The sequence below is a fragment of the Mixophyes fleayi genome, chromosome 6, assembly GCF_038048845.1.
Source record: "Mixophyes fleayi isolate aMixFle1 chromosome 6, aMixFle1.hap1, whole genome shotgun sequence".
Classification (NCBI taxonomy): Eukaryota; Metazoa; Chordata; class Amphibia; order Anura; family Limnodynastidae; genus Mixophyes; species Mixophyes fleayi.
In genome coordinates, this window is record NC_134407.1 from 78,819,271 (window position 1) to 78,891,359 (window position 72,089).

At 42.5% G+C, this 72,089-nt stretch overlaps 3 long non-coding RNA genes across 6 annotated transcripts; 2 read left to right on the forward strand and 1 right to left on the reverse strand.

The window, feature by feature from the left end:
* The first annotated feature begins 991 nt into the window (after nucleotides 1-991).
* LOC142161368 (uncharacterized) lies at nucleotides 992-35,523 on the forward strand. 3 transcript variants are annotated; one of them, XR_012693387.1, is made up of 5 exons: nucleotides 992-1,334; nucleotides 22,794-23,518; nucleotides 28,020-28,139; nucleotides 29,565-29,757; nucleotides 33,372-35,523. It is a non-coding gene; the product is annotated as an uncharacterized LOC142161368 (long non-coding RNA). The 3 variants fall into 3 exon arrangements; XR_012693389.1 differs by having other exon boundaries at nucleotides 22,794-22,822; XR_012693388.1 differs by lacking the exon at nucleotides 22,794-23,518.
* Nucleotide 35,524: 1 nt separating this feature from the next.
* LOC142161367 (uncharacterized) lies at nucleotides 35,525-39,646 on the forward strand. 2 transcript variants are annotated; one of them, XR_012693385.1, is made up of 4 exons: nucleotides 35,525-35,900; nucleotides 36,020-36,385; nucleotides 36,471-36,559; nucleotides 39,170-39,646. It is a non-coding gene; the product is annotated as an uncharacterized LOC142161367 (long non-coding RNA). The 2 variants fall into 2 exon arrangements; XR_012693386.1 differs by having other exon boundaries at nucleotides 36,471-36,533.
* A 701-nt stretch (nucleotides 39,647-40,347) lies between these two features.
* On the reverse strand, nucleotides 40,348-41,433 carry LOC142160302 (uncharacterized). Its single transcript, XR_012693149.1, has 5 exons — nucleotides 41,368-41,433; nucleotides 41,202-41,252; nucleotides 40,924-40,986; nucleotides 40,781-40,843; nucleotides 40,348-40,479 (listed from the first exon to the last, which is right to left on the reverse strand). It is a non-coding gene; the product is annotated as an uncharacterized LOC142160302 (long non-coding RNA).
* Nucleotides 41,434-72,089: the final 30,656 nt, after the last annotated feature.

Genomic DNA, 72,089 nt, shown 5'->3' on the forward strand with positions numbered 1-72,089 from the left:
CACCACAGGGAACTAGCTGTTAGAGTACTAATGAATGGTCTTGTAATAGGATCCAGGAAATCGCCATAATAATGATACAATGCCTTTGATCTTATTAATAACTAATCTCATTAATTATTGGGATATAATGCAATTTGCGTCTTTTTCACTATTTTAGTCACAACGAATAATACGCACCCGTGACATCTCAGATGTACTTTAGAGGCATTATTTCACTCAACCTTATGAGCTTTCGCCTTGTACAATGTGAACCATAAACAAGGTATCCCAGTTGTTATGCTTGCGCATCCCAACTAGAAATCCGTAAGAACGACTTACGCGATTCCTGCTTTTGACAAATAACAAGTTCACAATGTGGGGCCTAATGTCCACTCCTAAACATGGATTTGTCAGTGGCAGGTAAATGGGCTTAGTCCATTTAACAGTTCACACACAATGAATTACCTTGCAGCGGTGGCTGGTTGTTACAGGACGGGGGTGATCGATAAATTAAATTTGATAGTCTCTGGAATTGGAACCCTCACCACCAACCTCTCTAAATATATAGATTGGTATCTGCAGCCGCTGGTACTTAAACAAAAGAGCTATTTAAGAGACAATGGGTAAGTACCTACTCGAAATTCTTAGACATTGAGTGGAGTTTTACTTTATGACCTACAATGTGGTATCTCTCTACACCAGGGGATGGCAACCCCTGGTACACAGCTCCCTGCACTCTGGCACGCTGACCGGCTGTCAAATTAGCCTATTTCGCTGCCACTGAACTGTAGCATTTCAGCTCATCTCGCAGTCACTGAACTGCTGCGCATGCGCAGTTCAGTTCCTCTCTCTGACACTGAACTGCTGTCTAGTTCCTCCCAAGCTCCATTGCGGAACGGATCCACGCTGTGCCTGCAATCGGTAAGTTGCAATTATGATAGACAAAACTATAGAATCTCGTTAATGCCTTCATTGTCCATTGCCTTCGCCTTCACCACGGGCTCTGGGCGTATTGTCAAACAGATGTTCCTTTCTGATATCTGGATTGTTTGACATATAGCTCAGCATATTCACATGAGAATAAAACAGAAAAAAACTTGTGTCAATATCATATTCAGGAAAACTAAGAAAAGCAACTTTTATTTTATAAGTTTGATCAATACATGTACTTTTTACCATATTAACTTTCACACTAACCTGGATGGATTTTTGATTCTTTAAACAAAGGGGAGCAATAACATTGCTCTTACAGCATCATGGCTGGGTTGAAAAATAGCATCCATCTGGTTGTGGCAGAGGATTTCAGAGGCCACAGTGGACCAACTTGAATCGTAAAAGAGATTATGGAGATAATGGTGAGTATCACATTAAATTACATTTTTGGTGTGCAGGATTTTGCCAGGGCATATATGTCGCCTTCTATCATCATCATCATCTTCTATTTATATTATGTTGGTTTATGCCTGAATGTTTACAAGATCCCAAAAGGAAAGAGAAATGACCCAAATATGCAGAATATTAGTTTGACTGGATCACTTATAAATAACTTATGGTATAAATTTGTTTAAAGGAAATAGCGCAGGGCGCTTATTTATATAATTGTAAATGTACTTATTTTGATATTGTGGGTATGTTGATAAAAGATCTTTATTTCTGAGACCAGGGGAAGAAATTTGTTTGTGTTTTAACCTTGCTAGGGCAAATGCATTATTTCTGATATATACATCTGATACAATAAGCCTTTGTTTAGGAAGTCTTGTGTATCCTGGTATAAGGAAATGCCTTGTTTGGGATTTTGCATCTTTTCTTGGGGAATTCTTTTTTTTGGAGGAAATGTGTATTCTGCAACTATTGGAAGAAAGCACCCATGCTAATCTCATGTTAATTAGATCTTTTGATGTGAGTGTCCAATACCCCTTAAGGGAAAGGAAGGTGTAATAAAACTTGCTGTCAGATGTTCACTGTGTCCAAAATAAGAAGCAGGAAATCACGGCAAGTTTTGGGATATCACAGATAATCGTAAATATTGTTATCTTTGCAGTGCATGTAAACCTATGTTTGGGTAAACAAAATGCATCCTGATTCTAAAAATAGTCTGTGAGGCTGTGTTCAAATCTGTATATAAAGCACTGTCGTGTACTGAAAAGTATCATTCTGATGTTCCATCTGACCTGACCAGTGATACCTTTAAATCAGTGGAACTGTCCTTGTAAGGACACTTGAGCGAAATAAACATCACTCTCTATTTGAAGACCCTGCTTGACAACTTCTTCAATATTGCTGTAATCCTGTGACCTACAGATTAGACCCTAAATCTAATCCGTCCTCCGGCTGTTCTGAAGTTTGGACCCAGCTCCTAGTACCACCATTCTGCCTGCTACACAGCAGCTCTGGCCAGTGTGATAGGCCAGGGGGATCCATCTACAGCACTCTGATCTATAGTAAGCGGTCAGGGGTACCAGCCCAAGTGTACCAGCACGGGAGTACACTAGCAGTGACAGTTACCCAGAAGGAACATGGTTCTGTATGCCATAAAAGGAGTCCAGTGGTGGCAGCAGGCTCCTCCTACTGCAACAGGAGGGGCATATTCGGAGTAATGAAAGGGGACGGTGGCAAAGTAAGCCCAGCTGGTTCCCAGCAACAACAGACAGGGTGGCGTAGGTGATCCATCCTGTCACAATTAAGATCCCCTTGTTTAGTCTCCAAGAGATCCCTCAGACTGTACATCTGTACAACCCCTACACAGACATTGGCCTGATTAAAGCATTCCTACAGAACTACTATTTCAAAGTAGGTGATGGTGTACACCAGAAAAATATCCTGGGCATATACAATTGCAAATGGAGCTTCTGGCTCAAGCTTAAGCACAATACTGACCATGTGTTGGGCCACCAAAAAAAAACCAGCTAATTTTTCTGTGGAAGGGATAAGAGGGTTTTAGTTCTATCCTGAACAACCCAACTTTTGAAGGCAATTCTTCGAGTGTGGCCATACCAAGGAAGATTGACAGAATGGTAAAACTTGCAGAAACTGTTAGAAACCTGGTCATGAGGCAGACCAGGATATACAGCTCAAGACCCGTGACATATGTTACTCAACCTGACCATGCTGCCAGATTCTACCCCACTGAAAAAATATCCCAGTGAAGGGCAGAATCAGCCTGGTCAGTAAGGGAGTGTGTAATCACGGTTCCCCACCCCTGCGAGCCTGATAATAAGCCTGTCACCCCCCACTGAGCACCAGACTGTTTTCTGTGCCTGTTAACACCACTGTAATGCTGAGTGATGCTGCAGTCATCCTACATGCTCCTGAACAGGCAACTGCAACCCCCCAGCAAGTTAATGGAGCTTCCCACTGACACCCTCTCTTTACAAGAATTTGTAGAAATCATGTCCTGTACTGGAATGATTGAAGACAGGTCCCACGCCGTGCAATGGGACCCTTATAGCATGGAGAACATGGCTGACAACTTTGACAGTGACACTGATCATGGCTGCACAACAGAATACGAAAATGCAACATGGCAGGAAGAAGCCGTGGCTGCAGGTAGCTGATGGCATCAAAGTACCAATGGCAATTAGGGTGTGTAAATGGTATGAAGTAATTAAGAAGTGTGCATGAAAATGTTACTTGATGGGAGTAAATAAGGATGATTTTAAAGGGAGAGAATGTAGTGAGATTGTTGAGATAGAGACATGATATGTGGTACTGATTGTCTGAGCTAAGGATAGTGAGAATGTATGGAGGAAGATTTGGATGAAAGGAGTGATTAATAGTCAAAGATGAACTGTATGGATGAGTATGCACAAACTTTGTCGGTGCAAGAGGTGCAGAGGAAGTGAGATTTGGAGATAAATGGCCACCTTGTGGTTGTGGTGGGAGGATGTGTACTGTACATTTGGTATGGAATAGTAGTTATGCACAGGACCCGTATGAGTGGGATGTGAAAGGAATTGACTGGGTTAAGTGGGATGACATGGAAGATGCCATTGTTTGGGTGAATGTGAAAAGTGAAACAAAGTGTATAGTTATTTGTGGTATGTGTTTTGGAGTGCTTATGGAATATTAGTAATGTATGTTTCATAAAAGAAGAAATTGGGGTGAATGACTGCTTAATGGGAAATATTTTACATGTTACATGTGGGAGATTATGCAGAAGTGGTGTGGAAACACATGAAATAAACACTTAAGAGGATGGACTGTGGTTTATAAGGGTGAGGTTATTTGTATTACATGGGATGGTGTTTACTGTGTTTTATATGTCTGATTTGGTGTAAGCTTTGATTATTAAAAAATAAATAGGCACCCTCCTGCAAGCTTTACAATTGGAGGGGCCATGGGTATTCTCTATTACCTTGGACAATTCTCATACTGCAAGCTTTGCTATGAATATGGGCATACTAAGAAGCAGTGTGTTAAGTGAAAATGTTGCAGAAACTGCCAAGAGACTGGCCACGAAAAACTGGTACTTGTCCGAAGCCTAAAAAGTGTAGTGTGTGGCAAAGTTGGGCACACTGGTAAAACTTAGGTGGAGAGAACGGGAAAAACTGGCATTACAAATTAAAATGCACAATTTAAAGGAAAGAATGGCTGCTATTGCTTCAGCTGAAATGAAAAATTAACTGAGTATTAAGCTGTGGGCGGGGACCTTGCCGGCGGGTTCCACGGGGTCGGGGAGGTCCCTGCACACGTTTCCGAAGTTTGGCCCCGGGGGCCCTCACTCCCAAAGGTCCCCCAGGCAACACTGCCAGCGAATGGCACCTCCCCAGGTCCCTCCGGAGCGTCTGGGGCTCTGAGCCACCGACCGAGGTGGCTCCCTATCAGTCTGCCGTGGGTTACCGGGGGAGGTCTTCCGAAAAGGGCAGAGTTCGAAATCTACCCGGCCCTCTGGAACTCAGGGTCGGCCACGGTGGTCAAATCCGTTCTCATAGGGTCTTCCACCCCGGAGCCCCCTGCCCAGAGGCATACACCACGGAACTCGCGAGAAAAAAAGTGCAAAGCAACAGCTTGGTGGGGCTTGTCCCGTTCGGGGGCCCCAGTCGCCCGGCGCCTCATGGGGGTCCCCCCAGCAGGGACACTGCCAGCGGGTTCCCCGGGGTCGGGGAGGCCCTAGTGCATCAGTCCGGGCTCAGGGCCTCCGGGTCCGGGGCCCCTGCCTGGGGAAGCAGGGCAACCCGGTCAATCGGTGGAAGACTCACAGGCTGGGGCTAGTAGAAGGAAGAGATCCTTCTTCTCCCATAGTCCTGTCCCAAGGATCCCAGAAGGTGTATTATGGACTTTGGACAGCGCATCCCGCCCGGGGGGGATGGGGTCGAAATCTACCCGGCCCTCTGGAACTCAGGGTCGCCCACGGTGGTCAAATCCGTTCCCATAGGGTCTTCCACCCCGGTGCCCCACCAACAGCTTGGCAGCACCCAATATCAAGCACTGGCAGGGGATCCAAGCCAAGCCACGCCCAGGGGGCACTTCCTCGGAACCCCGACTATTACGCCCATGGAGTATTAAGCCCAGGGGGCGGGGGGGAACTCGAGGGATGTCTTTCAATAACCCTGACCTTAAGCCTGGCCAAGCTGTTTTCGCCGCACTGCCTTTTTGCCACGATTGCTCCCCTCCAACGCCAAACTGGCGCCTCCGGAGACAAGAAGCCCCAGCATGACTGTGCTCCCCTCCAACACCAAGCTGGCGCCTACAGAGGCGAGACGCTACCGCATGACTCCGCTATCATCCGCCGCTAAGCTGGCGCCTCTGGAGACGAGACGCTACCGCATGACTCCGCTCCGCCGCAAAGCAGGCGCATCCGGAAACGAGACGACCCGGGCTGACTCTGCTATCCTCCACCGCCAAGTTGGCGCCTCCGGAGACGAGACTCCTCAGCTTGGCTCCACTCCGCTGCCAAGCTGCCGGAGGGCGGGACGTAGGGGGCGAGAGGCCGCCCTCTCGTTTCCCTGGTCTATCGACAAAAGCTTGGCTCGACGGAGGACACCCACCCGTGGGCATCCACCACGGAGCATGGGGACAAGGCACCTCGGAGCCCCCCGGCACGGTGGAATCCGCCTCGGAGCGTGGGGACAGGGCACCTCGGAGGACCCCCGGACCGGGGACAGGGCACCTCGGAGGACCCCCGGACCGGGGACAGGGCACCGCGGAGCATGGGGATAGGGCACATTGGATTACCCCCGGCCCGAGGGCATCCGCCGCGGAGAACGGGGATAGGGCACATTAGAGGATCCCAGGCCCGGGGAACAATAAAGCTAATCTAAACTTATACCTAACCGTAACCATAACCCCCCTAACCCTAATATGTTTTTTTGTTCCTAACCCTAATATGTCCGGCTTCAGATAAGCCTGCAGATGGGGTCCCGGGGGAGGTCTTCTGCTAAGGGCCGACCGCCTCCTGCCCAGGGACAGAGGTCGAAATCTACCCAGGCGCTCTGGAACTCAGGGTCGGCCACGGTGGTCAAATCCGTTCCCATAAGGTCTTCCACCCCGGAGCCCCGAATATTAAGCCCGGGGGAGACATCCCCTAACCCTAACTTGCGCACAGGGGGCAGCCGCCAGGCCAACCTGGGAGGGCATACCCTAACCCCCACCCCCCCATAACACTAATCCTAACCCCCACCCCCCTAACACTAACCCTAACTCACGCCCAGGGGGCAGCCGCCAGGCCAAGCGAATATTAAGCCTTGGAGCGGTCCACGCCGGCCCCCGAATATTAAGCCCTGGGGCGGTCCACGCCGGCCCCCGGCTATTAAGCCCAGGGAGTATTAAGCCTGGGGGGACAGCACCCCTTTCCCCGGATTAAACCAAAGCCCTTGGGCAAGCGGAGCAGCCGTAGGCGCTCGCCTCTTTGTCGGCGTCCTGGCGTCTGGCCAAGCTGTTATGAAACAGGAGACGCTCAACCCATTTCCTGGGCCAGAGTGTCCGGCAAAGCTGTTTTCGCTCACTTTGCCCTTTTTCCCGGGCCGATTCCGCACTGACACAACACGGCTGGACTCTGCCCCCAAAGGACTAGGTCTTGATCCCCGGGGGGGGGGACCATCATTAAGCCAAAGACGGAGCATTAAGCCAGGGGGAACGCACTCGGACCCCCGACTATTAAGCCAGGGACGGAGTAAGCCCAGGGGGATACAGCACAACAGAAAACAGCGCTGATGACTGATAAACACAATCAATATACAACCATCCGTGGGTAATAAATGTATATAAACACTTTATTAAAAATGAACCACAAAATATGCAACACTGGCCAGTGGATAACAACTTGACATATAAAAAATCAGATGAACCGACTGTGTTAACCATCAATAAGGCTGATGAACCATGGGATCGATCACTCCTAAAGTGAACCAGCTAAATGTCTCACATTAAATGGATACTAATGTCCAATGACCCCGTGGAAGATCATGAAGTGGAGCTTCAAAATAAGTGTGGCCACACTGATGGTGGAAAGTATACATCACCGCGTTGATGGTGAACCCCACTTCAATGCTTCTAACACATGTGGTATGGAGGAGAATATACCATAAATGCCAAAATGAGAAAACCGCCACTCCTGAATGGAAATCAAAGTCGCTAAACTGCTTGAGTAGAAAGCGCAATACAGACCTGGTCCGATACTCAGTCCCGTATTGTGGTCTGTATGCGCACGCACCTCATGCCCAGAACGAACTCCGGACCCTCCGTGATAGATATGTAGGTGAAGATGGCACCAATTGTATAGCGATGATATGGCTCAAAAAAGGCAACCTCCAAAAATCCACTAGGGATATGAACTGGGTCATGGAATGGTGTTATCCAGCGGCTCAGTGAACATCCAAATCACCTGACGCGTTTCATCACCTGCCTGGTGATTTCTTCAGAGAATGTCTTCAGAGAATGTCTGTTGTGCTCCAATGCCTCTTTGAGTCTCCTTGATATAATTACTCAGTCTACAGCTGGTTCATAACGGGCACTTTGTACCTATACCATACTTGTAGTGGGATACATAGATATGGTTGATTCAATTGGAAACATACAAATATCTTATATACAAGGAAATACCAAATACTTATAATTCATATAGAGCAAAAAACAAAGCACTATTAGAGAGAACAATACATATCAAAACATATATATATATATATATATATATATATATATATATATATATATATATATATATATAAATTATCATAATGATCATACCATCCTCCCCACATAAAGCAAATTGGATAAATTAGGACTCAGAGAAAACACCTTAGAGTCCTAAATTCTCACACTGATACCTCAACTACACACATATATATATGCAAATATAATAATATACAGACACATATCTACGTCAATCTAGATAAACGAACACTAATAATCCAACCTGAATGGATAGTGATAATAGGTTGTATAATTAATATAGAAATATAGAAGTTACAACCTAAAGATTGAAGCATAGGTAGCCACTCGGATGACTTAAAAAAGTGCTAAAAACACACATAAGGAAATATGGGTGTGTATATCGGTCAAGAGATAGCGTAGGTCCTACAAATATCATAAGTAAGCTCGTGAATAATACCGAATAAGGACCCCTAAACTAACACATCAGACCCACAAATAGGACTAATGTATCTTACAGGCGACCAAGATAAATTCATAAATACTCATGAATAGAGAATATAACTTAAAGGATCAGGTTCAGGGCAACACCTCATTGAGCTCAAGTGCTTCATTCAATCCTCTAGGACTCAAGGCATCCAGTTGATGGATCCAAAAGACCTCTTGTTTACATAATCTTTTAAAATGATCCCCTCCTCTCGTGGTCTGTTTAATATGCTCTAGACCACATATAGATAAACCCTCTAATCTCCCATTGTGAACCGCATTAAAGTGGTGTGGAACACTATGATTGGTCTTCCTATTTAGGATATTTCTCCTGTGTTCCAGAAACCTCAATTTCAGTGATCTAGTCGTTCTTCCAACATAAATGAGGTCACAACTACATTTCAATAAATAAATGACATAACTCGTGCTACAGTTGATAAATCCCCTCACTCTAAAGTTTCTATCTGAATGGGTGATCTCAGTCACCCTATTACTGATAAAGGAACAAGTTAGACATCTATTAGAACCACATTTGAAGCAGCCTTCTGTTTGTTTAGGCAACCAACCACCTCCTACAGATATCCACTTTAGTCAGTACATCCTGAACCAAACTGGGCGCTAATATATTTTTTGAATTGTTGTTCCTCTTAAAAATAATCTTAGGATCTTGGGGCAATATTTGTCGAAGTGACTAATCTTGTTGAAGGATAGGATAATTCCTACTAAAGATCTTCCTGATTTCCCCCGACTTATTATTATATTTGGATATAAAAGCAACCAGCCCTTTTGTATCAGCTTGTTCCCCATTTTGATTCTTAGGCCTATAGGAATCATCTTTCTGTAACAGGGTATCTCTTTCTAATGAGGACACCTCTTTCAAAGCATTATTCAAAATATAATCGGGATAGCCTTTCTTTCTAAAGTCCCCCAACATAGACTCTGCTTGTAGATTAAATGTTTCTATTGAAGAACAATTTCTTTTAAGTCGCATTAACTGACCCTTTGGTATATTGTCTCTCCATTTCTTATAATGTGAACTTCTGTAGTGTAAATAACTCACAACATCAACTTTCTTCTTATAAGTGGAAGTCACCAACTTCCCATTCTCAACAATCATCTGAATATCCAAAAAATCCATACTGGATGCATGATAGCGGCCAACAAACTTTAAATTGTATTCGTTGTCATTCAAAGCAGAAATAAATGAAAGTGCACGTGATTCACCCCCTCTCCATATGATAAACAGGTCATCAATGTACCGCCCATAAAAGACCAGGTCCGCGCCGACCCACCTCCCCACACATGGACCTCCTCAAAGGAGCCCATGTACAGGTTGGCATAGCTCGGCGCGAACCTGGTCCCCATGGCAGTACCCATGATTTGCAAATAATAATGGTGATCAAACAGAAAATAATTGTGAGTTAAAATAAATGAAATGGAGTCCAGCAGGGGGGTATAGCTCTGCCTTCCGCGGATTGAACCAAAGCCTTTCCACCGGGGGCGCGTCTAGAGGCACTCACCTTGTTTCTCGCGTCAGAGTGTCCGGCCAAGCTGTTTTCGTGCATTTTTTGCTGCAATTGCTCCAAGCTGCCGGACAGCAGGACGTAGGGGTGAGAGAGGCCGCCCTCTCGTCCTCCTGGTCTGTCGAAAAAAGCTTGGCTCGAGGGATGACTTTCAATAGATTGCAGCGAGGGAGCTTCTCGTTTCAAAGTTTTGAGGAACTGTGTCAGTTCACAGAACTGAGCTAACAGGACACTATAGCAACAAAGTAACTGTATTGTAATATGTGCTAATACATTTATATCATTACTTGTGCTATGTTTTACATCATGCAATTGATGTTCGTTTTGTTTTTATTTGTAGGTTAACAGTGTTTTCTCTTACAGTGACAACCCTCAATGTGAGGGTTTTTCAATCTAAAGCCTGAAGAGCTGCAATATTGCAGGATTTATTTTCTAACGGGGTGACATGTTTTTTTTTGCAAGAGGGCTGTTTAAGTTCAGCTCCTAAACAGATTTGGAGATATGGGCCAGCAGTGTGGTCCATATCAAATAAAAGAAAGACGATGGTGTAGGATTTTTCCTAAGAAATAAAATTGTGAGTTATACAATTGTAGAAGAATAAAAGGTGTATTTAGCAACAGCGGTGCACGGAGGATTGTCGGGATTGTTTCCCCCCGCCGACCCAAAAAAACCCCAAAAAATGCGCAGCAGCTCCGTTTCGCCAGCACTGTCCTATACAGCAGCCACGGCGCTGTCTAAGAAGCGTCTGCGGCGGTGCTGTATACAATGCAGCACCGCCGCGGACGCTTCTTTGACAGCGCCGCGGCTGCTGTATAGGACAGTGGCCACTTAGTTAGCGCAGGGGGGGTTTCTAGAGACTCAGAAACCCCCCCTGCGTGCGCCACTGAGCAACAGCTAATTATAAAGATATTTCATTGACAATATTCAATATGCAGTTAAGGTGGATAGGAGACAATTGTTTGAAAATATCAGAATTTTTTTCCCCCAGGAAGAATCCCAGTTGTGATGGTAGGGGATTTAAATTGTTCAACAGCTAGGACTCATACTGTATTACTGGAAAGGGATTCAATTAGATTGTACAAGATTTTAAGCTGGTATACATAAAGGTGATGTGGTGTGAACTTTGTACCAGATACATATCATGCTAACAGAGGGGTATACATTCAAGACTAGAGTGAGTTATTTTATAAACAAATTGAAGACATCAGATACAGTCAGAGGAAGATCTGACCATGGTTGTATACAGTGGAAGCTGCAGTTTAAAATAGAAGATGTCTTTGGTGAAGATTTGTAGAAGCTTAATGTGCGTTTATTAAAAGGGGTTAGAGAGTTGTTTGTCAAATACTTTAAGGGATGATCTAAGAATGTCTAGAGAGGCCCTAAGCCGAACGAATTTAAAATTATGTGTTTGTGTCTTTCAAACAAACACTTACCCTGACAGAGATAAGTCTTCAGTAGCCAATAGGAGCCCCAGGGAAGTATCCATGTTTCAACTATATAGGATCACAATCTCTGGGAATAGTCTTCTTTCCTGTGATTCTGATACAAGGAAGATCGTACTTAGCAAGGCTTAGTATTTGGATGAAACTTTACCTTTGTTAATTATGCTGCAATTTTTCCTTTAGCTTCCTTTTAGGCCGTCCATCGCTCTACACCCTCACACCTGTCACTACCCATTTTAGCAGTCACATTTCTAAATCTTTACTATCCCCTATCTGACTATTGTATACATTGATTCCCCTCACCGCTAGTGCCAAGACACTGTTTTCATTTCACAGCCTTAGAACCATGCCCCACCCCAGAGGACTCGATCCATCCTGGCTAGATATTCCCAACTTACCCCTCACCCCTCATGAACCGCTTCCCGGGTCACCTTACCCCTCCTGTTAGGTGCGGGTCTCGACTCCAGAGCGACATGGTCTGGCAACTTGAATAAAGCGTGGTGAGGGATCTCCTCCCCCATCTCCCGCCAGGACTGGGCGCTCTTGTGGGAGGCAATATAACTCTGGGCATCCAGCCAGCAGGGGCATAACTATTTTTGACAGGGACAGCCATGTAGTGGACAGCACCCCATCAGCTACACTGAGGTCCCTTTACAGGGGTTTAGGGCCAGTGATTTTCGAATCCATTTGTCCACCTGATCCACAGACTGCAGCAAGTAGGAATGCAGGGTCGACCCATAGGAGAATCTGGGTCACCTGCCCCAGTGGGTAGGTTTAACGTGTCCTCCATATGTTTGGCAGATGGTAGACCCTGCATAAGGGTCCTCGCTGAAACATCCTTGGCCCCAACCACTAAAAAACATGGCAACATTGGGTACAGTTCCAGACAAGACACCCCATCAACACCTCCGGCTGATGGTATGGTCAAGCTCATGTGGGAACGTTATAAGAAAGGAATCTCAAAAACCACTATGGCCTCCCCCCTGGCAGGAATATCTTTCATAGCCAGGCTCCTAGGTTACCCAGACCCCACTAGAGAATTTACTATTAACAAAGCCCTCAAAGGTTGGGCCAAACTCCAACCCACTGTAGCTGACAGTCGTAGACCAATTGACCATGCCATACTATCCCGACTAATATCAGCCCTGACAGACGTTACCAGGGATACATATGAAGCTCTGTTATTTAGTGTGGCCTTTTCTATGGCTTTTCACAGAGCTTTTAAAGTCAGTGAACTGGTTGTACAATCCAAAGATTCGTTAGTTACAGCACTGCTAACCAAGCATACCATATGTCTACCTTGTATGGTGGTATGTAAGATATTTAGCTCAAAAACTAATCAGGTGGGCAAAGGTCACTGGATAACATTGAAAGCACAACCTATGCCCAGTAGCATTGTGCTTTAGTCTCGCCAACGTACCCCACCCATGTCCCATATGGCTGATTCACAAGAATAGCTCCACTCTCAATAGGTTTAAATTTAATGCCCTTTTGAATCGATTCCTGGGGCACATAGGGTTCGACCCGGCATTATACGACACTCATTCATCTACTGTTGCGGCTGCTGGCAGAGCTTCAACTCCAGAAATTCAATCACTAGGGCATTGGAAATCCAACACATACAAGAGGTATATCAGGCCAGATGTTTAAGTTGTCTCTTATGTTTTCTTCTACTATTACCCTTCTATGCCGACGACCCAAAGCTCCTCCACCCGACGCTTTTAGCGGGGACATGAAGGGATTTTGCCCATTTTCCCCTGTGATTAAGGCCTAAATTAGTGGTGTGCCTCCAAGGTTTTATGGGTTTTTAACTTTTGGTTGGGTCAACGCTAATTTTCTTCTGCATATTCTGCTTAATTTGTAGTTCCAAATGTTATTGTTAGGGTAATTTTATCTCTCCTTTATTAAGTCCCTTCAGATATCAGTGAGATAAGATGCTGGTTAACCAGGAGATCAGTAATCAAGACACAGACATGTCAATGTCAAGATAGAACTGAGCTGTGCTCATTTATTAGTGGGATACATTTATATATGAAAAAGTGTTTCATCTGGTTATAGGAAAGAAACACAAGATTGATATTTTCCTCAGTAAATATAAATCTTCTGACAAAGCTAGTTAGTTCTCTTCATGTCACTTTTATGGTTCTTCTTATCAACTTTCATTGGCGCCAGTACTCCCAATGCCATCATTCGTTATCCCATATGCTAGGCCTCCATCCAGGCTCTTTGAGATAGTTCAAGGCTGGAGCTGGTGATTACGCTGAATGTATTTTTAAGACAAATACCAAGATTTTTAACTCCTTAACATATCATTACCACCATTATCACTGAGGACCTAGAAATCCTTTCACAACTTCCCTCCTTTTAATAATATATATAAAAGGTTAAAAATGTTAAGGCCTGAAATGATGACACCTAACGCAGCCCAGACTACTTTTGTACAGTCTCTTGTGAAATAGCAAGGGTCTTTCACCATTTACCCAGGACCGAGTAGAGATATCATCATTTCTGCCTTTGATTATTCAAAAAGTATCTTTTCTTCATGGCTCTGCTGTAATCTTTGTTTATCTTTTCTGAACGTACATGACATATACCAGTTCCATCCTATCAATATGATCAATACCACAGTGATAATGAGTAGTGGGTGTACTAGTAAGTTAAATATACCAGTCATAGATGGAGATGATCCGGTAAATACATCCCACCAATGTTTCTCTAAATCATCCTTCAGTTTGGTGGCTAAAGCTTTTAATTCATTACCTTCTATTACCGTTACCATTTTTGCGCGATTGTTAGTATAGTTTACCTGCTTTAAATGTTCACTCAGAATTTATTGTTTCATTTATAATTTTTACTATTTCCTCTATATTTAAGGTTAACTGAGGCAGACTTAGGTTATTGTACTTGTCATTTTGTCTACCTGTGACATTTGGTCCTTATAAAATATCAACACTTTCTCTTGCCATTGTAAATGTGTTATATTCATTAGATACCCAGAAAATGGGTAGGTCAGCCCATAGGTTAATATTATTTTTTCATCATATGTGATTATGCAGACCATTTGAGGGGCTACCTCTATTAGTGTCTCATATTCCTTTGGGTGTAATGCCCATACACAAACATGTGTTATGCCGCAGCATGCATGGTTCAAATACTGCAGTTTGCTGTGGGCAAACCGGTCCCATGTCTGTGTTATCACAGAGATCTAGGTTATGTGTCCTATTCTTTTTATCAATGTAATGTCCCTTGAATTCAGGTGTCCATAGATTGCCATCCTGTAGGATCATAGGCATAACTATAAACTTACACACTTGCGTTTCTGTTTTTATGGTGTATGTTTCCAGAGTTCCTGCACAATAAGTCTCTTCGCACCTCACTCTCCTCCCGTCCATTTTGAACCTTTCCTGCTTAGTTACATTAAACATTACTCTGTAAAACAATATATTACCACCCATCAATTTTACTTGTGCATTATCTTTCTGTTCTTTTTGATGTAAGTATTGGAGGGTACATTGAGTCCAATTTATACTGTCCTCAAAGAACCGAGGGCTGATTTGTTAAATAACTGTAAAAACTCTTTGATCCATTGTATGTTCTTGGTTAAGGGGTTAAAAACTGTAGGCATCCAATCAGCCTGCATATGTACCAGTTTACTCATGTCAGCTCTCGTTTTACTCAGTTTTGTATCAATTACCTCTATATCTATTGTGTTCCTTATACCTATTCCTGTGCCTGTGACCCCCAGTAAGGTGTCATACCATTCTCTCTTACATTTCTTTTGGTTGCTTACTGGGAAAGTGATATTCCATTTAAATCACTGTTCTTTGCTGCCTAACCCCCATTGTTAAGCAGGTGGAAGGTATCCTTACAATGGCATATGTTACCACTTTTGGCTGTAATTGTAGAATATAGAATTTAGTTCTCAATTTAAGTGTAGAACTCCCCAATCGTGTCTTATTGGTACATACTATTGTTCTATCCTGGTAGCTAGTGGCATTATGGGTTTGATTTTATCCTATTGTGTTGGTTTTATTCCCAAACTGATCTATTTGATTCCTTGTCTCTGTACTTTCCAACCATTTCAAAAAAGGTTCACATTGTGTCTCGCTGGTGCCTATCAATTCAAATGTACTATTTACTTCTGCTGCCCAAATTACGTGAGTGTGTGTTTTTTTTAGAATTTTGTACTTTCCCACCTTTTATTTTTATACTTAATTTGTCACATGGCCAAACAAACTGTTGTGTCGCTGTTTTATTTTCTATCGTAATCTCCATTTCCCAACTTCCATTTTCTAAGTAACTTTTAAAACACTCCCCTGTTGTTACATTTCTTGCTATATCTGAGAGATCATTAATATCCCACCTACATATGGTTAAGTTTGCCTTTTTTAACTCCTCGTGTACATATCCAGTCCCTGTGCAATTTGTCAGCCTGCAATAATCCTAGCTGCCGTAGCTGTAGCTACATAAACCATAAAAAGGATGTATTTGGTCATGATGCTGTGTCGAGTGTGACCAGTGTCTTCTTGCAGTGTGATGCGTGCACCCAGGAGTCTCGATTCTGGAGTTTTACTGATGTGGGCGTGGTCAACAAGACCTGATACAGACTCTCGAATCTTGGTTCAAAAGTTCTCCTCACGTGTTTCTTTTAGTACACCCAATCGCCAGGTTTCAGCTTATGCGGCTGTAGGTCTGAATCAGGCTCTGGAAATGAAGAAAATGCTAGAACATGCAAATAGTTCAAATGGTCAGTTAGACTTCTCATATAGCTAGTCAAATCTCCATGTTTATGTTGTAATTGCTGTGGATAATAACACCCTGTCTTTGGTAGTGTTCCAAAAAGTATTTCATAAGGAGACAGCTTGCTATTCCTATTTGGCACAGTTCTTACACTGAACAAGGCTATGGTCAGATTCTGGCCATGTTTTTTTTTGTTTTTTTCAGCCATGATTTTCTGGATTTTCAGTTTCAATGTCCCATTTAACCTTTCTACTTGCCCACTAGCCTGTGGTCTGTACGGCACATGAAAAGCTTGCTGTATGCCTAGATCTGTCATTATGTGTTGCATTATTTACCCTGTAAAGTGTGTACCTCTGTTTGATTCAATTACCTCAGGGACACCATACCTGCACACAATCTCACCAATCAGTTTTTTCGCAGTTGCCTTGGCTACTGGCCAAGCCTCCGGCCATTTACTGAAAAGATCTGTACAGACTAGAACATTCATATATTCCAGATTTAGGCAATTGTATATAGTCTATCTGTAGTCTTTGAAAAGGATAAAAGGCTTTTGGAGTTGTACCTTGTGACATTTTTACCCTTTTTCCTGGATTTGAAGTTCCACAGATCCAGCAGGCCTGAACATAGTCTGTAGCAGCATTATTGAATCCTGGAGCTATCCAATGCTGATGGACTACGCTAGTCATCTGTTCCTTCCCCAGGTGCGGCTGTCCATGAGCTATCTGTAACATAGGAGGGAACAAAACCTGTGGAAGACAAAGTTTAGCATTCAGTTTCCACATACCAGCACAATATTCTTGTGCTCCTAATCATTTCCATCTTTCTTTCTCCAGTGGTCCTGTTTGTTGTTGAAACCTTTTTAGATCAGTGTAGTCAGGCATTTCTTTCTGTACTGTGTCTACTTCTCTTTTAGGCTCTCTCTTAGCTGCCTTTTTTGCTTCTGCATCTGCAAATGTGTTCCCTTTTGTTTCAAAAGTCTCATTCCTTGTATGTGCTGGTATTTTAATTACGGCAACCTTGTGTGGAAATTGCAATGCTCTAAACAAGTTTTTTATTAGATTGGCATGCTGTATGTCCTTACCACTAGAGGTCTTGAAATCTCTGCTCTTCCATATTGGACCAAAGTCCTGCATCACTCACCAAGCATACCTGGAATCCATGTAGATATTGGCAGTGGTTCCTTCTGCATATTCCAATGCCTTGGTGAGTGCTATCAGTTCAGCATCTTGTGCTGACAGTATTGATGATAGTGGTCCTGAGTCAACTACTTCATTTTCTGTAGTCTCCGCGTATCCTGTAAATAGTGATCCGTTATCATAATACCTGAAACAATCTACAAAAAGTTCATACACAGCATTAGACAAGGGAGAGTCAGTAACATGTGGAAGAGTCTGTGCTTCCATATCTATAAGAGCGAGGCAATCATGTGAAAAAGATAAATTGTGGTTAATATTTTCACCCAATTCATCGTCATCACCTTCACTATCACAATGTCTTTCTTCTGACGGCTCTTGTTCTTCACTATTATTCCCTCCTTTTGAATCTTGATATTCATACATTAGGGGTAACAAGGTTGCTGGATTTAATACTGTGCACCGTTTGATTGTGACATGTGAAGCACTTAACAATGCTACCTCGTACTTAGTGAGTCTGGCTGCTGAAAGATGTTTTGTTTTTGCTTGTTGTAATATCTCTGCCTCAGCATGTGGGACTTGGATTATTAATGAGTGATCAAGGACAATATATGTGCTTTTGTCTTTGAGGATTGCAGCAGCTGCTACTGCCCTTATGCATGTTGGTGCACCTTTAATAATAGAATCTAAATTTGCTGAATAGTATGCCAGAGGTCCTTGCTTGTGTCCATGTTCTTGTGTAAGGACCCCTGCTGCATGTCCCTGATGTTCATGACAAAAAATATTAAATGATTTGTCATAGTTCAGCAGTCCCAGGGCTGGAGAATTCATAATGGCCTGCTTAAGATATTGTACTGCGTTTTCAATTTCTTGTGTGGTTGGGTACAGGCCCTCCTTTTTTGTACTGTTATAGTGTCTGCATGTATATTGAGGCTAATGGAATCCAGTCTCTAGAGTAGCCAATTAGGCCCAAGGACGACCTTTGTTTTACAGTTTGAGGTGTTTTTACCTGTTGGATCGCTTGTACTCTTTGTGGCATCAGATGTTTAGTGCCATGTGAAATGCAGTGTCCTAGGAAAATGACCTTCTTCTGTGCTGCTTGGAGCTTGGATTTGGACACTCTGCAGTCCTGCTTGGCCAAAAAGGTTAGTAGAGAAACAGTTTCTTCTTTACACTGTTGTTCACTATCAGCAGCTATCAACAAGTCATCAACATACTGCAATAGTCAGGTAGTTTCAGGATAATGTGGTAATCAACCTTGTAAGACAGTTGGCATTGCTTCAGAGAATTCTGAAGGGCTGGTGGCCCCTCCCTGGGGCAATCTGGTCCAGCAGTATTGTGTTCCTTCATGCGTAAAAGCCAGCATTTTCTGTGAATCGTTAGTTATTGATATAGAAAAGAAAGCATTTGCTAGATCTATAACTGTAAACCACATTGATGTAACAGAAATTTGGTTCAGCAACCTATGTGGGTTTGGGACAATGGGGGTGTTCACAACCAGATGTTTATTTCTCTGAGATCGTGAATTAACCTGAATTCGGGAGCTCATCCCTTCCCCTGTTCTTTTTTCTTGACTGGGAATAAAGGTGTGTTAAAAGGTGATCGACATTTCTTTACTATACCTTTGCCTTGGTATTCTTGTAATTGTTTTGTGATTGATTTATTCTGTAACAAAGTCAAAGGATATTGTTTAACACACATTGGTAGTGTGTTAGGTTTTAGTATAAGTTGTGTCGGGGCAACTTTCAACAGTCCCACATCAGTTTTTCCCTTTGACCATATTTTCTCAGGTACATCCTTCAGCCACTGTGGTAATGGTGCTTCATCTTGAGATGTGTTTTCACTTGGTTGTGAAAAAAAACACCTGTTCTGATGCTTCTATCTGATTAGATATGTTGTCTGGAAGTTGACTGGTGTATTCCATCCCTTTTAGAGTGTATTTAATGCATGCGCTCATTAACTGTAATATGTCGGCACCCAGTAGATTTACAGGACAAGTGTTTGAAGTGAGAAACTCTATAGGGACAGGAGTACAGTCTTTGTTTACTTGTATCTTCACTTTTTTACTTTTCCTAAGGTGTATAAGCTGTCCTGTCATCCTGATGCTTTTACATAATCTGAGGTCACTAATTCTTGTGGTACTTGATCTTGTCTCAATACTGTTTGGCTTGCTCCCGTGTCAATTAAGCAGTTCAATTGTTGACCAGTGGGCAGTGTAATTTGCACAGGTTTTTACAAGAACTGGACAAAGTGTTGACAACGGGGAGCCATATCTTTATTGATTGCTGCTTATGGTGCCCTGGGGACTGCCGGTTTCTCTTTGCTGCTGCTGCCATTTATTGTATTTCCTGCAGTCCTTCTTCATGTGACCTGGTAATTTACACCAAAAACATCTGCCAGTCATGTCCTCACCTTGATTCCTTTGTTGTGCACTTACTGTTTCTGTTCCTTTGGGCTGCTGCCTTACTTGCCATGTTCCTTTTCCCTGTACCAGGTGTAGTTACCTGAGGAGTCTTTTGGGCCTTTTTTTCCCTTTTTTCTGCTTGCTGGTCCTCCAGTCCTTCAAGTACCTGTAGCAAAGATGACATTTTCATAGACAATGCCTTAGGTCTGACTGTAAAGATTTGGCTTCTTGCCTCATTCTTTAAACCATTCAAAACTTTGTTTTCAACATTCTTTGACCATCTGGGGTTTCTGTAGAAAAACCATCATCATTTTGTATGGTCGTTAATTTATCGAAATACATTCTTACTGAATCATTTCTGTGTTATGCCTGATGCTGCTGGTGCTTTTAATTTTTGTTCATGACACCATCATTGTACTCTGGCTAGAAATTCAAGACCACTGTTATACGTATTTCTTTATTCTACAGGGGGCGCAGGATGAGTAATAGCTCCCCTGTCACCTTATGGTGCTCTTGCTTTTAACCCTATTATTTGTGTCATCACTCCTACACCAAATAACGGTGTGCATACTTGTTGCAGGTCTATCCAACAGGGATTCCACACTGTCTGTATTCTGGTTAAATAGGCAGAAAATGCGGCCGTACTTTTCCTAGGATCTGGTGCTTCCTGTATAATTGTATGCATATCAGATTTATACCAAGGTGAATAGGTTTCTTGTGGGTTAGGTAAGTGTCTCCTATTATTAGCACCTTCTGCAACATTAGCATCAAAATTTAGGTTAGGCACCCTTTGTATTCTGATTGGATACATATTAGTGTGAGCATGCAATACCCGCTTTTGCGATGTTATTCTCCTTCTCACCCCCCGGATTTGTTGTTTCTCTTAATTGACCGATTGTGATCCTTCAACCGGCTTACCATCATTGGTATCTTGGAAACATTTTCCTTTTTCCTGCAAGAATTATCTGTACAAGGAGGCGCATTAGATTCTACCTGATTATCACAGAATGGACATTCCTCATAGTCTCCTGGAACACATCTTCCACATTGCAAACACTGTCTCTCAGGATAATCATTTAATTCATTATTAGCAGACTGAGAATGGATTTGACTTGGGGTTTGAAACGTGATTGATGGAGTGTTACCTGCGTCCACTGGGGTCACTGAATGAGTTTCTAATTGCGTATGCCCCTCTTGTGCTGCTAACTGTACTATGTGACTTGCCTGTTGAGATAAAAGTGGTGTATCTGGTCTATTGTCTGGTTGCTGCGGTGGAGCTGTAGGGGCCACATAAGGTGGTGGCATGTCTAATAGACCTGTACCTATATGTGCATCCTCTCTTCTTTTCCTTTTCTCATCTTCAATTTCTAATGATACTGTATACCACATGATAACCACATCTGCATCTCCTTTTCTGCTTATCCATGCTTTATCCATGTTTTGAAACCTTTTCCACTTTTCTGGATCTAGTGTGCCCTCTAGTGGGAAACCTGCTTTGTCAAATATTAGTTTTATATTTTTTAGAGATTTCTTTCCTTCTCTGTATTCTAATATCTCTGTGGGTTTTATAGACTCAACAACTTTGCTAGTATGTGCCCCCATTCTATTCAAAGTTGATCAATCTCTGAATATACTGTAGTCGGGTTTCTTTACCGCATGCACTCTTATAGCAGTTATCTGTATTTTACAGAGAATTATACCTCAATAACACTGTTTAAAAATCTCTTAATTCCCTCTATTCCGGCTGAAAAATATTTGCATACTATACAAAGAAATATAATCAGAAAACAAACAATAAGAACAATCATGCAAATCTCTGTTGCAGCTGTAACCATTTTTGCTTTCTTATTTCATAATCACCAGAATATCCTTTTACAATTTCATTAGGTAACCCAGGTGGTAATTTCTTTATTCTGTACAGACAGATAGGCTTCCCTTCAAGGGGTATGTGATTAACTTGCCAATATAGTAACACTCGAGACCAAAAATACCCTATATTTTGCTGCAATATATATCCTTCTTTAAATGCACATTTACCGTACAATAATATTGCTTTGCATCCACAACACATCCAAAAACAGTTGTATCAATTGCAGCTTCCAGTTTAGGAAGAGTATCAGCAGAATGCTTTCTAAGTATAACAGCACATGAACAGTCTGAGCAATAACCAAATGAATTATTGAGTACTTTTGACATGTATTAAATTCAACCATACAGGTAATGTTTTTTATGCTATCAAACAGATATCTGGGTTCAGGAAATCTCTCTTACCATATACAGATGAACAGCTTTTAGACACACAACAAGAATACTGGTAAGAGAGAGAGTAAATCAGTGGGAAAAAAATCACAGCTCAATTTACTCACCGTACGGGTTTGAGCTGTCCGTGATTCTAGCTGATGCTGCAAGCATTGTTTGTCATCTATGCAGGTTGTCCGAGATCCCGGAGGAGTCCCCACGTATTGTTAGGGTAATTTTACCTCTCCTTTATCAAGTCCCTTCAGATATCAGTGAGCTAAGATACTGGTTAACCAGGGGATCAGTAATCAAGACACAGACATGCCAATTTCAAGATAGAACTGAGATGTGCTCATTTATTAGTGGGATAAATTTATACATGAAAAAGTGTTTGATCTCGTTATAGGATAGAAACACAAGATTGATATTTTCCTCAGTAAATACAAATCTTCTGACAAAGCTAGTTAGTTCTCTTCATGTCACTTTTATGGTTCTTCTTATCAACTTTCATTGGCGCCAGTACTCCAAATGCCATCATTCGTTATCCCATGTCCTAGGCCTTTGAGATAGTTCAAGGCTGGAGCTGGTGATTACGTTGAATGTATTTTTAAGGCAAATACCAAGATTTTAAACTCCTTCACATATCATTACCACCATTATCACTGAGGACCTAGAAATCCTTTCACATTATTCTACATTGTCATTACCTATATACTATTTAAGGCTTAGTTTAATTGTATTTATATATCTTTTGTCCTAGGCATGCCTGTCAACCGGACGCAAATATGGGTAATTGGGCATTCTTATGTTGTCTGGGCAGCTAAGCACAAGTTAGCCAACGATTGGTCTGCTTTTCCAACCCCTGAAAACATCAAGTGGGTAGTGAGGAGGAGTATGAGGTGGTCAACTCTTATGCCCACGCTTACTCAGGAGATTATATCCCACGGTATGCCACATATCTTAACAATACATCTTTGAGGAAATGATGTGGGAGCATGTACAGCACTGGAACTCAGTCAGAAACGGAAGGGACTGCTTCCACTTCACTCAAGTTGGCCATCAATTTAGATTTGCTTGTCAAATCTTATTCCACGTCTTTCATGGAGATCTGACATCCTCCCACAGTCATGGCTTATGTAATCAAGAAGGTCAACAGAGCTATAGAAAAGGTTATGGAGTATTTAAGCGGTACTGTTATAGATCACTGTCTATTAGTTACGGCCTCGCCATACCTTTTTAGAGCAGACGGAGTACACCTGACTGAGGAAGTGATGTGGTTGGTCATTGAAAAGTTATTCAGGAAGCTGAGGGCAGTTGTTAGGAAAGTTGGTGGTGGGTTGTGAACCTATTTCAGTACCAGAGATTCGGACCCCAACGAGAGAGGAAAATCGGGACACGCTGGACGGACAGTTGATTGGCAGCAGTGAACTGCCAGGAACACTGCAAAGGGATTTACGATCGAAGCAGTAGGGAACAGCGCGTTAGGTGAGATACCTTCGAATGTTTCACACACACAGCACTTCATGACACACCTATATTTGATACCACTAGCGATGAGTCATCTGATGCAGAGCCATGTCCGCACAAAATGATAAAATTATTACAGACCCAAATGTTAGGCAAACCTCCGTTAAAAAGTAGATTAGTGTTAGGACCTCAAGTAGGAGAACGCGCAGGCGATATGGGGCAGTGCAAGAGTCAAGCTATCACTTTCAGGGTGCGACCCAGTGAAAGGGATAGAATAAGGAGAGGAACCTTCATTGACATGTTTACGATTACGGTCTCAGCCAAAAAGAGCTTAGAAGAAGCATGTGGTAGAAATGGGATAGGCGAAGATGCGTATCGGTCCTTTCCCAATTGTTTAAAGGGGTACTGTATATTTGCAGCGATTTATATAGAGTGCAGACCGGTGGAAAAGATTGACGTGTGGCGTTATTTGTTTTTTTATTAACGATATGTTCAAAGACAAGAGCCACATATGGAGGTCGTATGACGACGTTTTTAGGTGCAAAATTAGCGGCCGTGCAAGTATTCCATTTGGGAATAAAGGTGTCGACACATGGAAGGATCTGTGCGTTCTAGTAGTTAGGCTAGCTTAGCGTTAGGGCACAAGCGATTTCACGGGGGGGGGGGCGTCGGTATCTCCCTCTCAGAAAAACAGATGCTACGCATTCAACTCAGGGTCTTGATTTAGAGGCTCAGGATGCAGATACAGACATGTATGCTCCACGTGCCGAGTTTCCCATGCCGCGACCAAATGTTACAGGGTCTCCCACGGAGCAGGCAGAGGAGGCCAGATTGCTTCTTCGAACCAAGGCCGCCCTCCCCAATTAACCTGATAGCTTTGACGAGATGGCTTCCTTCTTGGAAAATGGATTTAAATTCAGCTTCAAGATCCCGATGCAGGGTAACTTAAGGACCCCTATTCCAAGTAATTTGAAATCTGCCGATACCTTTCCAGAAGCATTGGCTGACAAAATTGCAAAAGAGATAGTATGGGGCGCATGATTAGCCCTTTTGTAAATCCTCCCCTTTGGAGTTTGGTTGTATCCCCAATAGGGGTAAGTCCCGATAAAGACAGCCGGGAAATTTAGAATGATTCAACACCTGTCTTACCCAGCTGGAGGTTCGGTGAGGTGAACGATGACATTGACCCCTTACATAGCCTACCAATCATTTGACTCTGCACTCACTTTAGTGCAAGAACAGGGACATGGAGCCCTTTTAGCCAAACTTTATATCGAGGCTACATTCTGATTACTGCCTCTTCACCCTAACTCCTTGAGATTCATGGGGTTTCGTTATCAAGGGGTGTTTTATATCGATCGCTGCCTATCCATGGGTTGCGCTATATCATGCGCATAGTTTGAAAGGTTCAGCTCGTTTCTTCATTGGTGCATTCAGGCGGGAACGGGACATCAAGGAGTAGCGCATTACCTGGATGATTTTTTGAAAATAGGCAGTGCGGGAACGTCTCCGTGTAAGAACATATTGTCTGCAGTGCAGGATTTATTCACGGTCTTAGGTGTCCCAATAGCGCATGATAAAACCAAAGGGCCAGTGCATAAGTTGTCCTTTTTGGGGATCGAAATCGATACCCTAGCAGGTTGCTGTCGGTTGCCGGAGGATAAGATCCACAAAATGATAGAGGTGGTGGCCGAGTTTCAGTCAAATAAGGTTACAAAGCTTTGAAAGTTGCAGTCCCTATTAGGCCTTTTCAATTTTGGGTGTAGGAAACTCCCATGGGCAGAGTTTTCTGCCGAAAACTCCAAAAGGCCACAGCCGGTAAGGTTAAGCAACACACAGCTATCCGTTTGTCTAAAGAGATAAAGGAAGACTTGCTGATTTGGTTTGGTGCTTACGTCAACGGAGAATTGTGTGCCAAATGCAATCCATCAACAAACAGAGCGCATCATCGGAACATGCCATAGGTTTTGTTATGACACCTGATTTCTAAAGCATGAAATCACGGTTAATGAGACACAAGTGATAGGCACTGAAAACGGCATTTCAGACGCTTTGTCGTGTTTTCAATGGCGTAGGTTTAGGGAATTAGCGCCAGGAGCCAATCAAGGGACTGTATGCCCTCTATATGTTTGGCAGATCATCAAGCTGGCATGAGAGGACTGGCCGAGCGATCATTTCAGAGTGTCGGGTCAGGCGGAGGCCATGTCGGCTTTCATGTGGGAGCACTACAGGGAAGGGGCATCAAAAGCAGCTATTTTATCTGCCCTAGCAGGTATATCGTTCATGTCTCGCCTTAATGATTACCGATGTCACCAAGAACTTTATAATTTCCAAAGGCTTAAGGGGCTGGGCTAGAGGCCTATACCACCAGCAACTAGGAGGCCAGTTGATATACAGTTGCTGTATAGCCTACTGGGTGCTCTTATTACGGTTACACGTGACAATTACGAATTACTGCTATTTAGAACGGCGTTTGCATTAGCATTTTTTGGGGCCTTTAGAATTTCAGAGTTGGTAGCACAATCTAGAACACGTAGCTTATCAGGTTTGTCAGTTCAAAACACCATAATCCAAGGAAAGCAGCTGTTATGTAAAATCAGTAGGTCCAAAACTGATCAGGCAGGGAAAGGTTGCTGGATACAGCTGCAGGCGCAAGCAGATGTAGAAATTTGTCCCATTAGTTTGGCAACCCAGTTTTTAAAGGTAAGACCCAAGAATTTCACGTTACTGTTAGTTTATCAAGATGGGTCCCCTTTGACAAGGTATCAATTCCAGGCCCTATTTAAGAAAACAATCACATGCCTTGGCTTAGATTCTTTGCAGTTTGTAACACATTCCTTCCGCATAGGTGCAGCAACCTCGTCAGCGTTAGCAGGAGCTTTGGTGGCAGCAATTAAGACCCTAGGCTGTTGGAGATCAGCCAAATATAATAAATACATTAGACCAAATGTTGTCATTCAAAGTCTCTTGTTTTTTCTTTCACTCACTCTTTCTCTCCAGTTACCCATGGTTCCACTGCTTGTCGCTTTTACGCGAGGGCGTGAAGGGATTTTTCCCCAGATCAAGGCCTGATTAGTGGTATGCCTCCAGGGTTTTTACCTTCATATGGGTGACCTTTCCTCTATTCTTTCCATATCCTTTTTCGCCTTACGGGCTTTTTCCTTTATTACACTGGATTGAATTTTGTCGGGAATACGACATTTTCGACACTTCTCTGACCAAAAAATAATTTGTTTCACAGGTGTCCCGAAAAAATGAAAAACCATATGGATAATTGGTCATTCGTGTTTTGGGCGGCTGAACACGCCAAGGCCATGGACCGATCAATTTCCCAGGGCCCGTTCAAATATATTGGTTAGGCAAAAGAGGGCTTTGTTGGCGGAACCTAATGCCTTGGCTGAACAAGCTAGTCACACAATGAAGTCCACCGGATTCTTTGGGTATCCACCTGGGAGGTAACGATTTGGGGCAAGACAAATCACTAGATTTAATCATAAACATACGACAAGACCTACAAGTCATTGGAAATTACTGGCCGTCTACAGTGGTAATTTGGTCCGCAATAATTCCCAGATTAAGTTGGAGAAGGAACATCCCCCTGAAGATTATGAGTAATCTAGTTAAGAAGGTCAACCGGATTGTGAGAAAGGTATTGAACGCATTGGGGGGCTTTGCAATAGACCATGGGTGGATATCAGTTGAGCGAATTCAGTTATATAGGAGGGATGGGGTTCACCTGACAGCAGAGGGCATAGAGTTGTTCATAAAAAGACCATTTATAGCTCAATACCAATTTGTCATGAACAGTACTCACCTGAGCCTGTGTGACGCGTGTGTGACACAGAGTTAACCAAAAAAAACAACCACCTGGTCTGTCTAAAATGATTAAATCCTACCCTATCTATGCCACATACTAGCTTTGCCGTATCAACTATGCCACCACCAAGGTTTTTTCTGAGAAGAGCTGACACTCTTATTTAGGAAGCCTTCGGTTCTGCCTAGAATCAATCTAGCATAATTTACTCTATTCAGAGTTAACATAGACCACAATGTTCTCCCCGTTTCAATTATGTAGCGTCTTGACCAAACTGCCGCGTGAATCCGTAAAAACACAGAGAGCTTATTAAGTGTAATTTAATATGGAAAATACATCCACAATGCTTAAGATAAAACAGGTAATAAAAGGCATACAAATATAATGCAATTGTTTCTTATAAAATAAAAAGGATAAAACACAGAATTGATAACTCACTTATAATCAAGTTTCTGGTGCTGGGAGAAGCAGGAAAAATGGGACACTCTTCAATCGGATTGATTCCCCTAAAAACATATTGGTAGGGTAATTGGCTGCTAAAAAATTGACCCTAGTCTGTCTGTGTGTGTGTTAGGGAATTTAGACTGTAAGCCCCAATGGGGCAGGGACTGATGCGAGTGAGTTCTCTGTACAGCGCTGCGGAATTAGTGGCGCTATATAAATAAATGGTGATGATGACGATAGCTCATTGGGTTCATTTCTTAGGTCTGAGAGTGGCGGGCTTTCGGTCCCTTAGACGCCAGCGTGGGAGGAAGGGCACTGCGAACAGCGGCTGATGAATACGGAGCTATCACTGATTGGCCTCAGGTCACTGCCCCCTTCGAGGTAAAGTGACTCTTGATCCTTTGTGTGAGGGATCCCTTGCCGGCTTAGAAGCAGGTCATTGTGAGTCGAGAGGGGGTGTGTTCACCTGCCGCCAGATTTAGCGCCGGCCAAGCAGCTAGGGTTTAGACCCGGTTTGTTAAGTGGATGTTAAAGCCAGTTGACCATTACCACACTTGGTTATCAGTCGATTGCTGTCCCGCAGTGCACCTTCTCCGCCACCAATTTGCAGATAATGAACTGTGACCTAATTTTGCCACTTATTCAAGTCTCAGTGTCGTTATTTTAGTTGTTAAGTTATGTACAGTAAGTCAAGGTATTAGTAAAGGTATGATTATATGCATCCAGGTTATGCTGCTTAAAGAGTTTACAAGCATTATTGAAGGAATAGACTGTTGTCACCCCCCCTTCCAATTCCCTCTATTTCCGCAGAGTAGGATGAGAGGGAAACTGTTAAAGTGAACCGTGTGTAAGTAGCTCAGGGAGAGTTTTCCGCTCCTAGGTCGCTATGGGAGAACTAAAGGCTGGGAGAGGGAAGTGCATTCTGCGAAGAGCCATGGGGCCCAAACTTGGTTAAAGACATAGCCCCTGTTGTGAAGGTAATAGGTAACCTCCGCTTCCATAGCTGCAAAGTATCAAATCTGTTTTTTCAGGGCAGAGAGAAATTGGGAGTGGGGGAGCAGTGTGTTTTCAGCTGAGAGCTATGAGGAATTTGGTGGCTGTCAGTATGTGCGAGGTCAGTTTCTTGGAAAATTTGTCAAGGTCTGGGGGGGCATACTAGAAATACCCAGCGATTCTTTTGCAATTCTTTGAGGCTCTTTGCAACCAGAGCCTCAAAGAAAGTATTTAAGAATCTATGAACCACATCCCAGAAGGAAGCTCCAAATGTGGAGCGTAGTGCCCCTGTGGCCAAATCCCCACCAGCAGGAGGGGAAAATACTATGGAGTCTGTTGGGGGTATAATACCAATGATAGCAAATGTTGTAGGAAATGTCCTTGAGTTTAGTTGATATAGAGCATTTAGCTATCCCCAGTCTCATGTCCTCCCAGGCCTTGTCATCCTGATGGTGGGGGGGAGAATTGACCAATGTCTTTTCCTCAGTCACCTACATGGAATCTTGGGAAGGGAAGGGTAGTAGCGAGGAAGATACTATACAGCTGGGAGATCATACCCCTAGCCATGGGGTGGGGGGTTTACAGAGATTTAAAAAGGGTGAGGTATTGAAATTCCCATGCTGTCATGGAAATCCCTTAGACATATTATATAATATATATATATATATATATATATATATATATATATATATATATATAATAGCTTGCGGCTCTGTTATAATCATTAGCGTTGCATTCCTTGTACAATGTACAAGCATATTTAGCATTGTGTCTTTACTGAGTTTATTTTATTTTTTTTCACGCATGTTCCAGTTTGGATATACAAAATGGGGATTCCCCTGACTCGAAGATCAGAAGATTTTTTTACAAGCATGGACATTCTGAAATTACAAATATTTTGGGGACATCTTCATGGACCTTATTTTGGAACACAAATATTTGGGGACATGGTTTACAAGCATTTTTAGATTAAAAGCTGCTGACAAAAGAAGAAGACATCATATTAGTGAGTATATGGGGTTTTATTATTTTTAATAAAATGAAGTTTAAAACACAGTGGTTTTTTGTAACATTTTTTTGTGTGGAACTACAGGTCACAGTCAGCCATGGGTGTCCGGCCATGTTGGTACTTGTGGTTCTCCAAGTGCCAGCATGACCTGGCTGCCACTGGTATGCTGGTGCTTGTAGTTATACAAGTATCAGCATGACCAGACTGTTTAGGGCAGCCCGGCCTGGATGGGACTTGTAGTTCCACAAACAAAAATGGCGTCTGTTATTTTGACACTTTAGTTGCCGTTATTGACCTACACCCACCGCCCAGGAGTGTAGGAAAAGCCATAGTGCTTTCAGCATAGGGCTGGTTATTCCTAGAAGGAGGGCCCGCGTGTTTTTTTTAGCGGACCCTACTCCCTAGGGAATCCAGCCCAGCGCTGAACAGCCTGGGGTTGGTTTGTCATTATGGCAGGGGGGCCCTACCATGTGTCCCCCTGCTATAGTGCCAACCAACCTGACTGGTTTGCCTAGTGCTGGCCACGTAAAAATCGGGGGGGGGGGGGGGGGGGGAGGGGGACGGGGGGGGGGATTGGGGGATGGCATGGGCATACACCACGCAAACTTTTCCCCGATTTTCGTGCAACCAGCAGTAGTCTGGCAGCATTAGGGTTAATAGTGCTTGGACGGCGGGACACATGCATACTTTTTTCAAACACAAGACATTTAACAAATTTGCAATGGAGTCAGGACCAGGGTCCTGCGCATGTTTGGGTTTTGGGGGGACTATTTTTAAATTTCAGTGCCATTGGTGCAAGGGTCAACATTTCCTCCACCTCCCCTGTAGAGCAATGTTAATATAACAGCAGTCACAATGGAAGTTGCAAGCATTGTTTGTTTGTCTTTTACATGGGCAACCATTTTCTTTGTGACTGAACTATTTGATGAACTTACACCTGAGTGTTGGCTAAAAACCTACCAATGATAGGGCAGGCTTCACTAATATGAATTTAGACTTTGCATTTTAATAAATTTTAAACTAGAGTAACCCTATACTTTTCTGGGTATGATGTGGCACCACATACAATTTTTCCACGACTTTCCAATGAGGGCCACTTTGAACTTTTTAGATTGTAAAACTAAAACCAGCTGCATTTAATCAGCAAGCTAACAACAATAATCACCAGTTGTTCTATGTAGGCTGGTGATGACTATAAAAAGGGGAGAAATGTACCATTCATCTGAGGGTGGTAGAAAATGGAAATTATGGGAAACTGGTTGTTAGGTGTTGTTGAGGAAAATGAGCAAATGGAGGCTGAACGTAGAGGGATAGAGGAACCTCAGCAGCAGGAGGCTCCTTGTAGGCTGCGAAGGCCACTCACTTTTAGCTTGCATTGGGAGTCATTGTCAGAGCAAGACATGATCCAAATGTTTAGGCTTAACAGAGCAAACATCCTGCAGCTCTATGAGCAGGTTAACAGGGATGCAGAAATTTTTGTGTGCACTATATTTTTTTGGCTACAGGATCGTTTCAGTCGCTATGTGCATAGGTATTAGGCCTCACCGAGGCAACATTTTCAAGACCCTATGATGTCGTGTTAAGTGCTCTAAACAAGCTTGTGCATACCTAAGTCTGATTCCCCCCACCAGATTTGAGATTGGCATGAGTTGAAGGTAGCTTTCTATAGGCTCTGAGGCTATCCTAATGTCCTGAGAGCTACAGATTGCACACATTTAGGGCTGAGACCACCTTGTGCAAGGGCACAGGCAGGGCCGCCGAGGGGGGGGGAGCGGGTACTAATTACCCGGGCCCGGGCATGTCAGGGGGGGGAGCAGGGTAGTTAAAAAACAAAAAAAAACCATACTCACGAGATTGCAGCGCCGGCGTCCCTCCTCACTGCTGCTCTGTGCTCCATTACTCCAGACTGGCTGAATGCAGGGTGTGACATCATCATGTCAGGCATTCAGTCAGTCTGGAGCAGTGGAGCACAGAGCAGCAGAGAAGACAGGGAGGAAGAGAGAAGTAAAGGTAAGTGAAGGGAGAAAAACGGGAGGGGGTAAAATAGCAGCATGACACAGGGGGGTTAAAAAATGGACAATAGCAGCATGACACAGAGGGGTTAAAAAGAGGGACAATAGCAGCATGACACAGAGGGGTTAAAAAAAGGGACAATAGCAGCATGACACAGAGGGGTTAAAAAGAGGGACAATAGCAGCATGACACAGAGGGATTAAAAAAGGGACAATAGCAGCATGACACAGAGGGGTTAAAAAAAGAGGGACAATAGCAGCATGACACAGAGGGGTTAAAAAAGGGACAATAGCAGCATGACACAGAGAGGTTAAAAAAAGAGGGACAATAGCAGCATGACACAGAGGGGTTAAAAAAAGAGGGACAATAGCAGCATGATAGAGGGGTTAAAGAAAGGAGGGACAATAGCAGCATGGCACAGGGGGTTCAAGAAAAGAGGGACAAGCAGCATGACAGAGGGGTTAAAGAAAGGAGGGACAATAGCAGCATGGCACAGGGGGTTCAAGAAAAGAGGGACAAGCAGCATGGCACAGAGGGGTTAAAAAATGAGGGACAATAGCAGCATGGCACAGGGGGTTAAATAAAGGGGCTAAGGCAGCATGGAGGGCGCAGTGTGATCATAAGGGGGCATAGCGTGGTGATGATAACGGGGCACAGTAATGTGTGTGTGATGGCACGCAGCTTTTGGCAATGTAGTGTGTGTGAGGTAGATGATGGCTAATTAATGGCTGCTATTTTGTTTGCGGGGTAATGGGAATACTATTTTAATGTTGGGGCTGGAGGAAGGCCTAATTATTAATCATGGATGTTATTGATTTAACGGTGGGGCTGGCTGTAATTTTCTAAATATAGCCATTTTTTTTCCAAATAGGTCCTCCAACACTCCGGGATCCAGACAAGCCGCAACTAAAGAAACCAGCAGCCACATGTGGTAAAAGTGAGAAGAACAGGTAGGACACAGCAACATAGTGTGTGAAATGTTGTGATTCTAGTAGGGACAATGCCAATATTTGGTGAGTGGTGAGTCCAGTGGGCGCAGGCCAAGACTGAACTCTTTCTGTACACACTGCATTCTTCCTATACTACACAAGGGTGCTAGATGTCCTGAAAGTCAGGAGTGCTTGTACAAATGTCACGCTCCGTGGAATTCAGGACCTAGTGATTTTATTGTGCTAGCCACGCCCCAACGGCGAATTGCCACGCCCTCAATTGTGACACCACACCGCTGAAAATTTTTGCGCCGCCTCAAAATTTTTGGGCTTGCTCAACTATAAGGGGGGCCCTATGAATTTGTTGTACCGGGGCCCTGAATTCCTCTTGGCAGCCCTGGGCACAGGTGTATATGAACTGACACCATTTCTAGTTGATGAATGTGCAGGTGGTCTGTCATGCAAAAATGAAAATCATGAGTGTGGTTGCATTCATCCCTGGCTCTTGGAATGATGCCTATAGCCTATGCCAGTCATCCCTCTATCAAAATTTTGAGCATGATGAAATGCCTCAGGGATGGTGACTGGGAATATATTTATTGGGGGGTTGGAGTTAGCAGTTTTGATGTGGTGTTTTCATCAACTAAATTTATTTATGTTTCATTCTAGGATATGGGTGTCAATCCTGGTTAATGACACCTCTGTTGAATCCACGTACTCCTGCCCAACATACTTATGAGGCGCACACAGCCGTTAGAGGGGTGATAGTGATAGAACGTACCCTTGGCCTATTGAAGACTAGATTCAGGTGCCTAGATACTTCTGGTCGTGTGCTTCTCCTCAGGTAGGGAAGCAGATATCGTGTTGGTGTGCTGTCTGCTGCATAATTTGGCCCTAAATCAAAATTTACCAGTAACACCTGCAGTAGAGTGTAACAAAGCTGGAAAGCTCATTCCATCAGCTGATGTGGATAATACAGAGGAGGGAGGCAGGTCAGAGCAACGATAATACAGAGTTATTTTGCAGGTGAGTATGGTTTTTAAGTGCCTCTAATTGTTTATTTAGCAATAACCTTTTATTTTTATTTTTTCTTGTAGAATAAACTTTCACATCATCACCACAGAATATGTTGTCAAATCAGCTAAAATCATTTCAAATGTATGTGTATATTTTTGAAGACGCATTTCTGCTTAATTGTAAGATGAGAATAATAACCAAAGTTGTACCAGTTTGCACATGTAAACATATTAAGAACACAGATCATTGCAATTACCAGTGTCAAAATAATTTGTGGTTTATTTATAAAGAAAATTAAACTAAACACATAATGCACAGTCTGTCACTTGTATGCGTTTCATAGCAAAAAAAAATGCTGAAGCTGGTGGAACCCTTAGTAGACTGATGGTGCTTGGTGGGGAGCTCATTTGGACCATGAACCCTCAGCTAGACTCTTCTAGAAATGTGCAGCGACAATAGGGTAAGGACCATTTCAAGTTGTGAGACCTTTACTGAGTACCAGCTGGCTGATGCTTAGGGGGGTATTCAATTGTTAGCGAGTTTTGAAGTTCGAGCGCGTTAAGTCATTTTTTTGCTATTTTTCCCTATTTTCGAGCGCGAAAACTTCTCCCCCAATTCTAATCTTTTTTTTTTTTTTTACCGAAACGGTGTTATCGCGCTCCAAGCGTTTGTCAATGTTAAAGTATAGGCTGGCTGCGAACCCTTAGCGGAAAAAGCTATTCAATTGTTTTTTAACGCTCAGTGTGAAACAGGCAAATCTGCTGTTTCATCTCGCACCTCCTTGGTCTGCTCAAAGAGAAAAATTTTTTTTGTAAGTTAATAAAAAAAGAAATTAAACTGAATAATCGGTGTAAAAGTTAATTAAAATAACCAGAAAACTGAAAAGAACTTTTTTTAAACAAAAATACAGTGTAAATAATGAAATATTTTTTCAAAGTTCCCCCTTTAAAAAAATCCATCAGTGGTGCAGTCCTATTTTATTTAAACTAATTTTTTTTTTTTCATTCCAAACACTTGAGTGTACAGTTGTGTTGAGCAGCTCTGTGGAGAAGTGACTGTTGCCTCAGTGTTTTTTTTTGTGCATACCAATCTTTCTGAGCATTTTCCAGTAGTGTTCGTTGGTGGATTATCCAGGATTTCCTAAAGATAAGTATCGTATTGTATTTGTGTTTGGTGTTGTCTGTCTGTAAAATTAGCTAAATTAACATATAAATTAATCACTTACACCAAATTTAATATCATCTAAAAATAGTGCTTCTCACAGGTCCATTAATCCCCTGCACAAACATTCCTTTTCCCTACAATTTTTTTTAAAAAAAGTTAAATACTTTAGTTTCAAATTCACCCCTTGTAATTATTGTCTCATTTTCAATGGAGCCATTCGTGGACACAGTGTGGATGTACATGTATGCTGCATGTATGGAGGAGACTGCTTTGGATGAAATGCAAGGTGCTGCAAATGTGGGAGTAGCTGGAGAGAATGTAGATGTATGTGATGTGAATGTGAGTATGGAAGAGGGAAAGGCTGTGGGAGAGAATGGTGGACAGGCAATGGCTGCATTGTCCAGTGCGGCAAGTAGGACTAGAATCCCCAGGTCGCGTCTGTACCGCAACAGGCGTTTGCTTGATGGATTGCCCGAGGACGAGGTGAGAAGACTATATCGCCTATCATCCTCTGCAATTTACAATCTGTATGAGATTGTAAAACAGGACCTGGAACCTCGTTACCCTAGTAACCGTGCAGTCCCTGGACTTGCCAAACTGCTTGTGCTTTGCATTTTCTTGCCTCAGGAACATTTCAGCCCACTTTTTCTAGGATCCTGTTCCAGGTCCTAAATGCCCTCAAAAAGCACACTGCAATGTTTATTAATTTCCCACAGTCTGCCAATGAGTGGCGTGAGGTCAAAACTAAATTTTATGCTTTGTCTCAAATGCCCAATGTGCTGGGTGCAATTGATTGCACCCACATTGCCCTTACACCACCCCGTCGAATGGAAGAATGTTTTCGTAATCGAAAACACTTCCATTCCATTAATGTTCAGATGGTTTGTGATGCAAAACAAAAAATCACCAATGTTGTTGTTGGTTTCCCAGGTTCATCCCATGACTCCTTCATCTTGCAACAGTCGTCCTTGTTCCGGAATTTCGAAGCAAGATCCTTTCCAGATGGCTGGCTGCTTGGTAATGTTTTTTTTTTGTGTTGTTAACTGTGTATTACAAGTGTAGTTGTAAACCCTTTAAAAAATCTAATGTTGTGTCACTGTTTTTAAAAATGCTTCAATTTTTTTTTTCTGTTTAAGGTGACGGTGGATATGGCAATCGTTCCTGGTTGCTGACTCCTTTAAGCAACCCTGTATCTTCCTCTGAAAAAAGGTACCAATCAGCACACATTCGTACCAGGGGTGTAATAGAAAGAACCTTTGGTGCACTTAAAAGCCGGTTTCGCTGTTTAGACAGGTCCGGCGGTGTGCTTTTATATTCACCCTCAAAAGTTTGTGATATAATTATTGGTTGTTGTATTCTCCACAATATTTGTATTGCAAACCAATTGGAGGTGGAAATAGATCCAAACATTAGTTTGGATTTGGACCTTTCTTCTGAGCTTGGTCAGATGGAGGAGTTAGCAACTCATGTTCGTCAACGTGTTATAGAAGATTTCTTTTCATGTAAGTATTATTTATTTTACAAAGGTTAAAAATGATGTGTGTATTCAAATAAAAAAATTATGTCCTTGTCCTATTATATATACAGGAATGATGGCAAACTGTGTACCTGGCCCCAAAGGAGGATATTATCTAGCATTTCAGAAAATGGGTAAGGAAGTGAAAAATGAAATCATGGTGAGTATAATGTTTTTTTAATACTTTACACAATTGTATTTGTTGTATTGCATTTATATGTAAGGGAGTGATGTGATTGGATATGTCAATTGATAACTCAAATCTTTTGACAATATTGCTGACCCTTAATAATTTTTTTTTGAAATGCAAACCAAATTTATTTTTCTTAATAGACTGATATACTGACCTAATTTTTTCGTTTCTAAGATCTCCTACAAACAAAGCAACATAGATCATTTGGATATTGGACTGAAAAATATTATGCAGCGAGAAGCAGTGTGGTGTCCACTAGAATTTTTTTTTTCCTATGACAATACACAATGAAATAAAAACGACCTATTTGAAAATGTATTCATATATGTTTCAAAAAGTGATCACTGCAGTACCTTTCAGAATAATCATTCAAAAAAAGTGACTTAGGTTTGAAATCTGGTTACCCTTTTTTTTTTTGTTATCAATAATAAAAATGTTTGTTTTTATTTTGTTTTGGTGATAGGCACTATGGCAGGGGAAGAGAAACGCAGTTTGGGTCCCACTCGCATAATTACTAAACAACCACAGACTGTTCAGTGCTGCCCTTGATTCCCTAGTGAGTGGTGTCCCCTGAAATATGTAAGGGCCCCCCCCCCTACGGGCACCTAGCCCAGTGCTGATAGCACTAGGGCTCTTCCTAATACCCCTGGCCTGTGGCTATTATCAGTGTAATAAATGGGGATTTTGTTTTTAGAAAAAAAAAAAAATACAAAAAACTACAAGCGGCAGGGTACCCATGGCACCCAAGGAATGTTGGCACTTGCAGAACCACAGGTGCCTTCATGCTCTTACACACACACGGCTGGCTGGGAGCTGTAGTTCCACAAATCAGTGATGTGTTTATACAAACAGAAGCTATAATACACCCTGTTGTATCAATACCTTTTTATAGAAAACCCTCTACTTATTTTAATACCATTGAAAATTATCTCAAATTTCTATCTGTAGTGTTAAACATTCAACTCTTTCCTTAAAAATTAATTAAATTATACTATGTTTTACCTAAGGACTATTTTTTTTTTTTACATGTAATAAAGTTATTATTATGTATACAAATTTAACCTCTAATGAGTATATATCAGAGTAGGACCAATTACACCCTTCATACATGTATCCAAAAGTTTAGGGTACATGCAAAAATTTATTGTCTATTCTTTCTATTGTCATGAGCAGCATTTATTTATTAAAGAAAAATATTCCAATAATACACAGTCAACAAGTGTCCAACATCCTAAAATTTTGGAAAAACTATACCCAATAAATATAGTGTATGTAACTGAATTTGAGGAAGGTGTATCTATCTAATAAACAAAGAAACAATAAATTCAAAAGTTAAATTTTATTGTACAAAATACATAATAAAAATTTTAAGACATTTTTCTACAGTTCAGTCAGTCCCTTGAATTTTCAAGCTGTTTCTTTCAAATGACATCCTTCAATTCCATCCGAACATCTGTAAGAAAAAAAAATTATTAAAAGCTTATCTGTGAACTTACTATTCCATTTCACATCAAAATACTGGAACATTGATAGTGCTAATGTTGATAAGGAGACAACATATCCTATTGTTGTAATATTGAAAAGGAGACAAACTATTATATGTATACATTCACATTTTTGACTGCCTTAACAATGTATGTATAAGTCAATAATTCTGTAGTTTATTACCTGAAAAGTCTAGTTATGGCTGCAATTTTTGATTCCATATTCGTGAAAGTTGTATCCAGCCAATATTTGGGTGCAATCTTAAAAAATTAAAAATAAAGAAGTGTATGTGAAACCAGTATTTTAATACAAAATAAAAACATAACTTTTAAAACAAGGAAGGATCAGTATGGACTGGAATATAAAATTTATATTTAATTGTCCATGTCACATGATATCCCTTACAATCTGGAAAGAAAAATAAGGTTACATTACAAATATTACAACGAATAAACTGAAACAAACTCACCAAATATTTAACATTGCTGCTCATTCCTGTTGTTGAAAGGTCTTTAGATTTCACTTTTTTTCTGTGTTCATGACAAAAGAGTAAAATATTATTTAAAAACGTAAATCTACTAAGGGATAAAATAAATATATATATATATATATATTATATATATATATATATATATATATATATATATATATATATATATATATATATATATATATATATATATATATATATATATATATATACACACACACGGGGAGACGGAGACTCACACACGGAGACACAAACAAACGGAGACTCAGACATTACAGGCATACATCCTATAGAGAAATAAATAAATACCAAAGAACTTTGTAACGTAATGCTTTGGATGATGGTATCCTCTTGCTTTCACTTCCTATGCATTTTGATCCACGATGCTTCTGGCTTACCTAGATTTGAACGTAAAACATAGAAATTTGGATAGGTTTACATTCATATAAGAAAAAAAAAAGTAACATTTCTCACAAATATGCATTTTTAATCCTGAAAAGTAGAAATTACTGTACATATGACATTTATGTTAATGTCACTAACCTATTATCACTTATATACGCTTTTTTTTAAAAAATTACTTTCTTACCCTTCTTCCTCAGATGAGACGGGGTTGATGATTTCCGCTTCTGGATCTTCCGGTAACAATCTTCTCCTTGCTGACTCCGGTCTTCTTACTTCAACCACGGCTCCATTGCAACAGCCACTCGCTTGCTTGAATGTTGTTATTTTCTTGAATAGATGCAGATATTTCACTGTGAACTGTGATGAGTCGCTCCAGTAACGAATTGGTGGTATTACGGGAGCTTCGTACCTCTTCCACAACAGACGTCAAACGGTCTACCGAGTCACCAATTCTTTGTACTCTGTCTTCCATATTTCGGCGAGATGTTTCCTGCCTTCCTTCCATCTTTCTGGCAAAGTCTGTGATGGAATGAAACCGAGTGCCTTGTTCGGGCAGACCGTGCACCAGTTGTGTTGGAAGACTGGTGCCTGTGGAGGGTACCCTTGCTTGAGATGGACCTTCCACTTCGGTGGTTGGAACTTGAAGGTTGGGGAAGGCTTGCTGTAGCATCTCAAATCTTATTGCAGCATCAGCTGGAGAAAATGTCAGTGATTCACAGTCATGTTCTAATCGCTCTGTAATACAAAAAAAAAATTCCTACATCAATTATTCAGATATTACATTATATTTTCATGTTAAAAATTATTTGAGAAATGCATGTATTCTGTTAAAACAAGTATAAAAAAATAATTATTTACCGGTTACTGAGCTGACAGGAGATGTTATTTCTTCCATGGCAGCTTGAGAATAAAAGGTGGATACTGGTGTTACCACCTGTTCCCTTGGGATGATGGATTCTAAAACATACAATAATAAAATAAAAAAATGATATTGCCAATTAAATATAACGTGAGACATTTCATTCTATAAAATTATACATGTGTAAAAAATAAATATGTATATTCCTATGGATTGTAAAAAAATAATGATAATATATTGCTAGATAGTTATGTACACACAATTTTTCACATCTTCATACCTTCTGGACTATGAGCAAGGGTTATTGATGTTCCCCCTTCTTCACGCATCTCTTCAACGGGTCTGGCTTCTATACATAATAATAAATTAGATAAAATAAATTATATATATATATATATATATATATATATATATATATATATATATATATATATATATATACATACACACACACATATATATATACACAGAGAGAGAGAGAGAGAGAGAGAGATAGATAGGTAGGTATATAGATAAAAAAAAATGACACATAAAAAAAAAAGTTTCCTGAGACCAAACAAAAAATTGATTCTGTGTAAACATCACCTTGTTGTACATCAGCAACAGGTTCCGAGACGTGTACCTCAGTCACTCTTCTTCTCTTGTGAGCTGTAAGTTAATGTTAAAATACTATTAGATGATATTACTAATTTTTGGACAGGATTGAAATAGTGATCAAGGGTGACACACAGGAATAGTGAGTGAGAGAGTGTGATAGTGAAAGGGATGGATAGAGAGAGATAAAGCAATATTAAGATAAAAAGAGGGAGAGTGACAGTAAAAGAGAGAGAGTGAAAGAGAGAGACATTGATAGACCTAAGAGCGACAGTGATATAACAAGAGAGAGAGTAATAGTAAAAGAGAGAGATGGAGATATATGCATATTGTTTTACAATGCAAATATAATTACCTTTTTTAATTGCTTCCACACTTTTGGCAGGATGAGTAGGCTTGGTTAAACGGCTTAAATTTTCTGTAAGAAATAATTTTAATAATCTTTACAAAAAGTACTATATTTAAAATATATTATATCAACTTGATCACAATTTATACCTTGATTGGAAGCCGTTCTCGCTACTTCCACTGCGACTTGTCTTGGCATAAGCAATGTCACACCTATAATAAAAATAACATTTCTTGTTATTTATATAGAAGCAATAACATTACATTTTAGTTTTTTCTAATTGGTTGCTATAGGCAACATCCACACTTTTGCAAAGCCACAGCTTAGTAAATCTAGCACTAAAGTGTTATCTGGGTGTAATGTGTAGTGTAAAGTATATAATATATGGAGCATGTATACATGCATGTGTGCATCTTTAATATCATACCTTCTCCTTCTACACTCCTCTGGCCCTTGTGTCCTTGAGAATAACCCAAATCTAAAATACATGCAAAGAAACATTTTTTAGTACATCTGTATATAAGATTTTAGCAAGGCAAGAAAAAATAAATAAAAATGAAACATTTATTCATTAGTATACATTTGCCTTTTACCTCCTGATTTGGATTTTCTCTTCCGGGGTACTGCTTCACTTTCATGTCTTCTCCTTTGTGTTGCATCTTGTTCTGCAAAATTGTAAAAAAAAGTTTAGAAATTTTTTACAATTTAAATCACATCATTACTTTTGATAATTATACATACCTCGTGGCTGGAAGGTGGATAGATCAAGGGTGTCCACTGTCCCTTCCACAAGATCAGCACTGAGAATTTGCTGCATCTTCTTCTCCCAAGGCTTAAATTGTAGGCGCAGTGGCTTGCCACCACCGGTTCCCCTGGAATGACGGGCAACGGCTGCCATATTCGCCTTCGTGGTGCGCTTGCAGTCCCGAAAGCGTTTCATGCAAACCGCAACTGATCTGACTCGAACACCTACTGCGGACACAGCAGAGGCAATCTGGGACCAAATCTTCTGCTTATGCTTGAAGGACGCCTTCAGCGATTGGGCACCCTTCAGTGTCTCGTAATGTTGCAGTACCCCAGCGACAAGGACTTCATTCTCAAGTGTGAAGCGCCTGGATCGTGTTACAGATGGTCCTTCTTCGTCATCAGATCCACTCTCTGTAAGATGTTGCTGCTGGGTGCTTGTGCTGGCTTGCACGCTGCTCACAAACTGCTGCCGTCTTCTTTCTTCTTGCCGCTCCTCAGGTCTGTCTCTCCATTCCTCGCCACTGCTGACAATTTCTTCTTGGGTTCCCTGTGTAGAAGAAGAAGAATCCCTACGCTCCCTAGACATGGCTACTCTAATAAATTTTACTTGCTAAAACAAATAAAAACTATTGACAACACTTGCCTAAGGTTACAGTACACTAGTATGTTATAAATATACTACTACTATAATACACTATTAAACGACACAAGAATATGCAGTTGGATTGAAAAAAAATTATAATATAATTTTTAAGGGACCGAACTAGGTTCAATACAATTTATGTAAACTACAAAAAAGTTAATGCGAACTAATTACATTTATTCAAGAAAAAAAGGACAATAATGCAATTTTAGAAATACAGGAAAAAAATAATATAACACTAATGAAAATTTAGGCAGTTGTATTTAAAATAAATTATTATATAATTTTTAAGGGACCAAAGTAGGTTCAATACAATCAATATAAACTACAATTAAGTAGCAAATGCTAACTAATTCAATTTATCAAAAAAGGACAATACTGCAATTGTGAAAATACAGGACAAAAACAAAACAAAACTTTACACAAGTACAAATATATTTATTTGTGTGTATGTGTGTAAATAAATATATATATATATATATATATATATATATATATGTAGATATATGTGTGTGTGGTGGGTGCAATTTAATAAGTGTGGTATGTCTGTAGTATATTGTTGTGTGTATTGGTCAGTATTGAAAAAAATATAATTTAAAAATTAACTTTTTTATAAAAGTTAGTTTTATGTGTAATAATGCAGTGTAGAGTCAGTCAACTCACTAATCCAATTTCGAAGATTAGAGCAATGGAGAGCAGTCAGGAGTCAAAAGCCTCAGGAGTCACAAGCCACAACAGTCACCAACCAAGTCAGCCAGCAGCTATCAGCAAATGACAATTTGCTGATGGCTGCATTACTTTTTAATACTGAACTGGCTGCCTAAACCACTCCCTAGATTTCAAACTCGCTAGGACCAATAGTAGAGCGCGAGGCGGAGGATGCAAAAAAACATTTGCATTGAGCGAGTTTGTTTTTAAAACGAGCGCTCCAACGGCAACAAACGAGCGCGGAAATTTTTTTCTTTTTCGAGCGCGAAATTTTATCGCGTCTTGCAAACAATTGAATACCCCCCTTAGAGACTACTCCACCCGAATGATTGTGATTACTCATTTCCACATAATGTTTACACTAGAATAGATTAGCTCCACATTGGTCACAGACACTTACACTTGTTGTCAGAGGCATTGATAGACCCGGTGACGTGGCTTTACCATGACCCAGTCTTTCTGACTCTACATCATTAACAAACACGTCAGGCACACTGGACTTAGGGGTATATTTACTAAACTGCGGGTTTGAAAAAGTGGGGATGTTGCCTATAGCAACCAATCAGATTCTAGCTGTCATTTTGTAGAATGTACAAAATAAATAATAGCTAGAATCTGATTGGTTGCTATAGGCAACATCTCCACTTTTTCAAACCCGCAGTTTAGTAAATCTAGCCCTTAGTGTTTCAATGACCTACTATTACAGGACCCTTTCTGTAAATCCCAATTAAAGGCACTATTTGGACTGCATTGGTTGCAATGACACCCATGACATAACCAAAACTCTAATATCAGAAGTGCGTTCTCATGGGCAAATGTATCCAGCTTTGGGGGTAAATGTATAAAGCTCCGATTTTTTCAGCATGTTAAAATCGCAGCAAATTTTAGTCCAAAAACCCATCAAATGTATCAAGCTGTGATTTTTACCCTGATCTTCAAAATCGCTGGTCATCTGTGGCGATTTGCTGCAATTTCAAACTCTCCCGTGTTTAGGAGAAAATTTACATTGCAAACACAATACTAATTTCTCATTGGTTGCCAGTTTGAACAGCAAAACCCGCAGGATTTTGACCTCAGTAACATTATAAAAAGGCAGCTACGTCCTTATTTCAGTTGAAAGGGGTTTAAGAAGTTTGAGAGCAAGAGGTGTTAAGTGAGGGTGAAAGTATATGTGAGAAGGTTGTTGTGAGAAAGTTTTTTCAAGTGTTTTTTTTTCTGTTTGTTCATTGCCTTCCCTTGTAAGAATTATTGTGTCAGTTTGTCTTATATTTTTGGTAGCTGCAGAGTTTTTTTTTTTGGTGCATTTCCCCTGTGTGTATTTGTTTTTTGTGTTGTCTTTCCCTTGTGTTTCACTTGTCAGTTTTGTAGTAGTTAATTTTTGTTACCCTGTGTGTCATAATGCTGAGAGGAAGGAGGCTGAAATCCCTGAGGAGGAGGAGTCTGTTGCTGGTAAATCCATCTATGTTTTATTTTGTGAAAAAAACATGCTCTTAATAATTTGCCTGTAATGTTCATCACCTGTATATGCTAGTTGCCAGAGACTGTTAATTCATTTGTTGCATTTTTATTGTGGCTTCAGGAACCTTCCAAGATAAAACAGTTTCTATTGCCGACCCAGAAAACAGAGCTATAAGTCCAGAGTACATATTGCTGGAAACAGTAGCACATGACACGAAAGTCCAGCTGCAGCCACAACCGACTCCAGCAGCCACTACTGAACATCGCCCACAGAGCCAACCAGAACATCAAGCTGCACCCACATTAGCTGAGTTGATCCGCCAATTCAGCACGGTACAAGGCAACTTGGTTAAATTTCACCAAGATGCCTTGTGGGGGATTCAAAAGCAGCTAACAAAGAGGATGTTGACACATGCAGCATATCCTGGATAACCAAACCTGCCAAGGTCATACAATGGACTGCATTGATACCTCCTTCACACTGCCATTAACAATCAAATTGGGGAAATGCGGGAAAACTCTGCCAGTTTAATCTCTGTTTTGGCTCAAATCATGACCCGCCTACCAATGGCCTCAACCTCAGCTGCTATCAGTCAAAACACTACACCATGCCCCTCCTTAACCGATACTCCTGTGCGTTCCAGTGCTGGATGAGACATGCATCCAGCAGCCGTCAAAAGTCGCCTGAGCCTGCAGGAAAAAAAAAAAAAGTAATTTTTTTTATGAACAAAATAATTGTCACAACGGTGCTCTACTCAGTGTGCAGCCTAGTACGTAAATACAAGCATCCACCTTAGCTTGTGAAACATATATACATATAAAAATATTACATACTTTTGGCGCTCACTTCTTATGCATTACAGGGATCTTGTGGACGGTCTTACCGGACATATAAAACATTGATGACCTATAATAAAAAACTTCTAATAGTGTAGCAAGTTTGATATAAATTGGTGCCACTACATTCAGAGTGAAAACATTATTTTGCCAGTCCCGTTTTTCACAAAAAGTGGTCACACAATAAAACACCCGTATCTCCTTATTTTTCCGGCACCCCTTTCGGATGTATGCTTACTATAATTCAGATGATATCCCGCATGTAGAAATCTGATGAGTGTTACTCGCCTATCGGACTCCTTAGTCTCCTGATCGTTCATCCACACTCAAAAGAAAATCAAAGGAAGCGATCTAGCGCATTACCTTTTAATAATATAAAACACATGTAACATATATAAAATGGACTCGTACCGGGGGACAGGGGTCAAAACTCGCAGAGTCTATATCACAAGATCTCCAAACGATGTCTCCTCAATTATAATATCTGTCCCGCTGGCTGCCGTCTATAAAATTCCTTTTAAAACCAACGCGTTTCAACTCTTGTATTGAGTCTTTTTCAAGGTTCTTTACTATCATCGAGGAGACATCGTTTGGAGGAGACTCTGCGAGTGTTGACCCCTGTCCCCCGGTACGAGTCCATTTTATATATGTTACATGTGTTTTATATTATTAAAAGGTAATGCGCTAGATCGCTTCCTTTGATTTTCTTTTGAGTGTGGATGAACGATCAGGAGACTAAGGAGTCCGATAGGCGAGTAACACTCATCAGATTTCTACATGCATGATATCATCTGAATTATAGTAAGCATACATCCGAAAGGGGTGCCGGAAAAATAAGGAGATACGGGTGTTTTATTGTGTGACCACTTTTTGTGAAAAACGGGACTGGCAAAATAATGTTTTCACTCTGAATGTAGTGGCACCAATTTGTATCAAACTTGCTACACTATTAGAAGTTTTTTATTATAGGTCATCAATGTTTTATATGTCCGGTAAGACCGTCCACAAGATCCCTGTAATGCATAAGAAGTGAGTGCCAAAAGTTATTTTTTTTTGTCTTGGGGTTTAAATTGTTGTAAAATTGATTATTTTGGCATACAAAAGGCATATAAGTCACAGATTGTGTCATATGTGCTTCATTATTTTGTGTTTACAAATAAACCACATTTTTTTCAACCACTAGTAATTTCAATGGTTGGTTCTTAATGTTTACATGCTAAAACAAGTACAACTGATTATTCTGTTTGTATTACAAATAAGCAGAAAACATATACACATACCTTTAAAATAGAGATGAGCGCACTCGGATTTTTGAAATCCGAGCCCACCTGAACGTTGCCGATCCGAGTCGGATCCGAGACAGATCCGGGTATTGGCGCTAAATTCAAATCTGAAACTGAGGCTCTGACTCATAATCCCGTTGTCGGATCTCGCGATACTCGGATCCTATAAATTCCCCGCTAGTCGCCGCCATCTTCACTCGGGCATTGATCAGGGTAGAGGGAGGGTGTGTTAGGTGGTCCTCTGTCCTGCTATATCTCGTGCTGTGCTGTGCTCAGTCCAGTGGTGCTGTGTCCTGTGCTCTGTCCTTCTGAGGTCAGTGGTGCTGCTGGGTCCTGTGCTGTGTCCTGTTCAGTCCAGTGGTGCTGTGTCCTGTGCTTCTAAGGGCATAGTTATTTCCCCAATATTCCCCTGTGTTTAAAAAAAAGTAAAAAAAAAGTTATTAAAAAAATACCAAAAACCAATTAAATTTTTTTTTAATTACCACAAAATTTGCACAACCAATCCTGCAGTATAAGCCCATTGGTACTGCAATATTACCAAGTTCACACATTCAGCAGTAAAAGTCCAGTGGTACTGCAATATTACAAAGTTCACACATTCTGCAGTATCAGTCCAGTGGTGCTGTGTCCTGCTGAGTTCAGTAGTGCTGCTGGGTCCTGTGCTGTGTCCTGTTCAGTCCAGTGGTGCTGTGTCCTGTGCTCTGTGCTTCTAAGGGCATAGTTATTTCCCCAATATTCCCCTGTGTTTAAAAAAATAAAAAAAAGTTATTTAAAAAAACTATTTTTGGGTGTAATTCTGACCTGTTGAAGGTTTTCTATATATTTTTTATTGTGGTGCCCAGTGCCCACTACTCTACGCAGTCCAGGTACATTTATTGCTGCGAATCATACAAGTTCAGGGTTTTTAATATATATTGTGGTGACCCACTCCTCTACGCAGTCCAGGTACATTTATTGGTGCGAATCATACAAGTTCAGGGTTTTTAATATATATTGTGGTGACCCACTCCTCTACGCAGTCCAGGTACATTTATTGGTGCGAATCATACAAGTTGATGGTTTTCTTATTATATATATTGTGGTGACCCACTCCTCTACGCAGTCCAGATACATTTATTGGTGCGAATCATACAAGTTCAGGGTTTTTAATATATATTGTGGTGACCCACTACTCTACGCAGTCCAGGTACATTTATTGGTGCGAATCATACAAGTTCAGGGTTTTTAATATATATTGTGGTGACCCACTCCTCTACGCAGTCCAGGTACATTTATTGGTGCGAATCATACAAGTTGATGGTTTTCTTATTATATATATTGTGGTGACCCACTCCTCTACGCAGTCCAGATACATTTATTGGTGCGAATCATACAAGTTCAGGGTTTTTAATATATATTGTGGTGACCCACTCCTCTACGCAGTCCAGGTACATTTATTGGTGCGAATCATACAAGTTCAGGGTTTTTAATATATATTGTGGTGACCCACTCCTCTACGCAGTCCAGGTACATTTATTGGTGCGAATCATACAAGTTGATGGTTTTCTTATTATATATATTGTGGTGACCCACTCCTCTACGCAGTCCAGATACATTTATTGGTGCGAATCATACAAGTTCAGGGTTTTTAATATATATTGTGGTGACCCACTACTCTACGCAGTCCAGGTACATTTATTGGTGTGAATCATACAAGTTCAGGGTTTTTAATATATATTGTGGTGACCCACTCCTCTACGCAGTCCAGGTACATTTATTGGTGCGAATCATACAAGTTGATGGTTTTCTTATTATATATATTGTGGTGACCCACTCCTCTACGCAGTCCAGATACATTTATTGGTGCGAATCATACAAGTTCAGGGTTTTTAATATATATTGTGGTGACCCACTCCTCTACGCAGTCCAGGTACATTTATTGGTGCGAATCATACAAGTTCAGGGTTTTTAATATATATTGTGGTGACCCACTCCTCTACGCGGTCCAGGTACATTTATTGGTGCGAATCATACAAGTTCAGGGTTTTTAATATATATTGTGGTGACCCACTCCTCTACGCAGTCCAGGTACATTTATTGGTGCGAATCATACAAGTTGATGGTTTTCTTATTATATATATTGTGGTGACCCACTCCTCTACGCAGTCCAGATACATTTATTGGTGCGAATCATACAAGTTGATGGTTTTCTTATTATATATATTGTGGTGACCCACTCCTCTACGCAGTCCAGAAAGATACCTCGTTGCAACATTTTGGACTAATAACTATATTGTGAGGTGTTCAGAATACACTGTAAATTAGTGGAAATGCTTATTATTGAATGTTATTGAGGTTAATAATAGCGTAGGAGTGAAAATAAGCCCAAAAACTTGATTTTTAAACTTTTTATGTTTTTTTCAAAAAAAATCCGAATCCAAAACCTTAAATCCGAACCGAGACCTTTCGTCAAGTGTTTTGCGAGACAAATCCGAACCCCAAAAATAATGAAAATCCGGATCCAAAACACGAGACCTCAAAAGTCACCGGTGCACATCCCTACTTTAAAATCATACTTACCAACTTTTAAAGACAGCCGCCCGGGAGGGGGTCCGTCGAGGGGGCGTGGCCACGGGGATGTGCCATTAGGCTCCGCCCCCTGTCAATCATGGGAAATTCTGGCTAATCGCAGCAGGGGGCGGGACCACGATGCCGCGGTTAGCCCCGCCCCCACCATCTACAACAACGGGGAGACGCTGGATCCGGGATTTTTGCCTGCTCTCTCGGGAGTCCGGGAGCACCGAGAAAAATTCGGGAGTCTCCCGGACATTCCGGGAGAGTAGGCAACTATGTTTAAAACGCTTGTAGATGATTTTGAAAACTTATGCTGTGATGTGAAACTTTACTCTAAGACAAAGTACAAAACAAAGCCAATAAATCAACATTAAAATGCCTTGAAAAAGTAGCCTGGGTGACGCCTACAACCTAGGCACAAACTGATTGAAATGAGCCAGTTGCGAAAAAATGAAGGGCACACAAGAGTTTATGTATTCCAGTGAATGCGTGTGTGCGACACGTTATTGTCTCTAAATAATTTTTAAGCTGCTCATAAAGCTGCTGGATATTGCCTATGTCCAACCAATTTTTTTTTAATTATATCCTGCTCTGTTAGGGTCTCAAAAAGCACGGGGCCTGCGGAGCGTACAAGGAACCTCTTGATGCTGTGCTTCCAAAATCCCTGTACACTCAGCCTCCATTAGCTCATTGCCCTCAATAAAACCTAACAGCCAATTTCCAAGTTACTCTATTTTCAAAATGCCACACATTAATGGTACATTTGGACCCTCTTTATAGTCATCAACAGCCTGAATAGACGAATGAATGATTATTTTGTGTAGATTTGTGATTTCAAACAGCTTGTTTCAGTAAAAAAGTCTGCAGACCTCAATTTGCCCTCTAATGGAAAGTGGCCTAATAATTGTATGTACACCTATATCATAGCCATAACAGTATTGGCTCACTGTATTAGAATATTGATGAATTCTCATCTACTTATATAACTATTCACTTGTATTGGTATGTTTTTTGTGCACACTCAGATGTAAGTTCCTTAAATAGCCCACCGTAGTAGAAAACATTAGAACCTTTGCCCCTCTATAAGTCTAACAATAAATGGGTTAAAAATCCATGCTGCCTGCTATAATTATATGTTTGATGTGGTGGAATTTGAAAGGGCAACAACAATGGTACATAAATGGGACCGATTCCATCCAAAACACACAGGTACATGAAGCTGCACCTGACTAGCTAAAAAGGGTGATGTTTTTAATTTGTGTTTAAAAAACAAAACGTGTGTTCCCTCATCGCAGCCAGTATTAACCCTAGTGCTGTCAGCCTACTGCTGGTTCCATGAAAAATCGGGGAAAAAATTAGCGTGTTGTATCTGGCATGTTTTAAAGCAAACTCAGGAGAGTTTGCTTAAATCGCAGCTTCATACATTTGAGACTTGTATAGCCAGAGTGGCAAACAGTTGGGAGTTTGATCTCTATCGGTTTTGGAAATAGCGATTTTGACAAAAGCACAACTCTGGCGATTTTACATGAAATCTCAGCTTCATACATTTGCGAGTTTCAGCCCCCCCGAGAAAATTGTTGGATTTGCAAAGTCGGACCTTGATACATTTACCCCTTAGTCTCTTTTGAAAAATAAAACTGTGCAACAGGATGCTTTAGTACAAAAAAAATAAACTATTAAGAGACCACTCAAACCTCCTAATCCAGAGACACTCATATTTAGAAGAAACACGAGTGGCCCTAAACAAAATTATTGAAACAATAGAAGTAAAGCTCTCATTCCGGGGAGATGCCGGAATCGTTTTTTTTCCATTGGGGAAACAAACCTGGTAAGATGCTGGCTAGATCCTTACAAGCTCAACGAGCGACCACTTTTAGACATTCTATTATGGACGAGAACGATAAAGGGCCACTTTGAGACCAAGGCGATTGCCTCTATTTTTCAACTCCAACTACTTTAAATGATATAATATGGAAGGCTCAGTTCATCAGGTTGTGGATCCCAATAGACATTTGGCTATAGACAAAATATATCTCTCTCTCCCATGTAAGACGATAAATGCTTTTTAGAACAATCATTTTCACTCCAAGAATTAAAAAGTGTCATATCAAGCTCTCCTACCGGGTAAAATGGCTTTTCTGTTTTATATTACAAAACCTTTCAGGATGAATTGGCCCCTTTATTGCTGCGTGCATCCAATGCTATCTCAGTCCCAAAGAACAATCTCTCGAGGCTCAGATTAACTGTTCTCCCCAAAGGAAAGGTCCCTCTTTATGATCTAACTATAGGCCAATTTCACTCCTCCACATTGATGTTTAATTACATAGCAAACTAACAGCTAATCACCTAAAGACTATCTTGCCAAAGATCATCCATGACGACCAAGTGTGGTTTGTCTTAGGTCGCGAAGCCAGAGATAACACTAAAGCTGTGCATTTGATCTACCATGCCTCTAACTTCACAGTCCACTTGATTATCCTGTCCACTGATGCTGAAAAAGCATTTGACAGGGTGAATTGGTCTTTTGAGGCACATAGGTCTAAGCCTGACATGTTTACATATGATCCTTGCTTTCTATGATGTGCCAGCTTCCAAAATTAAACAGCTCTCTGGATATTTTACTATTAGAAATAGCACTAGACAGGGTTGTCCCCTCTCACCCCTGATCTTAGTCTTCTGTATGGAATTACTAGCCAAAGCTATTAGAGCTAACCCAAAAATCTCTGGGTTCAAGATAAAAGATAGTGAACACAAGTTGGCCATGTTCACTGATTACATTCTGGTGTCCATCACCAACCCAGTTGTATCACTCCCCAACCTGATGGATCAGTTTGACAAAACCGGGAGGTTCAAGATTATTCAAAATCAGTTGCACTAAACATATCATCCTCTCATCAAGTAGCAGATGGGTTTAAGCAGGTTTTCCCCCTTTATATGGCACCCTACTACACTCAAATTAAGAAGAACTCCCGGGATATAACATCTAAAGCCTACACATTTATGTAAGTGCATTTGCATTTGTGCGTCTGACATAACAGGAACGTACTTTACTTTATCTTTTTGTCATTGCTCTATTTCATGGGACTGTGGAATTTGGACTAGCAAATCATAATAGACAAGAGGAAGATAAAGCCACAGTAAAAAAGAACCACCTGAGAACACAGAAAGCTGCAGAACTGTAAGACTCAATTCATGCTACCTACTGCTACTCGCATACTGTTACATCACTCAAATATACACCTGTGTATCGGTAGAGTCATAATATACTGTTGAGTTATTTCAAGCAGCACCAAAACCCCTTTTTGCATATTCCATATAAACAGGGAGGGCAACCCTCCATATGTGGATTTTAGGCAGCAGCTCTAACAGTATTGCCAACTCCAGAGCACCATTCCTTTCAATCTATCCCCAAATGCAGAAAAACAAAAAAGCTGCTCAGATCTTAGTCACACACCTTAAAAACAATGTTAAACACAGATTTCAATGTTGGCTCTGTATATGACCTAAATAGGTGGCCAAACACAGTGATCTTGTTGCTTGACACCTTGACAGGCCCACATGTGGCCACCATTAATTTGGATCCCCTTAATTCCTCCTACACGCTGAGGTAGATTTAGAAGCTTTTTTCATGAACTGATATATTTAGTTTTTCCCATTTTCCTACCCACAACAAAAATCTAAGACAGAACATATTTACTATATTCACTATTTTTTTGAGCTACAAAGCTTGAAAAATAGACAAAAAATCCTAATTCGTTGTCCAACCACTGTAGGTTCTTTATTGCAGTTGTGTGCAATGTTTATGGTTTGCATGTTAATTTTAGTTATATAAAATACTTTAGTTATTTTTGGTTTGATGCCGTGGCTTACATATAGTATTATTATGATTTAATAAATTACTATGGCCAATACGTCTCAAAAAATAAATTTGGTTCAGGAGAAGTAGCATGTCCACATTATACATGTAATTTAACTATATATAATTTTTTTTTTCCCTTATACATTATGGTTTTATGCATTTTCCTGGTGCTCCAAGTGCTTTGCACAAGGGAAATGATCAGAGTGGGCAGAAGACCAAGCTTGATACATAAGTTTGTGCAGATGTTCATGTTTCACTGCAGCAGCAATGCCACATCAGCGTGCAACAATACCGTGCATGGAGCCCACAGCAGGTGGGCCTCTGTGCTTTAAATGCCAGGGCTGAATTTTAGTCCAAGTCCAGCCCTGGTTAGAAGTTTAGTGGAGTTTACTGGTGTGGATTTTGTATAGTGGACATTTATTTGTAGTGAGATATATGTTTTCTCTGTCGTTCAGACACTGCAAAGGTTTATATTTCTAAGACATTTTATGTGCCACAATAACAGTGTATCTCTATTTTCATATAATGTGCATTTAAACATGTGTTGTCTGTATTTTTTTTAAAAAATTTTTTAAGGGGGGGGGTTGAAGTTTTTCAATATATCTGTTAAAATGCTTCTTATTAAAAATTAGGCCTTAAGCTGAATGCAGATAAACGCATCTGTTTGTCACGAAGCAGGCACTTACCTTACAGTGTTAAGTCTGGTGACATGCTGCTGCCTATGGATGCAGGGGGGCGGCGTTAGGCTGTGTTTATATATGCTAGTGGTTCAATAGGCATTCTTCCCCTAGTCTTCAGGAATTCCTGGTGTCCGGGAGTCTCTGTCAGGCTGAGTGCATAGAGTTTAAATAGGATTAATTGATTGTTTTTTCTGTAAATTTTTCTCATTTGCTACTTTCTGGTGTTCTATTCTTTTATTCTCCCGTCATTGTTGTTCTTTTTTTACTTTCTTGCTACTTCATAATCTACTTTTCTCTCTTTATTCCCTCCCTCTTCCCCTTTTTCCCCTATTTTTACATACCTTCATTGCATTTTTAATTTTCTTAATTCTATATATATTTTTCTTGTCCTGCATTATCATGTCTCGCCCCAGGTGCTCAGTTAATCCCCCCCTGCTCGCTTTGCTGACCCCATCTATGCCCCCGCTGGGAGGGACCTCCTGGCCCTGCCGGCTCCGGTAATGGTGGCCCCTGCTGCCCCCAGTTGTCAAATACCTGCTGTCATTGCGCCGGCTGGCCAAGAGGGCAGTCAGGCGGCAGAGGCTGGTGTGGGTTGGCGGGGCCGCTTGCCGAGAGTGGTGGCGGCTTTGCGGGCTGGGCGCATGCGCAGAGTAAGTAGGTAGGAATATGGTAGGCAGACCTCAGCGGCGGGCGGCTAGGAGAATCTCCTTCCCCCGTCCGCTCTCATACCCCCCCAAACCAGAATTCTGAGACTAGGTCTCTTTCTCGATCCCCTAGGGCAGCAGGTCAGGCATGGGTATAGGAGTTTGGGGTCTCAGTCAGTAGAGCACAAGAGGTTGCTAGGCGCTTACCATTGTCTCAAGCCCCTGCTAGGAACATCAGGCATCATTCAGGTGTTTTTATGCCTCATACACCTCCCAGTCCCCGGGGTTAGTAGTAGGAACTTCCCCCAGTCTGATCATCAGATACAGTATCATAGGGATACAGTTCATTACACAGGGAGACAGCATATGGATGATGGCCTGGAGCGCCACCTAGTGGATGACAGCCAACAATTTTGTGATTATTTAAACTCTCATTCACTGTATTCTCAAAGGGGTAATAGGTTTGACGAATATGTTGCTCCACATGTAAATGCACCAAGCACATCAGTCGATTATCACCAGCGTTGTCCTCCCCCTCCAGTTGGTTATGGAAATAGGAGGGGAGTGCCCGTGTCACATCCTCCTTCAGGACATACGTTGTCTTTAAATTCTTCACTCCCATTCCCACCTGAGATTTTCAGGGAACAGCACCATAGTAATTCCAGCGCTGTAAATAGAAATTATCCTCAGAAAAGGGCTTGTAGTCACGGCTGAGCAGCTGCAGGTTACCCTCATGATGGTTCATGTTGTTCCCCGCACGCTTCCAGAGAAGTTTATCATCAACACAGGCCCCTGATTCAGACAGATTCACATTATATACCGCCTCATGTCCTCAGCCACGACTAAGCACACATAGCGAAACGCGCATCGGCGTCCTGCTGATTGAGTGCTTTACCTCTTGTTATTATAGGGATCCTTTATATTGCTCCAACAGATTCTAGTTAGAAGGAGCAAGAACTAGGTAGCCAGCCAAACTTGATAGGAATCTGCCTTATATCGCTCCATTAGATCCAAAGCCAGAGGGAGCAACAGCTAGGTAGTTAGCAAGACACTATATTCATCAAGTAGGCAGCCATTGCAGCCGAGCTTGCATATACAATCTACCTTCAGCTGTACATTACTGGATGGGAAGCGGTTATTATACCGATAATCTACTATTATAGTGTACAGACTTATTATTTTCCATGCAGTATGATGGCATCATAATAGTATAAGATCAGTAGACTACCTAGTATTAATCCCTTATATTTACCATTAGAGGTTTAACTACTCAATCGGTGGATTTTAATACACACACTTGTTTTTAAATTAGCATAGTCGGAATCATTTCGCTTTTTTGTTTGAATTAATAAAAGTTAAGTTTTATGTTTACCTCTCTCCATTCTCAATCAAATTGTAAAATTAGAGAGTAGTGTGCACCTGATCCATTTCTTTTTGTTTTTCGGTCTACATTATCCATTGATGGTTGGTGCACCCTCTTTACCAATATAAATAATATACTATTTTTTAAGGTAATAAATGAGGTATCACTCCCTTTCACTGGTGCGACAAAACTCCTTTCCCTCAGCTCAGGTTGTCAGCAGGGTTGTGCACATATCAGCCATTATGCTCATCCGGGGGATGAAGGGCGTGCACTTCTGTCATATGCATCAGATCAGGCGCGTGCTTTTAACAGGACTTGTGATACCCGCACTGATTTCTTTGGTCATCCATAAACACAGGTCAGCAATAGGTTGGAGGATGGAGGACAAGAGGACGGTTCGGTGTCAGCGAGAGGACAGTGTCTATCTCGCACTCAAAGGGCAACATCGGTGACAAGATCGTCCGGGTTTCAAGGAGCGGCCAGCCCAGGAATCGCATCTCGGAGTGAGTGTGAACAAGAATTGTTATCCACGCGGTCACATAGTCCTCTCTTATCCTCTACAAGTGATCGTGAGAGTGGTTTAAATTAATGAGGAGTTTGAGCGAACATTTTGGTGGTAGCAAGAGTCAGAGGAAAGTAGTGCATGCAGCTGAGAGCAGTAGTGCGGACAATGGCACAGTGGTTCATTGTTCCTATACAGTGCTGACAGCAGGGATTAGAAGCAGTTCGAGAGATAGAATTAAAAAGGTGTTTATGTGGATATGTTTATTATTACCAAGGCAGGGAAAAAAGGATTGATGAAGGCTAAGGAGAAAGGCGGGATAGGTGAGGATGTTTACAAGTCATTTGCTAATTGGGTTACAGCGTTTAGTGTTTTTGCAGCATTTTTACTTGAAAAACTAGGCCGGAGGCGCCTGTTGATGTCTGGCAGTACTTAGTTGATTTAGGGATTTAGAAAAAAGATGGGGGTACCATATAGTGTAAATATAATGAAAGCTTTCGCGAGAAGGTTACTGGGTGTCATCTCATTCCTTTCGACTATAAAGATGTGGAAAATTGGATGGAGATGGTGCGGCCCAAGGAGAGTGATATGCAGGATAATAGGGTACAGAGGTTTTGTATGCAGGGGAGGCGTAGCTCTCCCCCAGCACAAAATAGGAACCGGTGCTTTGCCTTCAACAACGACACGTGCACTCGAGGAAACATATGTAAGTACAGGCATGTCTGCGCACATTGCCGTGGACCTCATCCCGCCCGAGATTGCCCAAGAGCTATGTCAGGGGCAAGTAGAGGTAGGGGAGAAACAGGGCTTGCTCAATAAGGCAGCATCGCCAGTCCAGATACAGAATCTGGACAGATGGCTTCGCTGGTTTTTCGGATAGGAAGCAAGCAGAGTTTTTGAGTTTAGGTTTTCATGCTGGTTTTCTCCTCCCCATCATTGGCGTTGTTAAGGCTTGTGCAAAAAATAATTTGCGTTCAGCCTATGTTTTTCCAGAAGTGTTAGCGGAGAAGGTACAGAAAGAGGTGGATTTGGGTCGCATGACGGGCCTTTTTGCATTTTGCATATCCTCCAATACCAGGCTTGGTTATCTCCCCAGTAGGGGTAGTACCTAAGAAAGCAGTGGGGAAATTTAGGCTTATCCAGCATCTTTCACATCCCTCGGGGCAATTGGTTAACAATGCCATAGCCTTAGAAGACAGTTCCGTAAACTATCAGTCATTCGAGGAAGCCTTAGACCTGGTCAGATCATTTCAATCAGGGGCGTTGTTGGCAAAGCTAGATATTGAATCTGCTTTTCGCTTGCTTCCCCCCTACATCTGGGAGTCATTCAGGTTCATGGGTTTCCATCTGCCAGATGGTTATTATGTGGATAAGTGTTTACCTATGGGTTGTGCGGTGTCCTGTACATATTTTGAGGCGTTCAGTTCCTTTCTGCACTGGTGTATATAGGCAGGAACGGGTCATGTGGTTATTGCCCACTATTTGGACGAATTCTTGATCATAGGACCGGCAGATTCTTAGGTGTGAGCGGATATATTGTTTTCTGCTAAGGTGTTATTTTCTGTTTTGGGAGTGCCAGTCGCGCATGACAAAACAGAGGGTCCCTTACCTTGTTTGTCATTTCTAGGAATAGGGATTGGCCATTGGAAGGGTGTTGTAGGTTACCCCAGGAGAAAGTGAGGAAGCGGGTGAGGTTAATTGAACTTACCTTGTCGGCACGTTATATTACACTGCAGCAGGCTCAATCACTGTTAGGCTCCTTTAACTTTGCTTGCAGGAAGATGCAGCTCGTTACAGTGGGGATGTCATGCCCCCATGCACGGGTCAAGCTGTCTAACGAAGATATAGGTGATTTGCGAATCTGGCTGAGATTCTTGGAGAACTTTAATGGCATTCGTATTTGGCCGTCTCCACAGGTGTCTAGTCGTCACCTTGACCTATTATCGGAAGCTTCTGGGTCTGTTGGCTTTGGAGCTTATTTTAGTGGCAGGTGGTGCGCTGAGCGATGGCCAGAATCATGGTGTTCCAGTGGGCTAGTAGGTAATCTGCTGGTACTGGAATTGTTCCCCATTGTCGTGGCGGTGGGTGTCGCTTTTACAAGGGCAGCAGGTGACTTTCTGGTGCGTCAACCTGGGTGTAGTACAGTGCATTAACAAGCAGAGTGCATCTTCCATTCCAGCTATTGAATTGTTGATGCATCTAGTATTGCGCTGTTTGGAGCATGACATTACACATTCAGGGCTAAGCATGTCCATGGTGTAGAAAACGAAGTGGCTGATGCTTTATAACGAGGGCAGTGGGGATGTTTTAGGGAGTTGGCTCCACAGGCTGATTTTATGGGTACGCCATGTCCCCTTTTTGTTTGGCAGGTAGTCGAGCAGGCATTGTAGACCTCACTGAAACATCGCTAGCTCCTTCCACCAGAGGATCGTATCGGGCTGCCTGGCTACAATGACGACAGTATATATAGTCGCGTGGTCGGTGCGACTCAGATCTGAGCGCTGACATGTTAGATTTTATTTGGTCCAAATACAAAGAGGAAGTCTCTAAGACTTCCATGGCTGCCATGCTTGCTGGCATTTCCTTTATGGCCAGACTGCACGGGAGTGTGGATTTTACGAAGGGTTTTTTAATATCTAAAGCTCTAAAAGGTTGGTCAACCAGGAAGGGAGAATTTGAGAAGGCCAGTTGATAAAAAAAACATACTGAGTAAACTTATGGCTGCGCTTGCGCATCTCACTGATAATGCTTATGAGGCCTTGCTTTTTCGCTAGCTTTCTTTGGCGCATTTAGGGTGAGTGAGTTGGTGGCTCAGTCTAGGCATGATCTTGGGAACGCTTTGTCGGCTAGGCATACATTTTTGGATGGTAACCAATTGTCTTGTCAAATCCTTAGATCCAAAACAGATCAGTCGGCTCGTGGTCATTGGATTTCTATCTCGGCACAAGAGGATTGTGATATTTGTCCTGTAGCATTGTGTAATAAATTTCAAGGGGTTAGACCCCGAGAGGCTGAACCCTGGTTAATTCATGCTGACAAGACTCCTCTTTCAAGATTTAAGTTTACAGCTATATTCAAGCGTGCGCTAGTGCACGTGGGTTTAGACCCGTCACTTTTTGGCAATCACTCCTTTAGGATTGGGGCGGCTGCAGCCGCTGCCGAGGATGGCTCTTCCATCAGCGCCATTAAAGCTTTATGCAGATGGAAATCGGATGCTTACAAAATGTATATAAGACCAAACAGGTAATTTCTGTACGCAGTATGTCACTCCCCCTCCCTTGTTAACCCAGGGCTTCTCCGCTCGTCGTTTTTCTTAGGGGAGCATGAAGGGATTTTCTTCCATTTTCTCCTCAGATAAAGGCCTGATTAGTTGTGTGCCTCCGGGGTTTTACTGGTTTTCACCTTCATTTGGGTTAACATCCCCTACCCTTCCCACATTGCTTTAGTTCTTGTGCTACGTGCATCATCCAATGTACTATGGATGATCTGTTATATTGGAAGCTTCCAGCCTGGCAGTGATGGATCCTTATTATGTTTGTTACATGTTGCTCAACTTAGAAGATTTCTATATGGATTGTAGGACATTCCTTTGTGTTCTGGGCGTCCAGATACAATTTTGCCAATAATAGAGAAGCCTTTGCAAGGCCAATGTCGGTTCGTTGGATTGGTAAAAGAGGTTTAAAATGGGAGTTCTTGATGCCGCTCTTGTCTAAGGAAATTGGTAAATCCGGCAAACCAGATGTGTTTGTTATACACTTGGGGGGTAATGATGTAGGCAAGGGTAAGTCATTGGACTTGATTATTGCCATTAGAGAAGACCTAAGGAGCATTAAGGCGCAAGGGCCGTCAGTTAATATTTGTTGGTCTAATGTAATTCCCCGGATTAAATGGCGTACGGATATACAATTTCGTATAATGAAGACTCTGGTATCTGAATTAAATCAGGTTACAAGGAGAACAATTTCTGAGCTTGGGGGGATAGTGACAGATCATCCCCTGATTAGATCTGAGTTGGTGTATCTGTATCGAAGTGATGGGGTTCACCTATCGGAGAAAGGTAACTGGATTTTTGTGGAGCAGCTTTTTTGGAGATTAGTTAGGTCAACAAGTGGCGGGCTGTGCATCCGTTAAAGGACTTCAGCGTGGCAGGAGAACTTTTGCAATCAGCTGCTAATTCACACAGTGCTACTGCTGATTGGCCGCACTTCACTACTCCTTCGAAGCACCCTGGCTCTTGGTACCTCTGTGCGAGGACCTCTCGACCTGCACTGTGCACGTATGTCTTTGTGAGCCCAGAGGGGAGTAGTCACAATGACGCCAGATTTAGCACCGGCCGATCGTAAAGGACTAGGTCCTGGGACCAGTGGTTAGTGCCTGTGGGCCATACACTGTTCGCTTTTGCTATTAGTCCTTGGCTGAATGGATCGCTCTCGCCGCCACCCTTTATAATGGGTAATCAATAAAATCGTAACCTTTTGTTTGCCAAAAATAAAGTTGTCAGTGTTTTTATTTGTAGATAAGAATTTAGAGTGTTAACAGTTATTAAGGTATGGTGCAATGAAGAGGGAATCAGCAGTATGCAGTTTATGTGTTTCGTCACCCATGTTACATGTTTGTTTATTTTGTTCTACCTTTTTTCTAATCCCCCCCCCCCCCCTAACATATCCCCCCAGCCCTCCTGAAACTGTGTAGGCAGACCACGTCAGGTTCCAAACCGATTTGGAAGGCAATTTATTTTCATATGGTTAAAATCACACCTTAGCAATCTGGAAATATTTTCCAATAACGCTGTAAAGGGCCACCTCAACCCCATGTTGAGATCAGATGTGAGTTTTCTAGCCATAGCACTTTTAAAAATAATGTTCAATCTTGCGCGCTCTAAGGCTTAAATTGACAAACTACCAGGCCTTAGCTGGAAGATGTCTGCCTCATCTGGAAATTAATCTGCAATCAACCATATTCTGCGTTAATAATATTTCTAAATCACTATGTGATTGTTATTTTCTGGCCAGGTCAAGTACATCAAGTGTTGTGTCTGAATTGTCAATGTGTTGTAATGGATATACCTTACATTATCTCACAATTTGGGTATATCTGAGAAACAGAAACAACATTTTAGTTACAAAGTAAATGTGTCTAATTTATTCCAACAGACCTGCCAGGGAGGAGGTCCAGGATCATGCCATGGAGGAGGAGGAGGATTTTGAAGTATATAAGCATCTCAAGTTAAGAATGTTCATTTTTTGGTTATTAGGGGACAAGCATTAATGTTTAGGCATCAGAAATTGTGAATTTGACACCTGGAAAGTTCAGGTGTGTAAAAAGTACACCCACTAAAGTCAATTTTTTTTCTAAATGTCCCTTTTTTTTACATATATATTTTAAACTGACAGCCATATGACCTGCATGTCAACACCTCTACCCATGCAAAGAAACCAACATTCGTGGATTTGTATTTTAATTTTATTTTTATTTTTTGGGGGGGGGGGGGCAGAGTAAAGAACATTTTTGTTAGTTTGTTTCGCTTTTTATTTGTGGAAATTTGTTAATTTATGAATAAATATTAATATTTAGATTTATCCATAATCATTCTCCTGTACTACTCTGGTGTTTTGGACACTGTTGAACACTCGCTTCTCCAAAACACCCTTCACTCCATTGTCCATCGTGACACAGTTCTTTCCTGGTTCACTTCCTACCTATGGAACTGCTCCTTTAGTGTATCCACCTCTGGCACATCCTCCCCTCCACTCACTATCTATTGGGGTCCCACAAGGATCCTTTTTTTTAATTAACTTTCATATTGAACACCTCTTCTCTTGGGGTACTAATTCGCTCATTTTGCCTCCAATACAACCTCCACGCTATGGACACCCAAATCTAAATAGCTTCCCCTATGTACTACCTGTTGTAAACAACTGTAATTCTGCTAGAGATGCTCTGGCTCAGTTTTCGGAAATCCGTGCCCACTCAAACATAGCCGATCCAAGTACCGTGGCAGCTTGTTTTTTCGCGCGACTCTGAACTGAAAACGAGGCAAACCGTCATTGTCGGATCTCACATGATTTGGATTCTATAAATACTGTGCTCCATGGAGATCCTGCGCCATCTCACAGAGAGACACAGAAGGGGTAGCAGGGTTGTTTGCAGTCTCCAGTGCAGTTAGACAGCATCATAGCTAGAACAGAAAGAGGAGGGGTGGCAGTGTTCTTCAAAGTCTCCAGTGACATTCTACAGAGTTATAGCTCACAGAAACAGGAGAGGTGGCAGGGTTTAGTGGTGAAACAGAAATTCCAATAAAAGGGCTTGCAGTTTTGTTAAAAATCTGCCGTGATATTCTACTGTGTCATCAAAATGAATTCACAGCAGTCCACAGAAGACCAGGAACACCAAGCAGCTGCTGGCACCAATCATGATGATAGTAAACCCTCTACGTCATCTGCTGAGGCCTATGTTAAAGTGCATAGCGTTTTTAAGTCAGGGAAACAAAAATGTAAACAAACACCTTTTACCTTGTTAAAGCAACAAAAAAAAAAAAAAAAAAGACCCGTAACCCAGGCCAAGTTAAAGCAAAAAAAATAAAAAATTGCTATATGCCATTCTACACTTGCAGTGGCAAGGAAAGAATGAGGCCTTCACCTCTCTGAGTGCTAGTTCTGCAACTGTCACTGAGGCATTTTCTTGTAAGGTCAGTCATGACCAAGCAAGACCTTGTCAATCTGACACAAAAACTGGCGCCCAAAATACTTTTACATGTAAAAGCCGAAGAAAACAGTAGGGCATAAGAAAAACTGGATGTTCAGCTTCAGAAATGACACAAATCCCTGAGGAGAGACTATCCACGAGTGCTATGTGTAAGCCTGATCTTTGATACTGTATCATAAAGAAGCCTCCTTTCAGCATTGCTGCAGATCTGTGGATGAGCAGCCCAAGTGTAGCCGGTGATACAAAAATTGAGGATGCCACTTTGGAATTGCAATGGGATGAGGGGGATGTTTGTGTAGCTGATGGCGCTAATGAGATGTCGATGACAATGATGTTGTTTGTGTAAATCCTGCACCAGTTCTTGCACGTGATAAGAAGCAGGCCATTGTCATGCCTGGGCATAAGACTAAAAAATCCACCACTCATGTGTGAAATTATTTTTACCCAAATCCTGCCAACAGTTGTCTAGGCATTTGTAAAGCCACAATCAGTAGAGGTAGGGACCTCATCCATGTTATGCCATTTTAAGTAAGTTCATGGCAAGCTTTTGGGAAATTCTGTAAATAACAAGCAGTGCACCATCAGCTAGGTCCCTTCTCTCAGCTAGATCCCCGCACCTGCAATCTACACCCACAACACCTTCCTCATCAATATCCTCAATAGCGATCAGTTAGTCCTGCATCCAAAGTTGCTAAGGCTAGATAATTCCTCCACTAGCCAGGATTCCTCAGAAGAATTCTAAATTGTTAGTCCCACTGCTGCTGGGAGTGGATCTTCATACCAGAAGTAGACCAAGAAGAAGACTATCATCATCACCATTTATTTATATAGCGCCACTAATTCTGCAGCGCTGTACTGAGAATTCATTCACATTAGTCCCTGCTCCATTGGAGCTTGAAGTCGAAATTCCCTAACATGCACACACACACAGACAGAGAGAGAGAGAGAGAGAGAGAGCGAGAAAGACTGACTAAGGTCAATTTGATAGCAGGCAATTAACTTACTAGTATGTTTTTGGAGTGTGGGAGGAAACCCACGCAAAACACAGGGAGAATATACAAACTCCACACAAATATGACTACTAGTAGTTTACAACAATTGACTGTTAAACAATCCTTTGCAAGAGGAAGCAAGTATGAAAGCTTGTCACCCACTCGCAAAGCGGATCACAGATGCCATGACGACTATGCTATAATTAGATCTGCGTCCAATATCCACGAATAATGCAGCTGGTTTTAGATAGTTACTTGAGGTCTTCTTGTCCCCGCTACCAAATTCCATCACGACACCATTTCACTAGAAAAGCTATTCCTCACTTGTACAAGAAGGTTCGTAAAAATGTAATTATTGGGCTACAAAATGCCATTCTACCCACTGGGTCTGTGATTCACCTTCAGCAGCGGGAACAGCAGGTGCTTGTACCCAACTAGGTCACGTTTTTGCGAGGCAGGCTACTCTGTGTATCACAGGTTTCACTAAGAGGCATAGAGCTGACAATCTGTTACAAAAACTAAGGGATGTCATTGCAACATGGCTTATCCCGCTTGGACTCTCCTCAGCATTACCATGGCCCCGTAATCTGGAATCGGCCTTTACATTCCCGGAAATATTGGACGAGAAAATAGTCAAAGAAGTCCGGGCTAGGGCGTATTTTGGTGCCTTTCGCTCACATATCTATCCCCAATTTAGTAGTGTCCCCGGTGGGTGTAGTTCCCAAAAAGGCAGAGGGCAAGTTTAGGCTTATTCAGCATCTGCTCTACCCATTAGGTGAATCGGTAAACGACGCTATAGATTCCGCAGTTAGCACCGTGCAATACCAGTCCTTTGAATACGCCATTTTCCTGGTGCAGGAGTGCGTGGAGGGGGCCCTAATGGCCAAAATCGAGTCATCCTGAATGGTTGCAGTTTATGGGTTTTAGGCACCACAACGGGTTCTACGTGGACCCCTGCCTACCCATGGGCTGCTCGATATAGTGTGCCTTGTTTGAAAAGTTTATCAGTTTCCTTCAATGGTGCATTCAGGCTGGAACCGGGCACACACGGGGATAGCTCACTATTTGGATGATTTTTTGATCATAGGTCCAAATAAGTCTCATGCATGCTTGGATGTGTTGCAAGCAGCACAGGCCCTGTTTACAGTCCTGGGGGTGCCCATTGCACACGAAAAAACCAAAAGGTCCCACTCAGCGCTTATCGTTGCTGGGTATTGAAATAGACTCGGAGGCAGGGTGTTGTAGGCTTCCGGAAGAGAAGTTAAAAAAGTTCAGATACAATTGCAGCCACGCTGGTTTCCCCATTTATTTCGCTGAAGAAAGTGCAGTCCCTTCTGGGCCCGTTTAACTTTGCATGTAGGGTGATTACCATGGGCAGGGTGTTATGTCGGGAGCTGCAAAGAGCCGTAGCGGGAAGAAATAGGCCCCATGCTGCGGTCCGCCTGTCACTAGAGATAAAAGATGATCTTCAAGTATGGCAGAGATTTTTGGAAGATTTTAACAGGAAAAGGATATGGCCCACCCCTCCCATAAATAATGCCTCGCTGGACCTTTACACGGATGCCTCGGGTGCGCAGGGTTTCGGTGCTTATCTGGGTGGGCAGTGGTGTGCGGAGTTGTGGCCAGAGTCATGGCGCAGGAGCGTACTGGTAAAAAACATGGTTGTGTTAGAGCTATTTCCCATTATAGTAGCCATCGAGCTGTGGGCTGTTTCCTTAAGAGGCAGTCACGATGTGTTTTGGTGCAATAATTTGGGGGTAGTCCAGTCCATAAACAAACAGAGCGCTGCATCACCTCATCCTTCACTGCTTAGCAATGCTCATCATGTCCCGGAGGTTAAAAATGATATAGCGGATGCGCTTTCGCGGTGTCAGTGGAGGAGATTCAGAGAGCTAGTCCCACAGGCCAATAGCTTAGGCATTCGCTGTCCCTCGTGTTTGGCAGATCATCACTCCGGCATAAGGGGTCTGGTGGAACGCGGTCTAGCCCAGTCCACGCTGCAAGCGTATTGTGCAAATTGGCAGCAGTGGGTCAAGTTCAGCAGTAACAGGGACTCATCAGAGGCAGGTCAGAGGGACGCGGTTATGGAGTTTATGTGGGTGAAGTTCAACGAAGACGCCTCCAAAGCGAGTATGTCAGCTTCCCTGGCGGGTATTTCTTTTATGGTGCGGCTTAATGGCACGGTGGATGTCACTAAGGGTTTTTTGATATCTAAAGCGCTAAAAGGTTGGGCAAAAAGAGAGGCCTGTCGCAGCGGACACACGTCACCCGATCACGTTGCAAATGTTACCACAGCTTATGCGGGCGCTGGCGGAGGTAGCGAGGGATGAATACAAGGTTTTTCTGTTTCGCACTGCATCTACCCTGGCGTTCTTCGGGGCTTTCAGGGTCTCAGAGCTGGTGGGTCAGTCGAAGGTGCATAGCCCCACGGGATTGCTTACTAAGGACATGGTTATACGGGAAGATCATCTAAGCTGCAAAATAGCCAGATCTAAGACGGACCAGGGGGGTAAAGGCTGCTGGTTGCAGATTCAGGGTCAGAAAGATAAGGAGATATGTCTGGTCAACTTGGCCACCCAATTCATGCAAATCAGGCCTGTTAACCCAATTTTTGTAGTGCACAGAAATGGTGTACAGCTGACGAGATCAATTTAATGCTGTGTTGAAACATGCTATTAAAGTTTTTGGGTTTAGGCCCGTTGGCCTACAGCACCCACTCTTTTATAATCGGAGCGGCAACCCCCGCGGCTTTAGCAGGGTCAACGGTGGAGTCTATAAAGTCACTAGGTAGATGAAAAAGGTTGCATTAGGCCTAATGTTTAAAGGTTTAAACAGTTTTTGTTGTGCGAATTTGTTGTTATAGGTGTCTTTTTTTTCAATTCTCTCTTTCTAGCTGTTTCTTTGTCATGTACCACTCAATCTCTTACCCTCCCAATACCTTTCGTGTAATCCTTCTAGCTCTTTCCCGGTTACCCAAGGCTTCTCCGCTTGTTGCGTGTTGAGCGAGGGTGCGAAGGGATTTCTCCCCTTTGTTTTCCCCCAGAAGGCCTGATTAGTGGTGTGCCTCTGGGGTTTGATCGGGTTTTACCTTCGTTTGGATAACTTAACCTTCCCCGAATCCGTTCCACCCCCCTTTTCCTTCATCCAGCAATGCTCCATGCTTGTCTGACTGGCTGCCTATGTCATCCTATATGTGCACCATGGTGCTGTGTGTGATGGTCAGGCAAATGTTGCAGTGCTTAATACTTTATCTCTTCCTGCAGGTGGTGTGATAGCTGCTAAAAGCATTTGGATCATTGGGCACTCGTACATATTTTTGGCAGCTAAACAGGCAAGGGTTAAGGCAAAGTTTGAATGTGTGGGGAATAGTCGGATCTATTGGCTAGGTAAACGGGCTTTCGATTGGGACAATTTCTTGCCATGGTTGAAGCACCTGATAGAGCAGTGGGGAGCCCCCGATTTTCTAGTAATCCATTTAGGAGGGAATGATTTGGGTAAGGGGAAATCCCTGGACCGGATTATTCGGATGAGAGATGACCTGCACTATATTAAGGCTTCATGGCCGGCCACCTTGATCGGCTGGTCCGCCATGGTCCCAAGGCTCTCTTGGAGGTCAGCGATCCCATTAAAAAAGATCCTCATAATGGCTCGGAAACTAAATAGCGCAATTCGAAAAGTTACTACGTCCCTGGGAGGATTTGTGGTGGATTGCCCAGCTATAACAGCGGACAGGGTGAGGCTCTACAGGAAAGACGGTGTGCACCTCTCGGACGAGGGGTCGGAGATTTTTATGGAGAGGATTTGGTTGGAGCTGAGGAAGGTGGTTGGTTTGGATGGTGGCGGGCTGCGTTGCTCTTAAGGCAGCAGCATGGGAGGAAGGCACTGCGATCAGCGGCTGATATATACGGCACTATCGTGATTGGCCGCAGGTATCTGTCCCCTTTCGATGCATGGGAAACTTTTGTCCCTTCAGGGGGGAGGGGCCTCGCCCGGCTCAGTGAGGAGAGTGAGTGAGTAGTGAGGGAGTGCAGTTTACTCTGACGCCAGGTTAGGGCCGGCCAAGCAGTTTGGGTTATGAGAGAAGAGGGTGGATTTAAGGTGGTATGCCATATCCACACTTGGTTATGGGTATCAGCTGGAGCGGATCCGCAGTGCTCTTTCTCCGCCACCAAAAAATAGCTATAATAAAATACTTTAGTTTGCCACTTTACCCAGGTCTCTGTGTCTATTTTATATTAAGTTGATTATTTATGTAAGGTATGGTGAAGGTGATGAAGGGCATACACGGTGAACTATAAGGCATTTATTATTTTTAATAAAAATATATGGTATAAATTAGGGTGTTTACTGTGTTTATTGTGGGTTTATTTTTATTAAATGTTAGTGGGTTTAACAAGGGTGTTAAAACCACTACAGGTCCCAGCCAGCCGTGGGAATCAGAGCATGTTGGCACTTGTGGTTCTCCAAGTGCCAACATGCATTGGCTGCCATGGGTATGCTGTTGCTTGCAGTTATACAAGTATCAGCATGCCCACACTATTTATTGCACCCTGGCTAAGACTTATAGTTCCACAAAACAAACTGGCGTCTGTTTATTTTTTTCTACTAGAATCGCCGTTATTACCCTACACCCACCGCCCAGGGGTGGTTGTCCCTAGAGGGGGGGGGGGCGCGCTCGGTTTTTTTCAGCGGACCGCACTCCCTAAGGGAATCCAGCCCAGCGCTGAACAGCCTGGGGTTGGTTTGTCATTATGGCAAGGGGACCCCAGTCGTGTTTCCCCCTGCAATAATAGTGGCACCCACCCCGGCTGGTTTGCCTAGTGCTGGTTATGTGAAAATCTGGGGGACATCGCGCAAAACTTTTCCCCGATTTTCACGCAACCAGCAGTAAACCAGCAGTAGGCTGGCAGCACTAGGGTTAATAGTGAATAGAGGGAATAGAGGGGGGACCCCACGTTTGTTTGTTTTTTCAACTTATTTATTTTTATCAATTTTGACAGGTGCCGGGACCTCCAGCTGTATAGACAGGGACAGTGTAACAGTGATGTGTTTACTAATCTCGCCGCTACATAAGGACAACACAGGAGAGTTAGCTAAACACAGGAGTGTTTGACATCGCAGCAAAACGCCAGAGATGACCAGCGATTTTGAAGATCGGGGTTAAAATCGCAGCTTGATACATTTGACAACTTTTGGACAAAAATTGCGGGTTAAAACGCTGAAAAAAAAAAAAAAAGGACTTTTCATGGGCTCATCTGATTTGTTATGGAAGTTAATTTCCAGGTTGCAGGACAGCATAAATGTTTTCCCTTTACACACGAGGTTGTAATGCTTTGTGTATCGATTTGAATTAAGTTGTGATTTGATTGTTTTTAATGGAGTCATCACTCTATATTATTGTTTGACATTGTTTCTATCAGTAAATCTGTAAAGTATTTTTGTACTCGCGCATCTATCCATTTGCACCAGGGATTGACTCTTTTTCTTATTATTAGGATATTGGGTCCTTTTCTCCTTTGGCTTATTTAGCTTCCCCAGCTGCATATCATTCACAATAGGAAGCACAATTTTCCCATATTTTCCTGCTTCAAACATTTCACTATGTTGCATCACATTATATTGCTATATATAGGCAAGTGTGAACCAAGGAGAACATTTGAAAAGAAGATGTGTGATACTAATTCCAACAGACAGTCTTACCCAGAACAGTCGAAGACGGGACAAGGAACAGGCCAGGGAGGAGCAGGAGGAGAAAAGGCATAAGGCCATGGTGGAGGAGGAGCGCCAGGTGGTGGATATTGTTCAGAAAAATGTTCACATTTTTTTATTTTGGTAGGCCCATTGTAGACAGCCCTGCTTTCCACCATGGCATTTACTTTAGACCTAATTATCCATTCAACATGATGGGCCTATAAAGTGTTTTTGGGAAATGAACCCCTTTCCTAGCCAACACACAAATGTGTGTATATCTCTCTCGCTCTCTATAGCCATACACGCCCACATACACGTTGCACCAAAAAGTATTAGTCCCGTGGCTACTACTGGGTTTAGCATACTATTAACCTTTGCTGACATTTTAAAGTCATGTAACACTTCAAGCCTCTGCTGATCCTGACAAAGTGCAAAGAACACCCAGAGAAGTCATTTATGTTTTCATAATGACAAGTGATGCTTTTAGGGTGAGGCTTTTAGGATGAACGCACTTAAAGGGCGACAGTGTTTGTAGCAAGCTGAACAATTACCTGAAGGGGTTACCATAGGGTTGGGCCCGACCAATGATAGTTCCGGTGGGAGGGTCCTTGATTGAATATAGCAGGCTAGACTTCCTGGTCTGCCTCACTTTGCAGCACGAGATCCTGTGGGAAAGACTGCAGCAGAGAAAAGCGGATAAGTACCTTTTATTTTCTGTCCATATTCCTTTCCAACTTCACCTTCTCATTCACTTATATTTCTGCCCTCCTGTTATTTTTCCTCAGCCTTTTTCTTTCCGTTTCCCTTGTCATATTATTTTCTTCTTCCCTCCCCCTTCCCCCTCTCTTCCTTTTTCATCCTTCCCTTTGTTCCTTCTCCTGCCCTGTCAGCTAATTTATTCCCCTGTTCCTCCATTCCCGTTTTCTCCTACACCTACCATGCCCCCTCCTAAGCGCCCATCCACCCGCCCGGCTCGCTTCAGATCCCCCTCCCCCAACAGCGTCGGGCGCCATCTTGTGGACCCTCATCCCGTGGTTCCGTCGGGGCGCCCCCCTCTGCCCAACTCGGGCATAATCTAAGGACACTCACCCCTGTAGCCACACGGTCTGTGGAGGGCCGGGGCGGTCAGCGGGGACGTGCGGCACGGCCGGCCGCATCCGGAAAGTCGCGCATGCGCGGGCAGGAGCCAGGTCCCGGTTAGCAGTGGGGAGGGGGAGCAGCTCTTGTCAACATTGGGTCGCCTGCGGCCACACTATTGCCTGCATCTGTACAGGCTAAAGTTTATATCCATCCTGGAGTGGAGGCAGGGGAGGCCAGGGGTCAGGATGAGTCAGGCCCCTCGGGGTACACAGGAGGCAGATGGGGTACTCATGATGTTAGGCAGTGCCCAATAACTCCTCCCATCTCATCTCGCAGGGGAGGGGGTCACATATAATAAACCCCCCTGCTGCCCTGCATCAGCTTAATTTTCCCCCAAGTCCATTCTTGCCCCACAGTAGTAGGGGCTCATCATGGGGGCAGTTTGAGAGGGACCCTCCGTCAGGCAGAGGGGTGATGGGTCAATCTACCCCGCGGACAAGCTTGTTACCGCGCACCGCACTGGACCAGCGCTCGGCGCGGGCGGACGTATTTTATAGCGGAGGTGCTGGCGATTTTGGGGTAAGGAGCGAGGCGTCTGTGTGGCCCCCTCTTTACCGTCAAGCGTTGTCACCAGAGGCAGACAGGACATACAGGCCACGTCGGCCTACCTCGCCAGTTAGCGCAGCGTGGGATGGCGATTACTGGGGGCGGGGGGTCGCGGGGGATAATCTAGTTTTTGGATTATAATCATGCTTGCGGCGGTAATGCGTTACAGTGGTCCCCGCCACAGCGTAATAAATTCCTGCCGATGGGACGGTTAGGGGAATCATCCCGGGCGAGTTACGACAGGCCCGGGCGAGTTACGACAGGCGCACCCCAGACCGGGCCGTTATACAGCTTTAAATCAGGACCTCGGCGGCCCAGATATTGGTGTGGTACGGTGGTGTTTGGACTACCTTCCGAGGACACAGCTCACTCTCCCTTGTTCTGTTTCAGATCCAGTGGTCGAGATTCAGGAGGCGGGAATGACCAGCGGCAATCGGGCCAGGTCGCATCCACGGGGGCGTAGGCCTGCAGGAGTCAGCACGGAGTCGACTTCGGTCAGCACGGAAGGACAGGTTGCTTCAGCCAGTGCCGGGATGGCACCGGCAGCCGGGTCGGCCGATGAGGCGGCTTCTGGTGCAGGGAATCCAGTGCCCGTGGGTGAGTCCTCTTCCTTAATTTTGCACCATTTACAGCAGCCAGGTTCACCAGTTTACACTACTAGCGGTGATTCATCTGATTCAGAGAACAGGCCTAGGAAGCTAATCAGAATATTGGAGACTGAGGGCCCGATTCATCAAGGTACGCAAACGCATCTGCTAATTTGTTCTGCGCATGCGCGAAACGGCACTTTAGATGCGCAAAACGCCACTTGCGCTACGCAATCACGGCAGATACTACTTTCAAAGTCAATGCAATCTCAAAGGACAACGCAAATAGATTTGAGATGGCTGCTGACCACTTGAGAACAAAGGGGTGGGAATGGGCGGAGAGTAGGCGCGGACTGTGCGGAGATGAGACACCATTT